A 71,458-nucleotide genomic window follows, 5' to 3' on the forward strand; every position below is an offset into this window, starting at 1 on the left:
TAGGCCACTCATAAGGAGGCAGCAGACGCTAGGAAGAAGAAGAAGGCCGAGGTGGCTCACCAGAAGTACAAGAAGGAGAAGGAGGTTGCTCGACGCGTGAAGGCCGTGGAGAGAAAGAGCGACATTGAGTCTAAGCTCGAGCCGGAGGATCCCACAGATGTGGATGGCATGGTTTTCTCTGAGGATGAGGAAAGTCAGGAGGTCGTTGTGACCTCGATGGAGCGTCATGACCCTGCGACGATGTCCGCTGGTGATGAGCAGGAGGCCACACGATTTGCGGTGGTTCCCGTGCCGAGGAAGCATGCGGCGAGCGCGGTCGCCGTTGGCGAACAAGAGGCAAAGCAGACGCGGTCACCACGCCCTTTGGCGGCGGCATCGGTCTCGTCGCCACCTATGGCGGACATGGCCGAGCAAGCTGGGCGGTCCGAGGAGCGGACTAGCACTTGTGCGTCATGGGGACCGGTGCCAATGCATGACTCTCAGCCGAGGGAGGCCTCGCCTGCCACGAACATGGTCAAGCAAGTCGGGCGGTCCAAGGAGCAGACTGGCACCTACGCGTCATGCGACTCATAGCCAAAGGATGCCCTCCCCCTACTACTCCGGTTAGGGAGTCCCAAGCTGAGGGTCACGGCGACCCGCAAGCCGGGTAGGAGCTGGTTGGGATGACTCCACCCCTGGCTGAAGTGAGGGGGTATGGGTTGTAGCCTGGGAGTGTTCCTTGCCCTGCAGGCCCATCGACGTCGGGTCTCACCTTCAGAGTCATGCCGCTCACCTTCCGGTACGTTTTTCTTTGTTTCATTTCGATCTTTCGCTATTGAGCCTTTTTTTAGAGTGTGACTTACCCGCACTTTTTGTCAGTGGTCGGGAGATGTCGGGGTTGAGTGCTGCCCCAACTATCATGTGGGAGACTTGGAGGCCCACCCTATAGCATGTCACGGCAAGCGACGGGGGGAACAAGGTGGTAGCGGCAAACCCTTCCCTTCCAGGGGTGGTGTCCCCTAGGTTGGCTGCTAGTACGGTGGCAGTAGTGGCGTCGGTGTTGGTGGTGATCCCGGTGCTGATGGTGGGGGTTGCATTGGAAGTAACCCTCACAGCCCCTCCTCCACTAGCTGCGGTAGAAGAGGAGAGGCAGACCGAGCTCCCTGCCTCACCAGGTGGAGGGCTGCACGGCCCACCCTTGTGCTCAGAGCCAAAGGCACCCAGGGAAAACACGGCTGGGATGGAGTCAGAATGTCTGGTGGTGGTCCACGCAACTGAGGTGGTGGACATCCTTTCTGATGATGAGGCGGATGATATGGTGGAGCCGCCGGTGTCGTTGCGGGAGCTGGCGGTGGTCCAGTTGGAGGCTGGGCCCTCTAGCGGGCTGTCAAAGGGTGACCTAGAGTGGCCCTGCCCTGAGGACCCAGCAAAGGTGCGGTTTGTCCTCTAGGATTCCTAGGAGTGTCAGCTCTGGGACATCCTTGGGGAGCAAGGGCACGCCGTGGTGTCTGAGCTCGCCAACCTGTCCATGAAGCTCGGAGACGCCCAGGAGCAGGTTATGTCTGCTCAGCAGTTAGTCGAGGTCGACCTACAGCTTGCCATGGAGGTGAGTTTAGCGTACTTGTGCTTGACCTCTAAATCTTTTGTTGGTTGCCTTAGCATGCTTGTTTTCATAGAGTCTGAAGGGGATGTCGTCCCGCAAGTCCCGCTTTCTCCGAATGGAGCACTCCCGGATGGCTGAGCTTGAGCATTAGCTAGAGTTTGCTCGCCGTGAGTCCTAGGACTGAGCCGCCGAGGTGACCATGGTGCGGGAGGAGGGGTAGCGTATAGCAGAGCGGGCGACTACCACTGAGCAAGGGCTCGAGGCGGCGAAGGCCCGTCAGGTAGAGACTGAGGTGGGGTTGCGGACATCCTGGCGGGCACCAACGCGATGCTCCAAGAATCCTTGGTGGCCCTTGAATCAGAGCGGAGCACCCGGGCATCAGAGCAGAATGCCCTAGAGTTAGCGCGGAAGGCCCTGGGGTCAGAGCGGAAGGCCCGGTCAGAAGCAGACTAGGAAGTGCTCGCGCTTCGGGGCTAGGTGATGGGGATGGAGGACGCTAGCGCTCGGCTGCGCAAGTAGGTGGCCCGGTAGGTAGAGGATCTCTCCACCCTTGAGGACTTCCACGTTGGTATGTACCTTTTCTATTTTTTGTTGTGTTGGTTTCTTCCTTCAGCCTGTTTTTGAGCTTGTTGCCCTTCTTTCAGAGTTGGGTGGAAAGGTGAGGTTGCTAGAGCAGAACTTGGAGACGGTCATGGTGACTTTCAGCCAAAATGCAGAGGAGCTAGCCAAGTCCCATGAAGAGCGACATGCGCTTGAGGGGGAGGTTGACCAGATCCGCAATGTTGCCCAGCTAGTCATCTTGGAGATCTTCAGGTCGGTGCCGAGCACTAGCGCGCCCGCTGTTCAGCTCGTGGAGGTTTTGGATGTAGTCTGGGACCTTATCACAAGCAGCCTGTTCTACAGAGCATCAGGGGTGTTGATATTGGTGGCAATGCACCACCCAAACTTGGACTTCATCACCATCTGCAGTGGGTATGCTGAAGGCTTGAGCATGGAGGACATCCAATCGATCGGGGAGGGCTTGCTGCCGCACGCGAGGTCGGTGGCAGAGCAAGTCTCTGCCCAGTGGGTGATGGACGTCCGCCATGAAGACATGGTCAGAAGCATGCGTGGGGAGGATGTCGCCCAGCCTGCGGATGGCACAGAGCCTGGGTTGGAGGTGGACGTCGCCCTAGCTTCGATCGAGCCGAATGTCATGCCGCCGGGAAGTGAGCAGCCCGCGCCTTCATCGGTCGCACCGACAACAGATGCCACCAAGCCGGTCCAATAGCTTGTAAAATATAAGTAGTTTAGTGAATGTAAAAAGTTTACGTTCATGGGGGAGCCCCTGTGTAAACGTTCCTGTATGCTCAATGACTACGGTTGGTTTCGTTTTCTATGATGGAGTTACTCCGTTCGGGGAAGCTTGTTCCCCTTTTGTTTCTTAGTTTTTCATTAGCATAATTTTGTTTTTTATTCTTTCCCTCTCGTACCTGCCCATTTGTCTCGTAGGCTGTAAGCTTGGGAGCCTGAGGCATGGCCCGTGAGGCTCGGCTGCTCGTAACCATAGGGAAAGGCGGGGTGTGATCGACCAGAATGTTTTAAAGCAAAGCTACATAAGGCAAATTAAAGGAACAAACTACCCTTTTGGTTGGGTCGGAGGGAATTTCACCATATGATAGTAAACAAAATAGAGAGGTAGTAGTGTACCCTAGTGGAGCTCCTGAGCACCCTAGGCCAAAAAGTGTTCGGATCAGGATGCTTTTATAGGAGCATACGCTAAGTAAATGATGGTAAGACTGAAACTTAGGGGAAGAAAAATGACATAGTTGTTCCAAGCATTCAGAGATAATGTCGTCGTTGTTATCCTTTAGTCGGTTGGCGTCCAGTCAGATCACTTCAACCTTCAGTCGTCTGGATCCTTGCCCGCTATGCCCCCTTTCTCGGTTGCTGCTTCTTTGCCTTTTTCTTCCTTTGGCCTGCCAGCCTGCCGCAGAAGGCGCTTGAGGAGCTGGCAGTCCTTGTAGAGGTGTTTGACAGGGTAGTCGTGGTTGGTGTAGGGGCTCTCCATGAGCTCGTGGAAATGGCTCGGAGGGTCCTGCTAGGGCTGCGTGCCCACGTGATCAGCCGTGGCGTCCAACGTGGAGTTGTCCAGTCGGCGACAATCCTTTATGTTCTTTTCCCCCCTATGTGGAGGGGCCCTTGTCCTGATCCTAGCGCTTGGCCTTACCTTTGCCCCGGCCTCCGTTGGAGCGTGGCGGGAGCAGCGCTCGCTGGAGGTTTTGGACAAAGGTCTATGGTCCTAGGCCATCAGGGCTGGGACTCCAATCGCTGCTGCGTGTGTCTCGGTTCGGCCCGAGCCATGTGTAGATAGGCGGTTGGTATGGAGCAGTCGTCAAGTCAAGGCGAGGTGCCAATGTGGCCTCCTATGCCGCGCTCGGTGGTTGTTGTGGTGATCTAGTGGAGTGACCCATCTACTGTGTCCCTATTCCCCTGGTGGGGAGTGAGGTTGCGAGTTGGCATCGTGATATGGAGCTCTTTGCTTGTTGCATGGAGGCAGTGTCCACTAGTGTCGAGAGGTTTCGATGGATCGCCTGTTCATGAGGGTCTGACTAGCCCGAGCATTGCTGTGGTGGCAATGTTCTGACTAGCCTGAGTGAACTGTCAGGGATCGGTCCCCCTATCCATGGTGTTGCACTAGACCTGATGGGCGTGATCCCAGGTGCCACTCGCCGGTCTATGCATACGGGGCGTAGTGTGGTGCGCCGAGCACGCTGGCGCAGTCGGTGGCTGATGCAGCCACTATTGTCGTAGTGCCTCGCCGTGCTCCCGTGTGAGCTTAGGGGTCTCCGCATGAGAGTCTGGTGAGGTGTGAGTTTGTGAGGACTCTGCTTCCACCGATGGGTGTCCCAGAGCGTCCGCCATGGCACACTCTCGGGACGGACGGTGGCTAGGCACCATGTCACCGATGCTGGAGCCATCACTCTTGCCATCGTCATCCACGAGGTCGAGGAAATAGGTGGGAGCATAGCTCGCCATTCCCACAAATTTGGATGCGAGAAGGGGCAGCGCTGGCATCCTATGGAGCCCCTGGGTGTACACGTCCGCGGAAGACATGAGGCCATAAGGGAACCGGTCGTATGGCTGTCGCGTCGGAGACAACGGGGTTCCTCTGGGTAATCGGTGGAAGATAGAGAATAGTAAGTAAATAACAGTATGTACATTACTCACAGCGGGGTTTGAGCAGAGAGTTTGCTCGGAAAGAAGCACAGATGCTGCGTCGTTGAAGTCATGCATCCCAGAGTCGATGGAGGGTGCCCCTTCGATGGGTGCCAGGACATGATCCTCCTCGCGAAGGTGTAGTACGCCGAGCCAGTCGATGATGAAGTCCAGGCTTTTGAAGAGGAAGGCCTGGTATGGCTCAAAGACTAGTGGAGCCCGTATCCCAATAGGTGAGAGTGTAGGAAACTCTAGCGAGCCAAAGCGGATCATATCTCCCGAGCCTGCCACGGCGAGGGTGGCAGAAAAGTAGGCCATCCGATGACCAAAAAGTGTTGAATGTACAACGTCCTCGCCATGGACGGCGCCAACTGTTGGTGCAGAAAGTGACCAACATGTAAATATTTGTAGTTTTGCCGTATGTTGTGATCGGAGGTGGCCTACACTCAATGACACATGGTTTATACTAGTTCAGCCAACATGCCCTAGGTCCAGTTTGAGTCAGTTGGCGACTTTATTCCTGAGCCCAGGTGCTCGAAGTCTGCAGTGGGGTTACAAATGAGAAGAAGAAAGATCAGGTGTACAAGAGGTCCAGTCGGCTTCAGTCAAAAGGGCCAAGAGCGATAGGAACTTCGCTATGAGCTAAGTGTTCAAGCGTGCGCTTGAGGTTCAAACCTGGTGGTTCTATGGGTGTAAACTAGTGAACTTGGTCGATCTAATGAATCTAAAGGGACTGAGCTTGAATCAACCTGGGTTAACTGGGTCTATATGGAGAGAGTGCATCCCCTTTTATAGATGAAGGGGATGGACTTACAAGTGAGATGGAGAGAGTATGAATGCTTCTAGGCTTGTTGCCCATGCCGATGGGTACAGGATGATGGTAGGCGCCCACAACACTATTGGATGTCAGATGCACATGAAAGGTCCATCGTCTTGTTTGCGTATGGAAGATGTCGGTACCTGCATATACTATTGATGCTCAGAGGCATGTGAGGAGTTTCACCATGTGCACTTGGTATGGTAAATCCTAGCGCCCACAATACTGTTGATGCCTAGAGGCACGTGGGGGGAGCCTTACCGTATGGGAGTCAATGGCGCCCACAATACTGTAGGGAAAATGTTGGCGCCTACAACACTGTGTGTGTTAGGGAGGTTGTAGAGTATTGTTCCTATAGGCGTATAGGGTATGGTCCCTAGTATCATGGTTTGATTGGTGCGCCCTGCCTGGCTTTCTCTATTTATTCCCTAGTCCTTTCCGAGCAGGCGTCCCCGGTCGGTTGGTCCCAGTCTGCTCTGGTTGCGCCAGTCGAAGAAGAGCGGTGAGCAGGGCTTCTGTGAACACCAGTCGGAGACGCGGGTCAGAGTCGGAAGTAGTCCTTAGGCCTGGCCTTCCAATCGGAGAGGCTATCGGAGGCGACTGGAGTCCGAAGTGAGCATTCTGGTCAGAGAGGTGGGCCGAAGTTAGCGCTCTGATCGGAGAGGTGGGCTGAAAAAGTCGACAAGTGAGCGTTGTTCCTCCTCGGCTAGACCTTCTAGTCAGTGACTGGACTGCCCTTCTGGCCTGTTGTTTTAGACTCTTTGGCCGGCCCATGAGTTGCGTGCTGTCTGCTTGGGCCGAGCCTTGGCGTGGAAGCCAGTCTCCGAGGGACCCAGGTTTATGAACCCGACACTACTGCTCATGCATACTTGGGGATATAGGCATCACCAAGGAGCCACTACCGATCGCCCATGGAGCAGAGTGCTACTACTCATGCATACTTGGGTGCTAGGTCGAGGACAGGGCTGCTTCTGGGTAACACAAATGAGAACATGACTGGTCGTCGAATCGAATGACGATTGAATGCATTGTCTCAAAGATATTTTGCATGGAGAAATAAGTATTTCCAAAAAAATTACGAAAAGCAAATGGAGAAAACATCATGGATAGAATCATTATTGAAGTGCATATATGCATAAAAAGGTACATATCTTTTGTAGGACGTCTCAAGGATATAAACGCCTAAGGTGTTCAATGTGCCAGGAATTAGGGATGTTAGCGCTGTCTTGATCTCAGAGGCTATATGACCCTGGTCGGGTCATAGCCTTGACGATATATGGACCCTCCCAAGGTGAAGATAGCTTGTGTATCATGTCAGTCTTTTGTCTCCGGTGGAGTACCATATCGCCGACCATGAAGGATAGCTCCTGGAAATTGCGGTTATAGTACTTACGTAGACTGTCCAGGTACTTGGCTGTCTGAACACATGTGACCAAGCATTCTTCCTCAAGTCGGTTGACATCGTCTTGTCGTGCCTGATCGTTGTTCTCTTCATCATAATTCTCTATCCTTGGTCTCGAAAAGCAACATCGGTGGGTAGCACGACCTCTGATCCAAACACCAAGAAATAGGGGGAGACTCTCGTATTGCGACTGGGCTAGGTCCTAAGTCCCCAGACCACAGCTGGTAGTTCTTTGACCAATTTGCTCAGATGTTTCTAATCCTTCTCATATAACCTCTTCTTCAGGGCGTCTAAAATCATGCCGTTCGCTCGCTCAACCTGGCCATTGGCCCTGGGGTGTGCGACCAATACATACTTAACAGATATGCATCGATCCTCGTAGAAATCCCAGAAGTCGTTGCTGGTAAATGTAGAACCAAGGTCGGTGATGATACTGTTCGGCAGCCCAAACCTATGGCTGATGTCATTAAAAAGTTATGCTGCTTTCTTTGCTGTAGACTGGACGAGCGACTTGTACTCGATCCACTTGGAGAATTTGTCAATAGCGACATAAACCCATCAGAATCCACTGGGGGCTTTCTTGAATGGCCCAATCATGTCCAGTCCCCAGCATGCGAAAGGCCAAGAGGCAGGAATTGTCCGCAGATCCTGAGCTAGAACGTGGATCTGTTTGGCGAAAAATTGGCAACCCTCACACCATCAGATGAGTGTTTTGTTGTCTACTACTACCAAAGGCTAGTAGAAACCTACTCAGAAGGCTTTGCCGACTAGACTTCTAGAGGCTGCGTGGTTGCCGCAGGATCCAGCGTGGATTTCTTAAAGTAATGCCACACCTTCTTCCTGAGATATGCACTTCTAAAGCAATTCCTCCTTTGCATTCTTCCACATTAGCTTGCCATCGACAAGCACGTAATGCTTGCTGCGGTGAATTAGGCATTCCATTTCGGTCTTGTTAGCCAGTATGTCTGTAGTGGTCAAGTACTTGATAAAAGGCTCTCACCAATCACTGCTCGACGCGGGAATTACCAGGACCAATTGCTCGGTAGGGGAAGATTCGTGAACTGCTTGCTCCTGCTTAATGGATGGATTTTGAAGATCATGGACAAAGACACCAGCTAGGACCTCAGCTCTGGTCGACCCTAGCTTAGATAACTGGTTGGTTGTTTGGTTTTGATCTTGAACGGAGTGGTGGTATTCAATACCATAGAACTTGCCCTCCAACTTTCTGATTTCTGAGCAGTAAGCATCCATCTTGTCACTGGTACAAGACCAATCTTTGTTGACCTAATTAATGACAAGCGCAGAGTTGTTGTATACCAAGAGGCATTTAACACCAAGTTCGATAGCAATGCGGAGACCATGGAGACAAGCTTCGTACTCGGTGGCATTATTGGAGGCTGGAAAATGAATTCGAAGGACATATCGGAGGTGATCCCTGAATGGAGAAATAAAAAAGATACTTGTAACACCCTCGGTGTTAAGCATGCACTTAACCTTGACATTGCATGATCATAATCATCATTGAGCATTCATGATCATAAGCATATCATGTATTCCATCTTTGTTGGCTTATATTGCATATGATATTACTTAATTGCCTTACTTAGATTAGGGTTTACATGTAACCAATGTATGAAATGTGTGTGGAACCTTGTGAATGCTTTAAACATGTTTAGAATAGCATAAGGAACAACTTTGGTATTCATGACTAAGTCTAGTTTAGTCTCTAAGTCATTGATATGGTGTATGACATCATTTTAAGTTGTATGTTTGACTTAGTTTGAACTTTGTCATAGAGACTTTGCATGGCAGTGAACCTTTAAGCAAAGTTGTAGTATTTGAGTAGAGCAACAACTTTTATGTTTGGGCCATGAGCTAATTCAGTGCATAGTTTAGTCTTTTTGAGCTTACAAAAATCAATAATTCACTGATTTCCAACACTTAGATTTTTTCTAAGTCAAAACTGGTTTCCAGTGTTATTTGCTCAACTTTGGCATGATATTACTCCGTATTGGTTGATATTTAGAACTTGATCGTTTAATAAAAGTTGAAGATGGTATATAGGACTTTAACTCTGGTTCAGATTGTATACGCTTAGGAGCTACGGATTAAGAGTTTTATCGCCATCAAATTGCGTCGCCAGGCTCGGTCTCAGGGCTCTGATGGCCAACTCACTCGGCTTTTAGTGGCCGACCGACGCCAGTGCTTGGATGCCGTGTGGAAGCCACCCATCGCTGACATCTAGACCGGCCAGGCCACATTGGGCCACAGCATGCCTTCACCCACCCACGCTCGCTCGTGACCTCTCTGCAGTTTCATTTCATTGCCTAGCTTTCTCCTTCGCCTCAGTGCTCACCCGCCACGCTCCGCAGCAGCTCCGCACCGCTCCACCGATGCCATTGCCAGCCCAGCTCGCACCACGTCCCTCCTCCGCCACCATAGTAGCTCCTCTGTGACCCTACCGTATCACTGCGCCTCCATTGCTCACTAGTCGTGCTTGGTAAGGCCCCAACGTCGCGCATGGACTCACCAGAGTTCAGCCGCTGAGCTCCGTCACCGTGGCCACATCGTTTTCGACTGCCTCTAGCCGTGGTAGTGGGTGTGTTAGCTTCGTAGTCGTGTGTAGATGCTCGGTGTAGCCCTAGTTTATGCTTTTGTGGCCAGCTCCGGTGTATCACCGTCGAGCCGCTCCGCTGCCCCGCCATGAACGCCGCCATCGTTGTTAACTCCGACGATAGGTCTTGATAGGTAGCTCTATAGGTGCATGATGTCGTGTGGAAGCTTGTAGTACCGATGCCGTCGCCGGTGAGGCTCGCCGTCGGCGAGCTCCACCGATTCCGCGCCGTCCCACGCTGCTCCCCTGTTTTGGTGCGGATGACATGTGGGCCCGACTGTTTGGAGGGTCCCGGCTGTTAGTTGGTTAAGGATTGAAAGATAGTTCATTTATTTCAGTTTTTGCATGCAACTTTGGAAAATCATAGGTGGAGTTCTAGAGGTCTAATTTTTGTGAACCAAATGTTGAAGTGTTCATCATGAAGTGTAGTTTTTTTATAAAAATATGAAATGTACAATTTCTTGTATTTTTCATGGTGATTAAAATGTATTTAAATAAGTGCTTTTTGTATGTTAGTAAACTTGTAAAATAGATATCTTGAGCTAGAAATGTGATAAAATTGTGATTCTAATTTTGTGGGTTTTGTGTTGACATTATCTAGCTAGGAAAAATATTAAACTTGCTGTAAACTTGTTTGGAATAGGGTCTTTCTATTTATCTAGTGACAAATGGTATTTTTTAAGGAAAATTGTAGGGATAAAAATGTGCAACATATTGACATGCAAATTTTTGTGCAGTATTATGGCACTAATATGATGCTAAGAAAAATATATAATATGTTGTTTGATACTTTTCTATAGGGTTTACTATTTTTGCTAAAATAGACCTTGTTAGCTTGTCATTTTTGTAAAGAATGTTATACTTGGTAAAATGGCATAAAACTTTTACAGTAGTCTATTAGTAGCACTTGTAAGCCACTGTAATTTTCTGAGAATTTATTATGCACATTTGATATATGTTTATTATTTAACCTGTGTATCTTAGTAAATTGATAAAGGCATTTAAATAAATAGTGTGGGATTGGACATTATGTTTTCTTGAGTGTAGTTGATGTCCTTAAACTATTGGTATGCTTGGTGAGGTCAAATTTGGAATGTTTGTATGCAGTAAAAATATCGTTGCTTTATAATTCAGGTGAGAAGGGTTTTCTGACAGATTCTGTGGTTTGGTATGTTGCGTAGTCAAAAGGATGTTTGCTGTAAAAATGGTTAATAACAAAGTTGTAGGTAACTTCTTCATCTATCTTATGTTAAAATTTCAGGGCAATAGGCTAAAGGGTTAGGAGTTATAGCTATTTAAAGTTAGTATTCCGAAATGCTTGCTCTCTGGAATTTCTGGACAGCACTGTATTGATTGCCTGTTTTGGTTAGGATAGAGTATGAATTAGCTTTTGGTGATTAAATAAGAGTTGTAGGAAATTTTATAAGCTTTCCAGAAAGTCTAAGATCACAACATTTGGATAAATAAAACTTCAGTTATGATATATACTTGTAACTGTCATGTGTAGCTTAGACATTGCCTTGTGTGAAATTTTATAACTAGAGAAGAGATATGCACCTACTAGGTAAATGAGGAGTTAGCATTGTTATCATTTTACTACTTAACATCACTATTGCAGCATGTACATTCCTTTATCACATCCTCCATGATCCATCTTATGCATTCATGGTACTTACTTATGCATATGCATGCAATAGGTGCAACCGAGGGGATCACACTAGTGGAGCTCGACGCCGAGCAGCAAGAGGAGCATCAGGAAGTTCAGCACCTAGAGGTTTCCAGAGAAGGAGAGCCTGAAGCCGATCACCTTCCCGAGTGCCCCGATCACCAGCCTTCGACGTTTGTGAAAGGCAAGCCCCGGAGCATTATAAGCCTCCCTATTTTATTAATGTCACTTAAAGTTATTCATATTACTGCATTACGTGATAGGAGTTGTTTGGAACCACTTGCTGCATATTACCTTCCTTGACCAGAAATATCTACCATGAATCCTATTTAAGTCCAGGAACGTTTATCATGATTAGCTCTGCTTAGACCAGTAGAAGTCGGGTGATTTCCTGTCACCTGCGAGCTATAGGTGATAACTTGATCACGGTTGGCTATATGGTGCTACCGTGGAACCTAACCTGGTATTGTTGAATAAATGGAGACCGGGCGGAGTCTTATATATGGTATGGTAGTGATTCTGTCTGTGTCGTTTAAGGACCGGCCGTTGGAGGTTTATCTTGTCATGTTGAACGCAACCTCTCACATAGTTGGCCGGATAAGTCGTTCCGACTGCGAAGCCGAGTAGCTCAATTCAGGCCAGGGCCATGAGCGGTAAAAGTGCGCACTTTGGATGGTAGTAAGGATGTGCGGAGAGCCATTGACGTAAGCCCAAGGGCGGGTTAGAGTCCCAATCACCCTTGGTAGAGTGGTTCTCTGATTGTGCGGCACTAGTCGTACCCGCGAATTTGGTTCCTGAGTTATACCAAAGGTGATCTAAGGCGACTAATGATCTGATCTGCTTGGGTGTGTGTTAGGAATAATTCCCCAACTAGGTAGGAATCGATTCGAATCGCCGTCTCTCATGGATAGTAAGAACTTGACATGAGTACACTTCATCGTAGTAAATGATGGAAATGATGGTTATGAGATTATACAAGAACTCAACTGGATATGGTTATTATTGTGATGACTTAATGGACCAACATGTTTGGCATAGGATAGTTGCTAATCTAGTATGAGCTAGGATTAATAACTGGTGATTCATATTTAATGAGATGTTGGATAACTATGCTTTTTTCTGCAAATAATGTCTACCAGCTCTACTTATAAAGCCTTGCATACTCCTTGGTATCTTAGTATGTTCATTCGACGGGTAAGTCTAGCTGAGTACCTTCTCGTACTTAGGGTTTTATTCCCATTGTTGCAAATAACGTTATGTATCATGGCTACTACAAGAACTGTCTTGCTCCTGCTGTGGATGAGGACTAGGACCATGGGCAATGGTCATTCTGTAGTTCATCTCACCTTTGTGCTTTTGGTTGGAGATGACTATGACACTGGCTTTGTATTAAACTACATGTGATGTTGATGTTAAACTACTTTGCTTCCGCTACTTTCAAACTTGGTTTGTAATAATTATTCGAACTCTGATGTATGAGACATTTGTGAACTTGTGATGTAACATGTAATGGGTTGTGTTGAATCTCTACGATCTTGGTTTGTATGTTGGTTGTTTGAGATCCTTTGCGATTTTGTTGGACTACCAGGTTTATATGGGCTCAAGTATGACGGTTTGATCACTTCGGTGATTGCTATTGTACTTATGCTCTTATAAATTGGACGGTTCTGTGACAATACCTGCCCTAGCACCATCAAGGTTGAGGGAGTCATCAAAGTACATGACCCAATGCTTGGGTCGATCAACTAAGGCAGGGGCTTGCATGTCGGTCCATTCAGCGATGAAGTCGGCGATCACTTGAGAATTTATCGTTTGGCGGCCCCTAAAATCAATGGAGTACGTGCTGAGCTCTATCGCCCATTTAATGATGTGGCCATTGGCTTCCTTATTGTGTAGAATGTTGCCTAGCGGATACTCAGTAACCACTGCTACTTGATACGTCTCAAAGTAATGTCGGAGCTTCCCGGACGTAATAAGGATAGCATACAACAGTTTCTGGACCTGAGGATATCGAGCCTTAGACTCATTTAGGACTTCGCTGATGAAGTATATAGGGTGCTAAACCTTATAGGCGTGCCCAGCTTCTTCTCATTCGATGACAATGGCTGTACTGACGACACGGTTGGTTGCGGCGATGTAGACCAATAAGGTTTCCCCAGGCTGTGGTGCTGCCATAACTAGAGGCGTCGTGAGGAATTGTTTGAGCTCGTCAAAGGCCTTGTCTACTTCAGGTATCCAGGTGAACTCCCCTAAAGCTTTGAGCAGCTTGAAGAAAGGTAAACCCTTTTCCCCCAATCAGGATATGAAACGGCTTAAAGCCACCATGCATCCCGTTAGCTTCTAGACATCCTTTACGTAGGTTGGTGGTTTCATCTTAGTGACCGCTTCTATCTTTTCTGGGTTTGCATCGATGCCATGGTGGCTGACGATGTTGCCTAGGAGTATACTAGATGGAACACCGAATATGCACTTAGTGGGATTCAGCTTCCATTGGAATTTCTTTAGGTTCTGGAAGGTTTCTTCGAGGTCGACGATGAGGTTATTGATAGTCTTAGACTTAACTACCACATCGTCAATGTAGGCCTCGATGTTCTTCCTAATTTGCTCTTGGAGGCATAGTTGGATAGCCCTCTGGTAGGTGGCGCCGGCATTCTTGAGCCCAAAGGATATGGTGGTGTAGCAATAGGCACCAAAGGGTGTGATGAACGAAGTCTTGATCTGGTCTTCCTCCTTTAAGGAGATCTAGTGATAACCAGAATAGCAATCGAGAAAGCACAAGAGCTCACAACCGGATGTTGAATCTATGACCTCGCCAATGCGAGGTAAGCCAAAGGGGTCTTTAGGACAGTGCTTGTTGAGATCGGTGTAATCAATGCACACTCTCCATTCATTATTCTTTTTTTGTACAAGGATCGGATTGGTGAACCACTCCGGGTGATACACCTCTTTAATAAAACCGGCTACTAAGAGCCGTCTTATTTCTGCCCTAATGGCCTCCTTTTTGTCTTGCACGAATCATCATAGCTTTTGCTTGATTGGTTTGGCGGTCGATGAGACGTTTAAGGAGTGCTCGATTAGCTCCTGAGGAATATGCGATGAATTCGAGGGGGGTCCCTACCCGCCTTATATAGTCTGGGGGTAGGGTTACAAGTCGGTTTAAGCCTAGATCTATTCGGTTATATGGTAAGTATTTACGAGGAATACGATATCTATCATATCCGAAAAGATCTCCCTTCATCGCCAAGATGTCTTCTGATTACCTTGCGGTGCACGCCGACCAGAACTGGGCACCGTAGGCCTTGATCTTATGGGCTGAACCTCCCCTGGCGGTGCGGCCCGTGTTCATTGTCGTGGGTACCTGGGGTTATACCCCCCATAATTATGAAAATATATTTCGTAGGTAATCTAATGATACTTATTTGATATCATAAAAAATTATACTTTTTATCTATAATTGATCGAATTTAAAATACTAAACCATGGTACTGTGCTAGAATTGCATTTTTTCTGGACGGGGGGAGTAATTTACTTCAAATAAATAAAAAGATAAAATTATTTTTTTTTACTATAGTTCTGAAAACGTCATAGCCAGAATCGACCGGAGCACCACCAGAACCTAACAAGCTTTGAAGGGTTGTTTGGATGGGACTTTAATAAGCTTATACTCCCTCGGTTCTAAGTTATAAGTCACTTTGACTTTTTTTACATTAAATTTGCTATGTATCAAATTTATGTAAAAAAGTCAAAGCGACTCATGTATCAAATTCAACGTAAAAAAGTCAAAGCGACTTATAATTTAGAATGGAGGGAGTATTAAAAATAAGTCCGATGAAGAGAAAACCGTATAGCTTGAGGCTTTCATATGGTAACTTCTGCTGGTAGAATATTTGCCAAGGTGACGTTGTGGCCCTCATAGTTTCAAGTTGTTCGCTAATTTGCACGTATAATAATAAACATCAATTAAATTTACTGAACAAACATGCAAGATCGTGTCGACAACATTCAGGCGAACCTATGTCCCCAAGACATATACACACTCCTTCCGAGTACCGCAACAGAGGCCACTTTATGGTTGTGGCAATAAGCCACCTCCCTCCCGCAACTCTTGTCGCCATGTCGTAATACTCGTAACAACGGTCCTCCTCTCATATTTATAAGAAGATCAAGTTATAAGAGTCCGACTACAACTCTACCCAATATTGATATAACCAGACTCATATATAATATTCAATACAAATCTAACAAAAGGGTCCGTTTGTTTAAACTGAGTTTAAGAAGAAAAAAAAAACTAGCTTTTATGGATGCTAGGAAATGCAATTTTTTCTTAAAAGAGTAAATGCATATTTTGAAAAGGTGGAGAAGTTGCCTTTGTGGATAATATTTTGGACACAAATGTTGATACAAATGCTATAATATTTTTCACAATCAACATATTATGAGTACAAATGTTGATAATATTTTCTATAAATCTAATAAAATTTATTTGACTCCTCGAAAAGTGAGATGTGAAGTTATTTTGGGACAGAGAGAGTAAAGTACTAATAGATTTGTCCTAAAATACTTAATGGATTAGTTTTATCCAAAATCAAATTATATATCTAAAGTTTGACCAAATATATACATAAAAATACTAATATATTCATATATTGAAATAATTGTCATTGGACTCATCATGGAATATATTTTCAAAGTACATTTTGTTAGTGTCATAAATGTTAAAAAAATATATATTTAATTAAACTTAAGATATTTTGACTTAGAACAAAATGAAAACATTAAATTCGTGGTACGGATCGGATGGAGTATATGCTTTGGAGATGCTGTTGGTTGAGGCCGGCACCGTTCCTTGCCCCTCCGCTAAACATGTTTGGTTTGCATCTACAATGAAATCCAAATATATATAGTTGCATGTATAATATATCTATACCTAATAATAAAAAGACAAAATTTTCGCCATAACTTTTTCTATCTCTTTTTCCACTCTGGTATGCTGGTATATATTTTTTCCTATTCCAATCCTGGTTATATTCCCGTCCGAGTTCTATTCATATTATTCTTTTCCTAGATTCTTTTTTCGTCCTCCGGTCTGCCCTTCTCAGAGTCTGTATCAAATTAGGATAGGACAAACTAATCAATAAATTATTTATCTATACCTAATAATAAAGAGACAAAATTTATCTCTACCTATTTTTTAGTCCGGCCTGTTGACATAGAAATTTGGTTCGAGACAAGAAGTCCCTGAAGACAAGAAATTATCAAAGAAAACCGAGTCCTGCAATCAAATCGGCTAAATAGATTGCCAGATCAGCTAGCGAAATGATGACATCAAGGGAATGGGCCCTATCGACAGGATCAGCAAGGCACGGAGCGAGAAGACACGTTGGACTCCATAGAAGGAAAAGATTGGAGTCCAAGTTATCTTAAATTAGGGAGTTTTTCTTTTTCAAGTTTGTAACCGGTCTTATTCGATCAGGACTTGTAGTTAGGGCTTGGGTATAAATATTGAACCCGGCTATTGTAATTAACATCTCCAACGATTAACACAAATCAGTATCTTTACTTTTCGGCTCACACCACCCCTTAGGAGTACGAGGAGAGTAGATTTCGACAAGTTCTTCGGCAAGCAGGGCTGCCCTCGGTTAGTTTCGATCTCCGGTTTATCTGTGAGTATCCGTCACGACTTATATTGTGTTTGTAAGGCTGTCCTCAGTTCAGTCTAATCTCTTGCAAGTTTGGTGTAAATTAGTTATCATCGGTTAATTGTAAGGCTGCCCTCGGTTAAGTCTAATCTCTTGCAATTGCTGATAGTTATTCTCAATTCTTATCAAAATCCGCATCACTGCCCTCGGTTAAGTCTGGTCTCGTACGAATTTTGATACGAATCGTTAAGATTGAGGCAGATCGGCTTTGTATCTTTTTTAATCGTCATCTTATCGTATTGCATTGTTTACATCTTGCTTTGATGATGGTTCTTGCTAGTCTAGCTGTTCTATCCCGATCTTGATCGAAGATAGCGTGTGGTCAAATGCATGTTTAGCCCTAGGTCAGCCTTGCTAGTTGATGAAATCTGGTCTAAAAGTGTTTTTATGGCTGCATCGATTAGGTCTGACCCCACTGTTAGCATCATAGATCGAAAATTGTCAACTAGTAAGTCTCGCTTATGGCCAAGCATAGTCTTCGACTACATGCTATGTCTGCATCGGCTATTTAGCCAATCGCCTGAGCTTTTCACGATCATGGCGTGTTCCCGCGATCTCGTTAGGCATTTATAGATCTATATGCTTTGAAGGTTTAATTTGTACGCGTCTAACGGTTGAGTGGTTGCACGCTATGACCCTCCTTTCGCTGGAATCGGCTATTTAGCCGATAGCCTGTCTTTTTAAGAGTATGTATTGGCTATTTACATGCTTTTTAGTTGTTTTATGCTCGTTAAAAGCCAGTATGTTTCTCAATCAAATTATATGCTTTCACGCCTATCTTTTTATATCTTTTTCATGCTTTCATGATGATCGGCAGGTTAGATCTATATAATTGAGTAACTGATGATTGATGATATGCTTGTTTTACTTATCATACATCATGAATATGCTGGATATCGACTCTCTAGTCGATAGCCTTATCTTTCTGGCCACTTGGCCGCACATTTGGAACTGTCTGGACAAACAACCGGCATGTTCCACTTTAAATTACTGATCAATCTTGCTCCCTTTTCAATTGCAGGTCAAATTGATTGGCACACCCTCAAGGCCACGACCATCAGGTCTGGTGGTGCCCTCCTAAGCCCGGAGAGAAAGCTCGGGATCTGCTCCGCGTGGGCCTCTCCCCGGCGTTGATCACTGTGTTCCCTGCGTCGAATTTTTGACGTCAACACGGCTATCCCTTAACCAACTTTGTGAATGTGAAAAACCGCCTATAGACCTTCTCTATATATAATTAGGAATCCTAATCCAATTAGATCTCTCTCATTTCGGGTCAATAGGAATCTTAATCCAAATAGGAAAATATAATAGTATGGACAACTAGGAATCTTATATTAATCCAATTAGATCTCTCCAACTCTAAATAACCGGAATAGGAATCTTAATCCAAATACAAAAATATAAGAATAGAAATCTAATAAAAAAGAAAGAAGGGTAGAATTTCTTTGTTTAGTTTCTTTTCTGTTCAGCGAGGAAACCGCCAACACCTTTCAAAAGAAAACAGAAAAAATACAAGCCTACTCATACACCTGTGGGAAAAAAGCAAAAAATACAAACCTAGCCAGGGATCGTACCCAGATCCCATATATATAAATTATATATATATATATAACAGAAAATCATATAAATTATAATAAATAGATAAAAATAGAAAAGTAGCTGCAGCTCACCACATGTTTTATATGATCTATAATAAAAAATTCTATTCAACGAGTAGTTAACACCTTAGAGTTTATGGGACAAAAGAAGTGTAAAACCATGGCATTGCATATATTAGATTAATCTGCATATTATATATAATATATAAAATATCTAATGTCCATGTTAGAGAAATCCGCATCCATGCATGGTAGAGAGTTTGATTCAAAACGAAATGAAATTGATGATGCAAACACTGTCTAGAGTCTGTTACTAAGACAAAACACATCTATACAAGTTTGTAGGCCTGAACATAATTAACCAAAACCGAACGAACCAGAAACAAAAAATTTGGTTTCTGATATTGAGGAACCGCAATAACCGAAGAAAATTTGGTTTGACAAATTTTTATGAGTCCTTCAAAAGAGTCACCAAACTCGATATCTACCAACACATGGATACTATAAAGTTAAAGCTATGATATCATTATGGGTACACCTTTGTGCCTTATGATTAAAGAAAAAAATTCTAGCAAGACTTGTTTTTACCTTAATATTAGATAGTTTTTCCCATTGCAACGCACGGGCATATTTGCTAGTAATTATCGAAAAAGCCCATGGGTGGGAAATATGTGCTTAGGAGCACTTTCTTTTTGTTTGTATCGACACAGAATTTCGTCCTGTGCCGAGGACATACGCAGCAAGGCGGAAGGGTCCGCTCGATGGAGCAGATCCGCCTAGCTTCAGCGCAGGGGTGGTCGATCCTACGCAATCCTCCCGAGGCGTGCTAGTCAATTTGACCCTACAATTGACAAGAAGAGAAAGTTCATCAGTAATTAAGGGCGGAATTTGCCGGTGTTGCCAAACAGTCCCGAATGTACGACTGTGAGAGCCGATATGAAAGGAAATCAGCTAAATAGCCGATTCTAGTATATTCATGAGAATAAGTCAGTTAGAGCTCATGGGGTCGTGTAAAGAGAATCGGTTATCATTCAGGATAAACATCATTTAAACGAATATTAATCAATGACAATAAGATATCAATGATGATCGGTCCATGCTAAGCCAATGATTACAAGTAACCGAACTCATTTTTATATAAAGAAACAATTCAACATCGCTTAATCATTTAATAAAGATAAATCTAATGAACATGTTAGATCTCATATATCGCCATGACCAGTGGGGCATGAGGCAGAATCATGCAGGCCGTAGAAACAACAATAGACTCGACGACCCTAACTCATTACTAATATCAGTGGGACATGAGGCAGAATCATGCATGCCGTAATATAATAACAAGATCATGGGGCTAACATATCTTTCAACTTATCTCTACTTCAACGATCTCGTGATGTGAATTGTTCGTGAAAGCATTCGATATCGGCTAAACAGCCGATTTAGACATAGCGCACAGTTAAGGTTATGTCTTCTCAGGAACGGGTCTATCGACCAACGATCCCCACTCCACGGTGCCAACAGTGGGGTGAGAGGCAGAATCCCACAGGCCGTGATGACGGGCCATGAAACGGTTCTCGCTAACCGATAGATCTACTCAAGATCGAACATGCCTTAACCGCACGCTATGCACGATTAAGATTGACGCAAAACAGCTGATAAAAACATAACTCATCGCTTAAGATGTAGATTAGATCAGTTCTAGATTAGCAAACAATGAGTTAAACAAGATATAAGACCGATCCAGATCAATCTCAATCGGGTAGAGTGATATTGTTGTAATTAGATAAATAATGAAAGCAATAAGCAATATCGGTAACTTAATGAATCTACCAAAGACTGCCACTCTAAGATAGAGTCGATAACTTAACCTTGATCCAATTCAAGCAGTGGGGTGTGAGGCAGAATCACACATGTCATACTTGAATTAGGCAAGAGTCGATAAATAACTTATACTAGAGCCGCAGTGGGGGTCGACCGGATCGATGCAGCCATACGAACAGAGGTATAAACCATTATGGTACTTACAACAAGCAGTGGAGGTCGACCGGATCGATGCAGCCGTACTTGCCGAAGAACTCGCCGAGATCTACTCTACTCCTACTCCTAAGGGGTGGCCGGAGCAAAAAAAAAGTAATTGACTTGTATTTGATTGATTGATTGATTCTTACAATAGCCGAGGTTTGGTATTTATACCCGGAGCCTAAACATGAATCCTACTCGAGCACGATTTGTTACAAACTTTGGCATAAAATGAAAGCATTCTTAATTTAAGATAACTTAGACTATAATCTTTTCCTTTTTTTAGAGTCCGACACGTTTTCTTCCTGACGTCGAGCGTAGCCTCTGTCGTTATCTGCTGGCGCTGTCGAAGAAAGTCGATTCCTAGATTTTGCATCTGAATCAACTGTTTCTGATCCGCCCGCAACTGATCCCTCGATGATACGATCCTGGGAGCTTCTGTGTTCCTGTGACTCTCCTTCTAAATTTTGGTGTAAACAGTTTGCATACGGATTACTTTACTGAGAATATATCAACTGTTTCAAACAGGGCCAAAATAGAAGATGCCTGTAAAACCTTTGTGTCTTTCAGTCTTCAGATATTATAACGTGAGGCTGGGAGGTGTTTGATAGAGATGCGATGCACGGGAGGGAGGGAAGGCTGGGGAAAGTCAACACATTTCACGGAATCCTACAGGGCTCATTGTGCATACATGTGACAGGCCGAGGAGACCTTTCACTCAACTGATGAACCTCCTAGTAGGAAGTACGAGTACGACGCGACACAGTTGACCATAAAAAAACAGTTGACCATCACTGTTCACTGCTAAATAAAGCACTCAACTCGTTTTGCTTGGTGGCAAGATAAACAATAATCTAATTAATATATTTCTATATGAATCTAATTAAAATACTCCCTCCGTTTTGACTTTCACAGGTAAAACCTGCATTATCTAACTTTGATCAAGTTAGAGACAATATATTAACATCTATAATCATTAATCAGAGGAATGGAATATAAACTATACTATAGTTGGTAATTTATTATCTCGTGAATCTTGTCTGGCGTTATAGATATTTTTGTTATTTGTGTATTTTCATAAAACTGATCAAAACTAGAATTTTACTGTACTATTTCAAATTTGTATATGATAATTTAACGACAACAGCGGCATATAGTAGTTTACAGAAACCACTATATGGAAACAACTGTTTTTTTTAATCCACGCCGTAATATGCACTTGTTACTTAGGGCTCGTTCGGTTTAGCTTAAACCAGGCTAGAAATAATTCTGGTTGACAAAACTTATTCAAATTAGACAATGAATCTGAGCTGGAATATTTTCAGGGAGTCGTTCCCTTCAACCGAACGTGGCCTTAGGAAGAATTGAACAAATGCAAGGGTATGCACAGGAGCTTTGGTACGAACTAGTACTAAACAGGTGATGTACTTTGAGGAAAACAGCAGACGCACACGTGCTGACGTGCATATGGAGGCAGTCCAAACTCCAAAGGGAGGAGAAGCCGTGACATTTGTAGGGCACGTGAACCTGGCCCTTGTTTAGTTCCCTCATTTTCCAGAATTTGACACTATGCAAAAAGAAGATTCCCCGTCACATCAAACTTGCGGTACATGTATGGAGTATTAAATGTTGATGAAATCAAAAACTAATTGCACAGTTTGGTTGTACTTTGCGAGACGAACGTTTTAAGCCTAATTAGTCAACGATTGGACAACTATTACCAAATACAAACAAAACGCTACAGTGTTCAACAGTAGCGCTACAGTGCCCCAGATTCGGGCGGCGCCGAATCCGGGCACGAACTAAACGCGCCCCTGATAGCGGCAAGCTTAAGGCAAAGGCTAGCCGCTGGCCGTTGACCAACTACTACTCTTCCCCAATTATTGTCACTTACTTAAGTCCTGCTATTTCTATCAGTCGATAGAAAACGAATTGGGGAAGGGGGAACTAATTAATAAAAGTCTCCAAAAAAGTTATTGGATTAGGATCGGTATCATCCTTTTTTTGTGTGTGTAGCGTTGTTGGTCCTATTCGCTCGGAAGAATAGCGTAAACAGTGAATTTCAGCCGGCTACGTGAATTCCGGCTGGTTTTTCAACCAACTAAACGACGCCGTTATACTAGCAAATTCTAATTAGTAATTATCATGGCATGATTAGTACCATAAGTGTTGGTGCATATTGATTTGAGTGATGTGACCGTAGCTTTGCATTGTAAATTTGCAATATTTTTTATTTGATCGATACATACTACATGAATACATCCACCTCCACCCTTACCGTCAGTGCCAACGTATAACATACATACACTGTTGTTCGATAACTGATACAGTTGACTCGACCATGGCAGCTTCTTGCTAATTACAGTACTATTTGAATTTTTGCCAAACATGTCCCATACGGGGAAGATTTTGCTTCTATTGACGCAGTGGACGGTCACTGCTGCCAGTGCCACGTGTCCAGGTGCTTCACCACCGCTTGCCCATTTCGTCCTCTTCATGGAACGGCTTGGCTGAGAAATTCATCTACAGGCATCCACACTGCAAAAGAAAAACCCAAAAGTGTTCGTTTCATCTAACAGTGAAAAACCATCTTTTTCAATCTGAAAAGCATCTGGATCTTGACGAGTACCATTGTAGCCTCAATATCAGATTCATCAATTGTGATGTGAAACGACAGTGCCTTGAGTGTGCAAAGAAACAGTATATCTGAATTCTAAAAAGTGACTTGAGTGTCTGCCCCACTGTGGGTGAAGATGATTGGATCCTTATCAACAAAACCAGTAGGAATCTTCCAAATGCCTGAACAGTGTGATGGGATTTCCTTTCCTTAACGACAAGCACCTAAATCAGAAAAAGCATTTAATACAACCACAAAGCGCATAAAGAGTTATAATCTTATTCAGAAAGTAATATTACTAAGGAAACAAGTGCAACCTAGAAATTGTTATAACCTCTCTTTTGTCATTCATGATAAATCCTCAAACGCCAATTTGATGCAATGCTTGTAAGGCAAAGCAGTAGGGCGTTTTTGAAGCAAGAAAGTTAGCCTCACATAGCCTTGTTCTGCATGTTGATAAATGACCCCGCCTGAAGAAAATTAATCTCAGGTTAGTTGCACCCTAACATCAGTTACAAAATCAAGAGATTTTAAAATGCTGAATCAACAATGAACATATAACCATCCAGGGAAAGAAATGAGATTGAAGGTAGCATTTTCAAACAAAAATAACTGGAACAATAATCAAAGAAGTATTAACATTACAACTTGCCTTTATTGGTATAGGAACTAGATCAGCTTGATCTTCCAATATCTTCAACTAGACCCCACTTTTTCGCTGAAGTATGAAACCCATCAATATCTTTATATATCCATTTATTTAATTGATGTTTGCACACATTACCTGTTGACTCCAGTAAAACAGTGAGGACTGGAGTGATAACTACAAGCAAGTGTCATGGGAACAGCCACATGAACACCCTTCGGCAATAAATTTCCAAAGAAATATGGAGCTGTTCCAAATATTGAAGATTTCAAACAGGGCCGTCTAACTGCTGAAGTTGTCAAAAGTACAATATTGTAAGGGAAAAGTATGGGATCCAGATAGAAATTAGTTTGTAAACTGTGGCAATATATTGCATGAGAAAGGGTCATTGTATACAATAATGAACCAGTTGTTTGCAATGACGAAAAAGTAAGAAAACAAAGAGGTTATGTGCGTGAAAGCCATCATAGACTGTTGTTGCTTCTACTTTCTCCTATATAGCACAAGGTTCCCCTCCTCCCCCAACACACCCCCAACAGAAGATTTAGCATAGAATTGGTGCATTGCCACATGCTACAGGCCTGCAAAAATCAAATTGTTTTGCATCTGAAGTCTTTGGCAAACCAAAGAAAGATAACACCTTAAATATGCTAAGGGGTGCACACAGAAAATGCTATTTTTTATCCCTCAGTAAACTTGAAGTCCAAAAGAATTGGCAACACAAAGAGGCCTATCAGCCTATGTCTCTTAAATAGAGCAGGGAAGATCGAATTAGTCACAGAATATTTGATAAGGCATCTACATTTTTTAAGTGGGCTTTGCACTATTTTATATGAAAAAAAGAAGAAAAATGCACCTATGGTTATGAATCCCATTGGAACCAGCACATAGCCTTGTCAAGAGAGAGTCCCTGAAAAGATGCCATATTGGCCTCCTAAATGGAATTATCTCCAACTTTCTATACTAAAGCTCCTATTGGATTGCAAACAATCAAAATACAATTCTAGAGTAACACACAACTATAAATGCATAAGTTCCAAAAATAATTCAAATACGAGTATAATTTCTTAGGGTAAAAATTAAGATTTTTTTACTTCCAAGTATCTGTAAAAGTAAACATCATAGGCAAGTTCTACAAATAAAAAAAGCTGCAAAATGGATCAATCTAAACATTCTTGAATGACAGACTCCAATTTTCAAACTAGAATAGTTCAGTTATGATTATCATAGAATATGTAATGTATGTAAAATTTTAATCGATTTGACACTGAAAACAATCTTGTAACTATAAAATTTAAATTTTAGCTTAAGTGTTAAACATCAATCTGAATTCAGAACAATACATTCAACTTAATATTTTTGAAATAAAATTTATATCTATAAATTCACATTCAACCTTTCGTATCAAAGCTCAATATAAATCTGTAATCAATTTTTAACATATGGCTCAAAATTCAAAACTTAATACATTTAAATTCTGCAAAACCAGGATACAAATCTATACCCAGAATGTCGTTCAATGTCTTGGATTGAGAGAAGACAAATGTGTACCAAGAGTAGGTCGGTATGAGTATGTCTGGCAGCTTAGGTCCATAAAGGACAGCCACTTGGTAACTTCTAATGGCTCGGACTCTTACAACCACACCCTGGCTAGACACAAATTAGAGGATTTATGACCATAAATGGCAGTTAATCAACTTGGAACCAGTCGATGCAGAAGCTATCAAAGTTCCATAAGCATGTGGATAACACAGAAGTTTGGAGCTTCAGCAAGTCAGGCTGTTCCTCAACTAGTGCTTCTATACTCTTCTGGAAAGTGAGAAGTGCAAAATTGAAGCAATTTGAGGGCATGGTTTGGGACCATACGCTGTTCAACTAGTGCCCTCAAATGTTCTTGTGTTGCTCCTAAACATTGACAGCAACAGCTCATAACCACAGAAAATTCATCCATATCTTATCCTAATGGACTAGAAAATTCTTCTCACAACTTGTGATAATACAAGGATACAATGAATTAGGAGGTTCATAAATTGTTTTTACAAACTAATATTTCTTTCAAAGGAATATGATTTGATTACTCCGGATCGCCACCTCATTGGTGACATAGACGGCAGCACCTCATAAAATTGATGGATACTGCCATGCTAGGTAGTTGAACAAGTAGTGCACTGAGGATAAAGTCATTTCTCATAACACCTGACTTTACATCAAATCATATGAAAGCAAATGGAACAGTGTTACGAAAATGCTTGCTGATGACACAGCTCCTTTCCACTATTCAAGGAGAAATTTTTCCTAGGCTAATGTATAATTGTATACATCAAAAGATGTAAGAAAAAAAATACTGAGCTATGCTAAAGCTTGTTGTTGGCAGATTCAAGGAGAAAGTTATGTTTCATCTGAACAGGAACAGTTCAGGCATTCTCTCCTACATACATTCACAGAAGAAAAGGAACTGCCAAGGCTACAGAGATGTTGTACAAAAGAGAGAAAAAAATGGCACGTGTCTTCTTCATAATTCCCTTCCACAGTGCACACAAGTACACAACCTTCCATCTTCCCTTCTGCAGTGCACACAAGTACACAACCTTCCATCTATGACCCACCAGACTTAGTTTTTTAGATGCATATAAAAATGATCCAAAGACCAAACTGAGGCCAGAATGAACTGGATCTCTGGTTCCATCTTTTCCCCCAGCTAAACTGCTGGCCCGATCTGGTTTTAATAACTATGAATCTAGGTACTAACTCTGAGCTTTACAAGATAGATCCTCACATCTTGAAAACAGTCTTCTAATAAGATGACGAAGTAGAGATGTTTTTACCTCTTCTCAAGATGTCCATCGTCCACGAATTGTTCAGAACCGAGATATTGGCAGCCATGCAATACTATTTATACTTATCATTCTGATGAGTCAGGACTACTAGATTGTTTTCACGGTAATTCAGCAATCATTTGTTGACATTATTGACCTGAAATACATTTGCAAGTTTGCATACAGACTATTTGTCCTCAGCTCCACTACACTGGAGGTATGCAACCGAAAGAACCAGGGTACGTTATCATACTGGACTTATAACCCAACCTGTATTCCGACTTGGTTTACATATTCTTACTGTTCGTTGAGATCTACTTTCCAATCTCTCAAGTATTGAGTAAGTTATCAAGTCTGGAGTCAATCCCTGTAGCTTCAGAGTTTCATAAAATTTATGAGCTTCTGTTGTCTTCCCACGTCTCTCCAAACAGTCTAGTAAAATGTTATAGGTTACAATATTAGGAACGCATCCCTGTGCAATCATCTCATCAAATAAGCTGCATGCCATATCAACCTTATTGGATTTCCCAAAGCACTCAATTAATATGCTGTAAGTGAAGACATCAGGATCATATCCTTTCTCTTGCATATCTTTGAAAAGCATGTGGGCTTCATCGAGATCTCCATTTTTTCCAAGGCAATTTATCATAGAATTGTAGGTGATGACATCAGGCTTGCAACTGCCATCCTCCATTTCCTCAAAAAGTTCAGATGCCTTATCAACTAAGCCAACCCTACCAAAACTTGAAATCATAATATTGTACGTGAAAACATCAGGAACAACCCCATTGGCTTTCATCTTATCATAGAGACTGCTCATGAAAGACACCTGCTTCAGCTTCCCAAGAGCAGAAAAGATCATATTATACATTCCAACATCTGTAGTAATCCCCTTTTCAGGCATCATATGCAGTAGATCAATAGCCTCTGCTGTCTTTTCTGCATTGCATAGTGCCTCAAGCATTGATACAAAAGCATCCCGGTCTCCTTTTTCATGGGAACTCCACATACGACAGAATACACTATGAGCCTCACTTGCATGCCCAGATTTGCACAGTGCCTTGACCAAATAAGAATAAACTGACCTATTCAGATGTCCACTACAGATATCTAGAATCTCATTCAGCCTGTGGAGTTGTCCCCCTGTTGATAAAACATCCAGCATAATGCTATATGTGAATTGATTGGGTTGGCAGTCACTCTCAATCATTTTAGAAAGCATAAAAATCGCCTTGTCAACCATCTTGTTCTTACCAAGAGCCTCAATAACAGTATTATAAGCAATCAGATTAAGAACACATCCTTTGGACACCATTTCCTCCAAAAATGAGACAAATTTAGTGGTCTTCCCAGCCTTTCCAGACATTCTAATTAGTATAGTGTATGTGTATGCATCTGGATCACAGTTGTTTTGTTTCATATCTTCAAAGACTTGGTAAGCTTGGTCAACCTGCTTGAGACAAATTTCTACTTGTCAATGGATTATATGCAGTTAGGTCGAAACTTTTCTTGGGAAGGAACAAAAATTCAGGGTTTCTAGAAACAAATTTTTACTGCTGCAAAAGCACTAAAATGATGACTCATGGTACACCATGCCCTCCACCTCCCTTACTATTAGACTCTGTCAAAGCAAGTTAGCCCATGGCCCACCTGTAAGCATAGTATTAAACAGCATTGGTAGCACCGCAATAGTGTCCACTATAGCCGTAGAAGCCCTCTACCAGACTACCACTACCGTTACAAGGAAGTGGACCAAAGATAGTGTGTTGGAAATTAGTGGCCGCTATTGCAAGCCGCTATTACTGTTGTTAGGCTGCTATTCGCTATGTGGATGGTTCAAGTGACATTGTGGATGATTCCAATGGTAATCAAAATATTAAGATAGTGATTTGGACCATGATAAAGAATGATGGGATGATTGATGATATCCTTTTCAATTGATATAAAAACTTAATGAAATTTGTCTCCATGTGTCGTCTTTATATCTTCATCATTTATATGCTTCTTTGTGATTTTATGTTATTAAATGTAATAATTAACTAAAAACTTCTATTTATTTTAAGAAAACATGATATTAGTATTGGCATATGCTGTAAATTTTGACTATTTTTAATATTCCGCTATTGGGACTTAGGGGACATTCAGTTCCGTTTCTCATCAGAATCGGAAGAAACGGCTCCAAACAGGAATACTGCCGCTGGAATCGGAGCAGAAATGTTCTGCATTTCCTTCAGTGGTGGCCAAAACGCTGATCAGGTGGTTTCGCACCGATTCAGGGAGCCAACACCTTCAGCTGTGCTTTGTTCTGCTGAAAAAATTACAGAAGTGCCACCATCTCCTTATCCATTCGGCTGCACTAGGCTGGGGTGGACGGACGGGATTCAGTAGTGCCACCGCGCCGCCTGCGCCATACCAGGAGCGCCCACCTCTCCCCACGCTCCTTACCCGGATGGCAGCCTTCCCACACATCCCGACCTCGCCAAGCACCGTCTGACCCATCCGCATCGGCCTCGCAACGCCCCTCTACCTTGCCACTGCCGGCTGCGCCCGACGACCTCACTACCGCCGCCACAGTACTAGTTGATGTTGTTATATGAATGAATTAACTTTACGTACAGCCGGCAGTGGCAAGGTACCAACCACCTACAGACCACAGAGAGTAGAAGCTCATCTTTACGTACTGTGCAAGTACCATCTAAGTTGCACAAATTTTGTCCCCAGGAAATATTTGAGTAAGGTATCTCTCATACTCGTGATTCCTAATATGCTCTGGTCATGTGATCAAAATTAAACATACCAACAACATTTTTAACACAACCATTCCTACTTCTTAAAGTTAGCACAGCATGACATAAAACATCGCTAAATATATGCGATTCGTGATCATTATCATACCATTCCAGCCTTGGCAAGCGCATCAAGCAGCATGTTATACGCAAATATGTCCAGCTTGTAGCCCTTCCTCCGCATCTTCTCATACATCTCGAACCCCTTCCACACCTCCCGACTTCTCAGATAGGCCTGCACAAGGCACTTGTAGGTGTACCCGTTCAGCCTCAGCCCCCACTTCTTCGCCAGCTCCAGGCACCTCCCCACCTCCACGCCCATCCCGACCAGCAAATTCACGGTGGAGATGTTGACAGGCACGCCGTCGCGCTCCATCTCCGCGACGAGCCGCATGGCCTCGGCGGGATCGGCGCGGTTGCGGAAGAGGAGGACCAGGATGCGGTTGTAGGAGAAGGCATCGTGCCGGAAGCCGGGGAGGGAGGTGGCGGCGAAGCGGAAGAAGCCGAGCGCGAGGGAAGTGTCGGGGGCGAGCGCCTTCATGACCTCGGAAGCCTCGGCGGAGGTGAGAGTGAGGCGGTGGGAGCGGAGGTAGTCATCGAGGTCGAGCAGCGGGGTGGGGGACGCCGGGGAGCGGAGGATTCGGGCGACGGCGCAGATGAGGTGGCGGCGCGGTAGGGAGTAGCCGCGCGTGTCAAGCGGGGTGGGGGGCGGCGTCGGCGAGACGGTGACGGTGAGGGAGGGGCCCGAGGGGGACGGCGTCGCCGCCGCGATGCGGCCGGCGTAGGTCGTAGCCAGGCGGCGGGGCATTTTGGCCGGCGTGGATTGGCGTTTGGGGGCCGCCTGAACTGAACCCTCTCACACAGCTTCTACAGGTTCACTGACATGTGGGGCACCAATGTCTGGGACAGCATGTCAGTGAGTCTTCTCAAGGGGGTATTTAGTTCCCCCAATTTCTAGAATTTGGCACTATGCAAAAAGAAGATTCCCTGTCATATCAAACTTGCGATACATGCATGGAGTACTAAATATTGACGAAATAAAAAACTAATTGCACAGTTTGGTTGTACTTTACGAGACGAACGTTTTGAGCCTAATTAGTCAACGTTTGGACAATTATTACAAAATACAAACGAAATGCTACAGTAGTTAATGTGGCTACTGTACCTCTGCCGGCCCCGATTCCGCGCCGAACTAAACGAGGGCCAAGTTTGCCCTTCTCTAGTGGAGCTGGAGTTCAACGGTTAAACCCTATCTTCCGTTTTTGGGATAACTAAGGCCCCGTTTGGCAGCGCTTCTCCACCGGTTTCAGGAGTCGTTTAGAGCTGTTTTCTGCCAAACGGGGTAAAATGAAACGGCTCCATCGATGAAGCCCCTAAAAACGTGCTCTCACAGAGCTTTGAAGTGGGAAGGAGCCAAAAATAGTGGCTTCTTCCGGCTTCACCTCATCCTATATGGCGTTCTGTGAGAGCATATTTTAAGGAACTCTATATGTAGAGCTGTTTTGCCAAACAATTTATCAAAACGGCTCTATCTCCACTGATAGAGCTGTTCATGGAGCTGAAGCCCCCAAAAACAGCTTCCTTGGTGAAGTGGAGCCGTGCCTAACGGGGCCTAACTTTTTACCGTCTTAACGTATGGCAACTTCTCAAATAGCAGCTTTAGGTTTAGCACTACGTTAGCAGAGAGAGAAAACGATACACATTTATCACTTTTGCTCGCATGGCACGCCAGCTCTGCTGTCCAGCTCGGATCCGAGTCAGCAGCTCCATACGAAAAGTCAGTCATGCCCCTCCTTTCATTGCCATAGATTAAAGGATGGACGGCTCAGGATAGCTGCAGACAGATATGCGTATACTTGTATTTTTAAGATATTTATTTTTTATCTTGTAAAGGAAAAAAGAATGTATACGACATCATCATGATGTCCACGGCTGTACAAACATATAAGCAAGCATGCAGTGCTACTCGCACCACACGCACGCATCCAACGTCGTCACTCCTTGTAGAAAACTCTGCCGCCGTCGCCTGTACCACATGCGCAGGTGCCGATCTCCTCTGTCCCAGCTTAGATTTGGCGCTAGGGAATGCAGATCCGGTGGTCCGCCACCCTGGTCACCATGGAGGAAGTCGCTGTAGTCGCTGATTCGCGTCGTTTCCAACGGAGTCAGGGGCTCGTGCGAGGCCCCTTCCCCATGGCGCGCTCAAGCCGACGAGGGGGCGCGAGCCCCACCCTCGTCTGAGGAGGAGGATCCCGCGCGCGCCGCGCTCGTGGCTGGGCCCGGCGTGGCCGTTCAGGAGGGATCGGGCGGAGGCCCCGTGCAGAACTCGGAGCCAAGTCGGACAGAGGCCGAGACTACGGTTGGCGGCGTCACCAGCGTGCACTTGACGTCGGAGCACTGCAGCCGGCTGAGGCGGAGGAGGCAGGACGGCAAGCTCCGGGACGTCGACAGCGCGGCTGCTCGAGGCTTCGCCACGCGCGTGCGGGGTAGGCACGTCGGGGCGGAGCGGCGTGCCGCTATCGTCGGTGGAGAGCGGCTCCGTCTCCTATGGCAAACGCCGGCGTCGGCGCGCGGCCGTGGACTTGCAGGCTGTGGTCCCGGCTGCCTCGCCCCCAACTTCCCCTATGTCCTGTCAGCCGCCACCATGGACCCCATCATCGGCCATGGCCGGAGCTTGAGCGAGGAAGGGATAGAGATAGAAGAAATAGATGAGGGTCAAAATTATCATTTTTCATGGCCGGTCTATGCTGTCAGGTCGAGTTGCCGTGCTACGTCAGCAAAAATAGCAAGAATATATCAAATGCTCTCTCTCGATGGTAAATACGTAGGAGCAATTTTAAGAGTGTTATCTGAAGAGATGATATTATAATGGTAAAAAGTTAACACCATGTTCACTTGACTTATAAGCCATACTTTTTTCGGCTAACCAATAATATTTTTGTCTGACGATAAATCAGTTAACAATGTAAGCTTCAGCCTATTCGTTTAGCTATAACTTATCGTAAACGATCGTAAATTTATTTTTCTCGAACACAACCCATCCAGGCAGCCAGCCGTAATTGTCCCCGAACCAACGACCATACTGACCAGCCACGGAACAGGCTCCACATCAGCGAACCGAACTGGGCATAAATATCCCTCCGTTTTTCCTCGCTGCTTCTCCCAGGCGGCCAGGCCTCGTGGAGCTCCTCCCTCACCCAGCCAACCTCGGCCAAATTTCGAGAACCTTCTAGACGCCTCGCGCGCACCACGCCAATCTGCTGCTGCTCACGATGGTGCGCCTCCATCAGCTCCTCTCTCGCGCGCTCGCATCTCACCAAATCCTCCCTTCTACCACCTCCAGCGTTCGCTCCACCCCGCGGCTGCTCCTCCCTCTCCGGTCGCCGCCGCCTGCTCCTGCTCCCCACGGTCGCACCCTGCTTCCCATCATCGTATCCGCGTCGCGGCAATACGCCTCGTCGACCTTCGGGAGGCGAAAGCGCTCGTCGCGGCCGCCGATGTTGCTGGGGCGGAAGAGGGCGAGGAGGCCGACGCGGAAGGGCCCTGGCGAGCTCAGCGTGCAAATTGGCATAGAGGAGGCCCTCCCCGACGATCCTGAAATCCTGGTAATAGCTTTGGGGCCCTAGTTTCGCAGTTTTGAACTGACGAGGCAGGTTTTTTCTCAAAATAAATTGAGTATGCATCTGAAGCCACTTTGTGGTATTTCCCTTTGCACATTTATACGTAATGTTAAATTGGCATTACAAATGTGCCCATCTCACTGCAAATTGCTGTGCAGAGCATTGCAGAAACTCTTCGGACAGATGTTGAGAAGGCAGCGAAGCTGGCCCTCAACGACCTTGAAGGCTCAAATTACATGACCAGAGATCCTTCTGTTTGCAATGTGAACAAGTATGCTAGCATTGAGGTCTCTCTGCTGCTTTGCGATGGTGATTTCATCAGGAAGCTCAACAAGGAATGGAGGGATGAGGATCATGCTACTGATGTTCTGTCAATGTCTCAGCATATCCCAGAGCTTGATATTCCCATTGTATGGCATCCTACCAAATAAGTCTATTTATTTTGGATGCTTCTTTTGACCCATTTCGTTATTTGTTTTGTTTTGCTTCGACAGCTGCAGTTGGGTGATATAGTAATTTCTGTTGAAACAGCTCGACGGCAAGCAGAAGAAAGGGGCCACACACTTCTTGATGAGATAAGAATTCTCATGGTTGGTTTGTTTTCCTCTCTTTATTTCCTAATAATGTTTAACTCCAACTTCTCCAATTGCATCAATGGATCAATAGTTGTGTCGTTGTTGTCAGATTTATCAATATAGTCATGTTCAGCTTTGCTTCAATTTGTACCTCCAAAGGCAAATGTGATGTTCAGTTCACACCGCACTTTTGAACCTTCACAATAGGAAAACACAACATTAAGAAAATTTGTATCAAAGGCATAAAAAGCTTATGGCACTATTTTAGTGGAGCAGTATCTGAAATTTAAAAGCTGCCTGCAAAAATAGAGACTACAGGTCATGGCAAGTTGCACGATGCACTAGTGCTCAACTGCTTATTTCCATCAGCCATTGTGTATCAACAGCTGAATGCCTCTATGCATACTTCTTTGCCATTACTGCTGTATTTTGTGAAGCATCCTGCATATGCCAGCCAAAGAGCTTGCACACTTTTTTGGCTAACTGACTTAAACTTCAATAGGTGCATGGGCTATTGCATTTATTGGGCTTTGATCATGAACTCAGCAAAGTGGCTGAAGAAGAGATGGAGAAGGAAGAAGAACATATGTTAAATACTCTTGAATGGAGAGGAAAAGGATTAATTAAGAGTGCCTATGATATTGCTACTGGTATGGAACATTTACAAAATTCTGTTGGTAAGTTTCTTCTGCATGTTTTAACCATTACAGAAAAGAAAATGAATGCCAATCTACGTCACTTACCTATGGATTCACTCACTGTATACAGAGGCTGATAGCAACATAGAGAAAGTGATAATACAAAAGAAACATCAACCCAAACTAAGCCATATCGTTTGTGATATAGATGGTGAGTTGATTGAGCACCTAGAAATATATTGGCTTCTAATTGAATCTTGCCAAGTTCTAGTGTATAATTTCTTCCGAATAAATTGGTAAGGTACTATTGTGGATTGTGAAGGAGGCCTGCATGAAGAATCAATAGGATCTTTGAGAGAGGCAATTGCATCAGGAGTAAATATTATCATGGTTACTGAAAAGGTGGGTACTAGGTATTTGTTCACACAATACTAATGGCACTGATCTGAAGTGGAGGCTAATCTTAGAATGATTTTAAAATTACCATTTACCAATCACATATTCACATGCCAGCTTTCCCAAGACAGACAGTATGTGGAACATTTGGGAACATTCTCATGAAAGCTGATAAGAGGATGTTTAGATCTTTATTAAGTGAATTTAATTATGTCAATTGTTCCTAATTCTCTTTGAATGTATGTGTTAGTCGCTGAAATCTTACTCTTGGTAGTAGCAGAATTCTTACTCTCATCGAGAGAGGATGACACTAGAAGTTTGGGCAATTTTCTGATTTATTTTTCAATGCCATACCAACCTGAGGGGTTGGGGATACATATTTATAGGCTGCTAGTCAGCCAAGCATATGCCAAGATGCTAAAACAGATGTTATCCTAGATGCTAAGATGCTGTCCTAGATGCTAAGGTGCTGTCCTAGATGCTAAGATGCTGTCCTAGCCAGTTAAGGATGTTGTCCTTGATGCTGTCCTTGAGCAGCAAGACCACCATGCAGCCACAGGGATGATGCAGCCCACAAAGACCAGCCAACACAGAGACTTATCCCATCATTCTCTCCCTAAGTCTTGTGCGTCGTCTTGTGGGAAAGTTGAACCATCCCGGTCCTGGAGCAGAGCTCAAGGAACTTGATCCTTCCAAGGGGCTTGGTAAGCAGGTCCGCAAGCTGGTCCTTGGTGTTGATGTAGCTTGCCTTGATGCTTCCTTCCTCCAAACAGCCTCGGATGAAGTGGTACCTCACCCGGATGTGCTTACTCCGTTCATGGAAAACGGAGTTCTTTGCCATGGCCAGAGCGGACTTGCTGTCCATCCTGAGCTACACCGCTCTAGTGTCTCCGCCGAGGAGATCATCAAGCAGTCGAGCGAGCCAGAGCGTCTGAGTCGAAGCGGTGGAGGCCGCTATGTACTCGGCCTCGCAGCTGGACAGGGCCACCACCTGCTGCTTGACCGACTGCCAGCTAACGAGGCACTTGCCAAGGAGGAAGAGGATCCCGCTCGTGCTCTTGCTGGTGTCGATGACGCCGACGTGGTCGCTGTCGCTGTACCCGACGAAGTGTGCCGCCCCAGGGCACCTAGGGTAGTAGAGGCCGTGGTCGAGAGTCCTCGCAACGTAGCGGATGATCCTCTTCACAGCCTGCTGGTGCTCCGTCGTCGGTCGCTGCATGAACCAACTAACGTAGCCGACGGAGAATGCCAAGTCCGGCCGTATGTGGGCGAGGTAGCGAAGGCTCCCCACAAGACGCCGGTACTACGTAGCGTCCACCTCCTCCGTCGTGCTGTCGCGGCTCAGCTTCAGCCTCTCCATCGGAGTGAGAGCTGGGTTGCAGTCGGTGAACCCAGCTAGCTCAACAACGCGCTTGGCGTAGGCGGTCTGTCGAAGCGTGATCCCGGAGTCATCCTGGTGCACCTCGATTCCCAGGTAGAAGGAGAGAGGCCCCAGGTCACTCATCTGGAAGGTGGTCTTCATCTCTTCCTTGAATGCCGCCACCTCCGCATCCTTGGTGCCGGTGATCACCAAGTCGTCAACGTAGACACCCACCAGCAGAGCATTTCCTCCACTGCCCCGTCGGTAGATGGCCGCCTCGTGCGGGCTTTGCTCGAAGCCCATGCCCTTTAGCGTGGAATCCAACTTGGCATTCCACGCCCTCGGTGTCTGCCGCAAGCCATAGAGGGCCTTATGCAGGCGGAGCACCTTGCCCTCCTTGCCGGGGATCGCAAATCCTGGCGGCTGGTGCACGTAGACCTCCTCCTTCAAGTCGCCGTTAAGGAACGCCGACTTGACGTCCATGTGATGAATACACCAGCCCTCCTGGGCAGCTAGCGCAAGGAGGAGTCGCACGAACTCCATCCGTGCCACGGGAGCAAAGGTGTCGTCGAAGTCGACCCCCTCCTGCTGCACGAAATCTCGTGCCACCAAGCGAGCCTTGTGCTTGACGATGGCGCCGACTTCATCCCTCTTCAGCTTGTACACCCACTTAAGGGTGATCGTGCGGTGACCACGAGGAAGGTCAGCAAGCTCCCAGGTGCGGTTTTTCTCAACCTCATCCATCTCCAATTGCATCGCGGCGCACCATGCCGCCTGTTTCTCGGCCTCTGCAAACGACCGAGGCTCGCCGTTGTCACACGCAAGGTGCAACTGCGCCTCCAGGTCGCGAGGCACCAGTACCGACACCGGCTGGTCACCGAGAAGGTTCTCCATCGTACGGTACCGCAATGGCTCGCCGTCGTGGTACGCGTCGATGCGCTCCTCGTCGTGAGAGAGCGGAGTAGCGAGCTCAACCGGGCTGTGCTCGACACGAGCTGGTGTTGGAGTAGATGTGCCCGGAGAGGTGCCTGTCGGTGCTGGAGAGCGTGGTGCTGTCGGAGTAGCAGGCGCCGGGGGCGGTGGAGGCTCGGGGACTGGGGTAGACACGCTCGTCGAAGAAGAGCTGCCTACTCCCCTAGCTCCCTCGAAGTGGACGTACTCGACAGTGAAGTCGTCGTACGTCGGAGCCGAGACGTCGTCCACTGCCTTGTCCCACGCCCATCCTCGCCCTTCGTCGAACACAATGTCGCGCGCCGTGCGCACATGCTGTGTCTTCAGGTCGAGGACGCGGTAGGCCTTCGAGCCCTCCGCGTAGCCGATGAACATTCCCGGAGTGCTCCTGTCGTCGAGCTTGCTGATGTGGCCAAGCTCCTTGGCGAACGTGAGGCAGCCGAAGACCCGTAAGTGGGAGACCGCCGCTTGCGCCCATGCCAAGCCTCATACGGCGTCCTGCCGTCGAGCGCCTTGGTAGGCGAGCGGTTGAGGATGTAGACGGCCGACATCGCCTCTCCCCAGAAGACAGCCGGCATCCCCCTCTGCTTGAGAAGGGCCCGAGCCATCCCCACAACTATCTGGTTGCGCCGCTCGACGACGCCGTTCTGCTGCGGGCTGTACGGCGCGGAGTAGTGGCGCTGAATGCCCTCATCAGCGCAGTACGACACGAATTCAGCCGCCGTGAATTCGCCGCCGTTGTCGGTGCGCAGCACGCGCAGCTTGCGGCCGCACTCCGCCTCCGCAACAGCCTGCGAGTGCCTGATGGCGTCCGCAGTCTCTCCCTTGCTGCGGAGGACCATCACCCACATATAGCGGGAGAGGTCGTCGACAAGCAGCAGGAAGTAGCGTCGTCCTCCCGGTGTGGCCGGTGTCACCGGGCCACACAAGTCCCCGTGCACAAGCTCGAGCCTCTCCTTGGCTCGAAAGCTCGCCCGCTGGGGAAAGGGGAGTCGCCTCTGCTTCGTCAACACGCAGACGTCGCAGAGCTGCTCCACATGGTCGAGGCATGGCAGGCCTCGCACCATCTCCGTGGCACTGAGCCGCTTCAGGGCCTCGAAGTGAAGGTGCCCGAAGTGCTCGTGCCACTGCCACGCCTCGTCATCCCGACGAGCAGCGAGACAGAGGGGTTGTGCCACCTGCGCGTTAAGGATGTAGAGTCGATTTGCGCTTCTGGATACCTTGGCAAGAAGGCGACGACGGCGATCCCAAATCCTCATGACTCCATCCTCAACCACCACGCGCGAACCGTTCTCATCCAGCTGTCCCAAGCTGATGATGGAGTTCCTCGACGAGGGGATGTAGTAAACTCCGGTGAGCAGCATGTGCTCACCAGACACGGCGGTGAAGATGATGGAGCCGACGCCCTTGATCTCCACGCCGGAGGCATCCCCAAACTTGACGGAGCCTCGGACGCTAGAGTCAAGTTCGGTGAAGAACTCCCGTCGACCGGTCATGTGATGGGTGGCGCCGGTGTCGAGGCACCACCCATCAGTCTTGTCGTTGCCGGAGCCGTCGCCGAGGAGGGCGTGTGCTTTTGGCTCGTCAAGGTGGAGGAGAGCCGCTGCGGCCGGTGCTGCTAGAGGTAGCTCGATGCTTGCATGTGCCATGAACAGAGCCGGCTCCTCCTCCGCCTGTGCGACGTGGGCCTGGCCGCGTCGTGGCTGTCGAAAGTCCTTGGCCCAATGGCCAAGCTGGCCGCATCTCGTGCCGGCTTGTGCTTGCCGGCGGCGCCGCCCTGGGCGTCTCCGCGGGCATCACCCTCGGCACGTCCTCGCACCCCGGCCTAGGCGTCTCTGTGCGCCTTGCGCGGCTTGCCACGCTTGCGGCTGCCTGTCGCGGAAGAAGGCTCCCCCTTCTTCCGGTCACCTTGGCAGGCAGCCCACTGCTCCCGAGTGAGAAGGAGCTTCCAGCCAGTGGTGATGGGCCCCGAGAGAGACTGTGGCTCATCGCTGTCGACGACCTTGAGGCGACGTATCGCCTCCTCGATCGACATCGTGGAGAGATCCAGCAGGGACTCGAGCGAGCGAGCCATCTGCTTGTACTTCTCGGGAACGCAGCGGAAGAGCTTTTCGACAGCTCTCTCCACGCCGTAGGTGTCATCGCCGAACTGTACCATCTTCTGCAACAGAGTGTTGAGATGGAGAGCAAAGTCATCAATGTCCTCATCTGGCTTGAAGGCCAGGTTCTCCCACTCCTTGCGAAGTGCCTGCAGTGTGGACTTACGGGCGCGGACGCTGCCGAAGCGTGCCGCAGCGATGGCGTCCCAAAGCTCCTTGGCAGTCCGCTTGTTGGTAAGCGAGAACTGCATCTCGGACGGGACTGCAACGATGAGGGCATCCAGTGCCCGTCGATCCTGGTCGTAGTCGACGTCACCGTACCGGACTGTCTCCCACATGTGCCGCACCTGGAGCTTTACCCTCATCACCGCAGCCCACTCGAAATAGTTGGTCTTAGTGAGGGTAGGCCACCCACCGCCGGGGCCGACGTCCCTGACAACAGCCTGGAGCCCGTGATAACCACGGTACCGATCCGGGGAGAGAGAGCCACGATGCCTGTGAAGGCCGCGCTCTCCATCGACCCGTCCGCCACCGTTGCCGTGCGCGCCTCCTCCAGGGGCGCCACCGCCGTGCGCACCTCCTCCAGGAGCGTGTCCGCGCCTGTCTGGGCTGCCGCCGCGCTCGTGGGCGTGCGCGGTTGCCCACTACGTCGCCCGCGCTCGCGCTGCCTCCCTCCCCAGCAGCTCGAGGTCCACGTCGGCGCTGTCGTCAGCAGAAACGGAGCTGCTGATGCTGCCGCGCAGAGCCTCGACCTCTGCTGCCGCCGAACGCGCTGCATCCGCCGCCGTCGTTGCTTCCGTCTCCGCTCTGGCTGCTGCCAGCTCCGCCGCTGCCAGCCTCGACGCCCTTGCCGCCGCCGCAGCGGTCTCTGCCGCCGCAAGATCGCGTTCCTCTGCTGCGGCAAGTTCGGCCTCCTGCCGACGCCGCGTGCTCGAGGCGACCGAGCGCTGAGACTGCCCTGCGGACATGACGCGCTACCGGGGGACTACTGCGTGGGGAGAAGGCTGCTTCAGACAAGCTGCGCAGAGGGAGAGGAGTGAGCAGGAGCGGCCGGAGCTGCTGCTGCTCCCAGCTGGAGCTGTTGCGCGGCTGGGAAAGGAGATGAGCAGGAGATGCTCAGGCTACAGGATAATACGGCTCTGATACCACTTGTTAGTCGCTGAATTCTTACTCTTGGTAGTAGCAGAATTCTTACTCTCATCGAGAGAGGATGACACTAGGAGTTGGGGCAATTTTCTGGTTTATTTCTCAATGCCATACCAACCTGAGGGGTTGGGGATACATATTTATAGGCTGTTAACCAGCCAAGCATATGCCAAGATGCTAAAACAGATGCTATCCTAGATGCTAAGATGCTGTCCTAGATGCTAAGGTGCTGTCCTAGATGCTAAGGTGCTGTCCTAGATGCTAAGATGCTGTCCTAGCCAGTCAAGGATGTTGCCCTTGATGCTGTCCTTGAGTAGCAAGACCATCATGCAGCCACAGGGATGCTGCAGCCCCACAAAGACCAGTCAACACAAAGACTTATCCCATTAGTATGTAGGCTAGTTACATATCTTTTATTGATTGAGAGAATCTATGAAACAAATACTTTTAGAACTTATACTTTATGTTAAGTAACTCTGCAAGCCTGCCAAAGAAAAATTCTATTATACAATAATTACTTTTTTTTACTGAACTCCAATAATAAGTAATACAATATCATGTGATCAACGAACAATTAAAGCATGTCAACAACCTCTAAGAATCTTATCACTTCATATTACTTTTTTTATTATGTGTTGTTGATATTTTGTTCTTTATCTAGAGTCGGGCTTCCACCATTAGAACCTTCAAGCTTCTTGATTTCCATGAAAAAGGTGATTTTATTTCAGAGACTTCACCTGGTGTATTTTTGCAGGTACATTATATCCAATTTATTTGAATAAGAATTCAAGCTTTGTAGAGATTATTTATCAAAACTGTGTACTTGTGTGCCATCCAATATTATGCATTTGCCCAAAGCACATTTTATATATTTTTATTTCACATAATTTCAGAAGTCCTTTATATATGTATGTGTGGTTCACTAGTTTAGCATAACCAAATTGAGTTCCTTGTCATTAACTTTGACCAAACACTCTTTGCTTGATATTCATTTTTCTCCTAGGAAATAAATGGCTTGTCAAAAAACATGTAAAGTTACATGGGTTGGAATGAAATGTTGCCTTGTTGCGCGAATATGACATGGTTAAATACTTAAATTTTGAACTATTCAGGGCAAGGTTAAGCTTCTTTAATTGCTGCCCTGTCCATGTAAGTTGTTTCTGCAATTATGTAATATATATTCCATCAGCCGCATACAAATGAAAATATGTTAAATTAAGATGTTTTCTCATGCCATCATGCAAGGATTATGTCGAAGGAAGTGGTACTGACTTTTGAGCTCTCCCATCATTTTTTTCCTTTGTTTATCTGAACATACACTGGTGTCTTTGAATCTTCCCTTTTCTCAAATGATACTTGGTGCCCGAATAGTTATATTTCTGCTACATTTGGTTCAGGGTTCACTTGTCTATGGAAGGGATGGCGAAGAAGTTTATAGATCAGAACTGGATTTAGATATCTGCAAGGAGGTAATTACATAATGTCATTGAATTATTTCTATACTTATTATGTAATTTTATCATATATTCTTTTGTTAGATGTGTTTTTTTTTTCTGTTGAAGTTTTAATTCTGCACCCACTATTCCTTTATTTGGAGGTATTGGCCATTTTTTTATTAATTGGGTTGTTATTTGTTATTGGTTTTGGATGGTATAGGCATGTAATGCGCTCCCCTTGAGCATGAGCTCTTTTTTTCATACCAATGTTTCCTTCGCCTCTGTTAACAATTATGTATCTCTTTTATTCATTTTTGTTAAAAAAACTCTCTAGGCATGGAAAAATCATCATTTATGTTACTTGCAAGTTTTGCAGGCATTTCTGTACTCCTTCAAGCATAAAATTCCTCTTGTCGCGTACTGTGAGGAACAATGTCTAACCTTGTTTAGACACCCATTTGTTGACTTGTTGCACACTGTACATAATGAAAACAAGGTATGACCTGTAGATATTTGCTGTACAGACTTATGTTCTAACTATGATAGGCTTTATGCAGTTGATGCAAGTTTGAATTTCATATTATCAGGTAAAAGTGATGCATTCAATTGAGGACCTTTTGGAATGTTCGTCTATTCAGGTTTGTCTTGTACTCTTGCTTTAATGTTGGCAAGCATATAATGATGTATTGTATTTATAAGGCTGGTAGGCTTTTCTTTTTTGATTATTTTGGACAATATTGTTAGTATCTGGTGCATATCAGTTGAACTTTTTTTAAGTTGTCACAGAAGTATGATATTAAAAAGAAGAAGCTTTGAAGTAGTAAATCTATAGCCTTTGATGAGATAATAAGCTCATAGCATCCTCACTCTTAATGTTCCAAACTGTAGGTCTATTTATATAGATCATCCAATGCACTAGCAGGTAGCAGGAACAGGAAGATCGCCCTGCTTACCAACACAAATCTTGAAGCGGCACTATTAGTAGTTTAGTAGGATAGGCTTGTCAACCTGTTCTTAGGTTGTCAGTTCAAATTATCATCCTGAGTATCAGCTTGTAAGGATCCTTATTATTTCTGTACATAAAAAAACATTGAGCAACCTAGGAGGAACTTGGTGACTTATATTAGTCTTGGGTGGTCTGGGCGAGCAACTGAGCTAGGTTCTGTTCCTATATTATCTTTTTAGATGATAAGGTAAGATTGTTGAGGTTCTGTAGGTAAACAGAGATGAAAGAAGAAATGTAGTATGATTAATAAAATGTCAAGGTAGCTCATAAAATGTCTTTAACAAATCTCTTTAACAAAAAATTGTAGGAATAACAAATACTGTGGAGCAGCACTCCGTACATCTTCAACCAATCAGATAAATAGATTTAGATCAGTTTGATTTCAATTGGATTTACACTATTTACTTGTACATGCAGAAATTGCTTCTTTTTGACAGTGCCAAAGAGGATTCATCTGTCCTATGGCAGCATTGTTCAGAACTGACCAAAGGGAAAGCACATGTTATCAAAATGCATCCAAATACAATTGATATTGTTCCCCTCAATGCTTCAAAGGGTGGTGGTATAAGAATTCTACTTGATCATCTTGGAATAACAAAAGATGTAAGAATTCATTCCCATTAAAGAACTGTATTTAGTGTTCATTTTTGTGCCTTGTCTCAATCTGTGGATTGCTCTGTTAAAAACTGGAAGTGCTGATATTAGAGTTTTCTTATGAATGTCGTTTACCCCCCTGCAGTGTGATCTTGATGCTGTTGGAGACTATACCAGATGGCTGAGCAATAAATGATTCAAATCATTACTGGATCGTTCTTAAGAAGAAAAAAAGTGGAATGGTAGACGTAATGCATGCGCCAAAGGAACAAAATTATCACTTTGGACATGTTTGCTCTGAAGGGCTTACCCAGTGCAGAGAGCTCCCGCTCGGTGCAGGGTCTGGGGAAGGGTGTCAGTGGCAAGCCTTACCCTCGCCTTTGCAATGCGAGGAGACCGCGACTCGAACCCGGGACCTTCCGGTCACAGGCGGTAAGACTCTACCGCTTGCACTAGGCCCGCCCTTCACATGTTTGCTCTGAAGGTTGAAAAAAATTGTATGTTCATAGCACCATCCTTTTTAGTTGGCAATTCTTGCATTTTTATATTTTGGAAAAGGAAGGGGTGGTGAATGAAAATTTAGAGATTTCCTCCAGGTCATGCTTAAAATTCGAAGTATGTAATGTCAGTGGAAACTTGCCTTATAATAAAGTTTAGATAACATAAATTTCTTGCTTGTCTTCTGAACAGATCATTTTGTTTGAGATACATGGAAAGAGAATTGAATGGGCCACAGCCTTGGGCAACTGGAGCTTATCTTGTGGCCTTTGCTTCTGTCCAAAGTCATCTGCAACACCATTTTAACTCTACGTAAAAATTTTTATAGTTTGTTTTGTGTAGCGTTGATAAACGCTGCTAAGCAAATGTGTTAATGGTTCATCCACTTTGCTGATATTTGTTTATATGGAAAGAATGCTGAGTATAATTGATGAGTAGGAATTCGATGGAGGCATAGATAACTGTATTTTCTGCCATGTTGAGCTTTGTTATGACTCACCCTTTCTCATTACATCCATTTGATTGATCAACCTTCATATGGATCGTGAAATAAAGCACAAAAGAAATCAGGTTGATCGCAGAAGGAAACATAGTTCAGATTTTTCATGTATAAAGCACACACGAAGCACAGCTGGTCAATGGGAAGTGGAGACTTGTCACCCTAGTTTTCCCTTCGTTGCAGATCAATATGCATGAGTGCATCTCTCTTGCTCTGGTGTGCATATGATTTAGTGCTGATGTTCAAATGGCTGGTGTCGCTAGTTCTTGGCACTATAGCAAATGAACCATTTGAGGTCTTCTTTGCCATCACCTTGTTGCCTGGCCTTGGTATGATGATTGACCGTTGGTTCATGTCTAATCGTACTGAATAGCTTTTACATGCTCTCATCCTCTTACTGTATGAAATTTTCTTCGCAAGGTCTTGAACACTTGTAGCATCAGATACAGATGTGAATGATTGGGCCTTCCCTTGGTAGTAATTGGACAGCCCTTTCCTGTGGAAATTGTATTACTTTAAAATGAATTTGAATGCTTTGCATATGCAGTAAATTTTATGAAAGTAATGTTGACTATTTGTGTTTTTATAATCATGGTATTGTGTTTATATCCACTCATTTTTTTTTCCTTTCAGCAAATATACATGGTGAAGTTGAACTCTGTTGCATACTTATCATAGGTCTTGTGCAAAGGGGAACCTCTACTAGTTAGCACAGAGCAGTATCAACTTTCGTTAAACTGAAAGTGAATTTGCAAGCTTTTTATAACAAGTAACAGAAGATTTGCCAGTATAACACAAGATAATAGTGCAAAGAAATCGCAAATTTATTTGAGCATTTGTAATTTTGAGGCTATATCTATCTCGACCGTTATCAGGAATGTAAAAGTTACAAAACTATTTTGTGAAGCATGGTGACACATTGTGATTTATTTGTAGAAATTGGACAAACTTCCATTATGTTTTTTTTAAGGAAACTGGACTATAAACAAGCATGGTGTTGTTTTCTCTAGATTAGTTACAGTTGTGTAGTGGAAGACAATATATGCACCTGATTGGAAGCTCATCTAGCAGCGAGGATAACTCATACAGGGGACCCTCGGCATTCAGATGCAACGTGCTCGAAGATGCTGAGGATGGCTGAGAGGGATGACCGAGTGGGGAAGAAGTTGCATCATCAGACACATTTGAAGCTGATGAGCACAAGGACCCACTGGACGCGCCTGAGAAGGAAGCCGACTCGGAGTGATCATCACCTGGTTTATTGCAAATCTCCTTGTGACACAAGGGTACTGCATGAGATGCTAAGTTGTAAGGCTCTGCCATTTCATATGAAGCTCTGTTCAAAGTTTGGAAGGCAAAGGGACGCAGCTTATGTGGATATATATAGGAGAAAAAGGAAGAGCTATTCAAATGGTTAGATAAGCGTCTTGTTTAGTCAGATAAATTTTATCAACTCGGGGCCACGGAGCGAGTGATAGTTACCCTTACTCCATGTGATCTTTCTTGATAGATTACCATATCGATATTTCTTTTGCTATCTAATTAGTTATAAATTCTCTCTCTTCGTTGTTGACAGGAAGGAAGGAATGGACATCAGTCAGTTATTTGGATAAATCCATGATATCCTGATGGGGAGCATGTGGAAACAACGCCTTCTAAGCTGAGACAGACAAGCATCTTATCTCAAGCCAAGAAAAAGAGTTAACCCCAGCGGATTAGGAAGGATAAGGTAGATTATGGCTTCAAGGAGGTGCTTTCTGTTAGCTTGGGGATCATGCCTAGGGTGTTAATAATGATAAATAAGAATGAGATTAGTTTGTTTATTGTGGTCTGGTAGACTTTTACTGCCAGTCGGCTGGATCTCAGTCAGGTCGTCGTCAACAATGGATATGCTCCCTTATCATGCACACACGTCTCTTCTCAGGAATAATGATGGTTAGTTGGTGCTGTTTTCTCCAAGATATTTACAAGAGAAAAAAAAAATCTTTGCTTCTCGTAAAGCTTTTATGAATCACTCCTATTTTATTAATCTACTGGCTTAGTTACTTAGGGCATTTTTGGAACTCATTGATTTATATAAAAAATATTACAGTTCCACACAAATATTGCTTAAGGGTGTTGCGGCCGCTGGTTCCTACAGAAACAATTGTCAGTTACGTGCATTACGCGTAAAGGGTTATGCATCTGAATTCTGATGCATCTGTATTCATATTGCTTTAGGACTTTAGGAGCCTAGGAGTGAACGCTTACGTGCAAAGGGTGATTCTCACGTTACGGTTAAGCCACGTAGAATTTCTAAATTTATAATTGCATATGATTTGTCAAGCATAAAGCAATAAAAAAGGGAAAACAAACTCTGCATTTGTCCTTGGGAGACTACTAGTAACTGAAGACTTCTCTGCAGAAACACTAAACGCCAGAAATGCATCCAAGGAGGAGATACCCTTACTGCACTTGCAACGTTACGTGCAAGCTTGCAACGACGGTGCCGGACGGACTTGGATAACTCAGTGACCCACACCAGGTAGCGAGAGAATGCTTGGTCGCCTTGTTCCACTGCATGTCTAAGGACCTGTTTCGAACGCAGGAATTTCACAGGAATCACACAGAAATTTCACATAAATCAGTTCGATTTCACAGGGAAAACGCAGGAATGGGGAAAAAAATCCCGCATTCCAAACATGCCCTAAGCATTTTTTAATGGTTTTCAGTTGTGCTCAATGGACCTGTAAAATCTACATTGGCTGCTCGACCATTCCTCTCACGTTTTTTTTTCAGAGAAATTCCCCTCAACAAAAAGAAAATTGAGTAATGCGTTCGCTACAGTAATGTGAGGGTTACTGTCTCCGGGGAAAAATTGATGGAGTTTTTTATTTTTGTTTTCCATGTGTAACTTTACCGTTATTTTTTACTACCACAATACATATACTTATAGTGCCATGTATATAAGATTATGAAGGTAACCTTGAAGACAAGCCTACACATATGATTCCTTTTTCAAACCCGACGTTATAAATACCTGGTAGTTAAACTCGCTGCTGCACTAAATTTTTTAAGGCCAGTCTTTATCACAGATAAGCATGTTCGCTTGTTGGTTTCAGCCAGTCCAAACCAGCCAGCCAATAGTGTTTTTCTCTCACAGCAAACCAGCATCAGCCAGCCCAAACCAGCCCAAAAACCATCCAGCGAACAGGCCTAGTGTTGAGAGAAAGGGCATGCTTTATAATCCGGGTCATTGGTCTTTGTGGCCACTTTTCAGTTCCCACGGCGAACATACTGCATTCTATAGTACAGTGGCTGATAATCTCGCAGCAGGTTTTCGTTCCTAGCTCTTGCTTGTTCTTTAGTCAATCTTGGACCCATTCTAGAAACTGTGCTATCTAGAGGGATAATTTTTTTATCTATGTACTCTGTATTTAAGCTTTGAATGGAATTTACCTTTTCCCCAAAAAAATACCATTGTTGATGGTCAAATATCAACGTTTGACCATATTTGGTCATATCGTCAAGTATTCAAGCTGGCGTGACAGATTAATTTGCCTTTTTCAGTTCGATAATGATACGATAAGGATGTTCGCCCGTGACTCCCGTCCGGACGTGCTCCCAAAAAATCCCCTCCGCTCGTTGAACTCCTCGTGACGCCTCCATCCCCATCCCTGCCTGGACGCCACGCCCAACTCCGCGCTAGCTGCTCGTTCGCTCAAGCCACATCCCGCTCACGATGCTTAGTTCCCCATCCTGCGCCGCGCTCCATCTTGCACTGCGCGACGTGCCCCATCTCCTCCCTCACCCCCACCCCACCCACACAGGCACGACTGCGTCCGTCCTCATGCCGTCGCTCCCCGACCAGTTGGCTCCGATGGTTTTCGTGCTGTCGGTGGTGGCGAGGGTGCTGCAGCAACGCACGTCGTGGGGCCCCAATAGGCGGCGGCCCTCCTCGTCCTCCTGCTCGGCTGGGCCTCCTCAGCCTCCTCCTTCTCCGCCGTTGCCACTCCAGTCCCCACCAGGTAGGCCGTGGCCGCGCGGCGGACGCTGTCTTTCAAAACTATGTTTCAAGTGTTTCAGACGTTTTCAAAGTTATGTTTCAAGTGTTTCATCTTTACGTTGCAAAAGTAGATTTGGAATGTTGCATATGTTGCAATGACAATATACGCATATTGTAAGCCTATGTTTCAAGTGTTTCAGACGTATGTTGCAAATGTTTCATCTATATGTTTCAAAAGTAGATCTTTGTGTTGCACATGTTACAATGGCTATACATGCGTGTTTCAAGTGTTTCATCTACTTTCAAACGTATGTTGCAAATGTTTTATCTAAATATTTCAAAAGTAGATTTGGTGTTGCACGTGTTTTTTTACTCTTGCACATATCGCAATGGCACCGATGGCTGGTGTTACAACGACCTTTCTCGCACTACGCGCCTCACCCTCCTCTTCCTCACCTCCCTTCCCTTACCTTCCCTCTGTCTCCTTGCCGTGGCAGTTCGAGCTCGGGGGGAAACCATACACGACTAGCGCGTAGTCGACCGCGGAGGTGGTGGCCTTAGGTGGGCCCGACGGCGGCACGATGCTTGCGTGGTGGCTCCGTAGCAAGCTAAGGTCGGCGCCATCCGCTCACTATGGGCGTGATTGGTTCAGGTACATGGGCCGTCCAGACTGGGCGCCAGAGCCAGGCCAAGGGCGGCCAGGCTGCGCGCGTGCTACCATCATTGTTTGGTTCAAATGCTTCCGGCGGCCCAGGCTTCATTGAGCTTCTGTTTGGTTGCTTGTGTTTCGGCCGGATGGGAGCATTCGCAAGACTGGAGAAGACCTCGCGCATGCACCAGCTGCAGCGACGGAGCCAGGCTCGCCAGCAACGAAGTTGGGGCCAGTTTGGATGCCAAAATTTTTGGCAAAACGTTATTGTAGCATTTTCGTTGTTATTTAGCAATTAGTGTCCAATCATAGTCTAATTAGGCTTAAAAGATTCGTCTCGTAGATTTCGTCTAAACTGTGTAATTAGTTTTATTTTTTATTTATATTTAATGCTTCATACATGCGTCCAAATATTCTACGTGACGAGAAATCTTGAAAAATTTGACGTTTTGAGGTTGAACTAAACAGGGCCTTGTTTTCGTTTCCTGGCAGCCAGGCTGAGCGGCTGCCTTTGCATCCGTTGGGCCAGGCTGAAGGCCTCGTGCAGCCAACCAAACGGTGCACACGTGCATCCGACGGGCCAGGTTGGAGCTGCTTTCCCCAACCAATCACGCCCTATTCGCAGGAACAGAGCAGTGCGTACGTCCGAACGTCTGGGTGCTAGTCTTGCCGTTTTCAGTTCGGTTGGCCGAGTAGAGTTCTTTTAAGGCGGTATATAGTAATTAGAGTGAAACTCTACCAGCGTTCTTAAACAGATCAGTACTTATGATTTGCATTTTCGGCATCATAAACTCGGTTTATTGTACCAATCTGATTCAGCCCGGCTCTCCGCACACTACTTAACTGCTAATGTGGCATGCCACCATATAGTTGGGCAAGAGTTTTGGTTCCATGTCCCTCATTTGAGCTCATTTGCCCCTTCTCTCTCTCCCTCTCTCATTTCTCTACCCGTGCGGCCGCATCCCTGACCTACCGTTGATCCTGTTCCCAAACTACAGATGGAGGAAGGTGATGGAGCTGAAAGCTGATCTAAATGGGCAAGTGAAGAACACCAGCTTGTTCGGGTTGTCAGACTCAGATGTCTACGAGATCATTAGGGGATGGGATGCTAATATCATTATCAGGTATATCATTAGAGCTGGTAGAGGATGATCCAATATCCCTATCGACATTGGCCCGTCATTAGGGGTCGGTAAGGAGAGAGCCAATATCCAACACAATGCTATATATGCTAATATCCCTATTGACATGTAGCAAAGGCATGCACGGATAGTAATTAAGGGTGCGTTTGGTACTGATGCTCGAACAGCACCTGAAGCTCTTTCTATGTCAGGTCTGCCAAATGGGTCTCCGAGATACAGCTTCGCCTGTGAAGCTTCGTGCTTCCCGTTGTCTGGAGCGCCAGGTAGGAGGAGCAGAAAAAACCAGCTTCCTTTGTGCTTACTGGCCCGGACGAAAATACCCCTCCGTGAGCGTTAGCCCTGATAGCGGGTCAGAGCATTGCTGTCAGGGTGGGTCAACGCTGGAGCGGAGTGTCGCTGCCGGTGCTCCATTGGGGCAGATCTGGTGGAGTCAAGGCGTAGGTGCGGCGCCGTCGACGCGCGCCACCGTCGAGTCGCGCCGCCGCCGTGGCGGCTTTAACTCTACCAACTATTTGTGGAGCCGAAGAAAGAAACTACTTGAACGTTCAGATGAAATTGAAACATAGCCACGACGACGTCGACGAGAAAAGTGAGGCCCTAGTTTTCATAAGTAAGGTGACTTATTAAGTCATATGATTGAAAATCAGTGACTTATATATAAGTCATGCATGTTTGGTTGTAGTTGACTTATAAGCTCATGCCTCTTAAGTGAAAGGTGTGGATCCCACGCGAAAAAGGGTGGCTTATAAGTTTTAAGCAGGGGTGAACCAGCTTATTTCTTATAAGCAGGGATGACTTATAAGTTGATGGTGTTTGGCAAAATCAGTCACTTATTTCACTTTTTAACTTACAAGTAGATGACTTATTTGGAACCAAACTGACCCTTAATGTATTCCCATCGATCTCATGTAGCACTTATTAAGGGCTAGTTTGGATGGAACCCTGGTGTTGTTGCCTAGGAAAAATGACTGTCTGGATGTTGCCTGTTAAATCATCGTGTTTTGCCTGCTCAGGCTATATCACAGATATGTTGTTTGGTTTGAAATATCTGCCAGGCAATTTGATCTTCATTAACTGTGAAGGAATCTAAGCAGGCAATGTCGCCTGTGGCCAGGCAATCGTTTTTGTGTACCTGGGATGCCTGGACCAGACAAGGATACAGGGCTGCAAGCAAACGTCGTACAGGCAGCATCCAGGAAGCATCCAGGAAGCATCCAGGCCAGGCAGTCTGTGTCCAGGGTAGTATCCAAACAACCCCTAAGTTACTTAGACTAGAGAAATGTGTAGCCCCAAATATAGTTTTTTTTTTCAGGTACCGCCCAGACGTCCGAACGCCTACGGGTGCTGCAATCCATTTCCCTTCGTCCACGCTTGGCCCGCGCCGGCCGGACGTCGCGTCTCGTATGGGTCCCGTGTCCCTTCCAGTTTTCCACGCGTATCTCACGTGCAACACCCGATCTACTTTTAAAATATTTCGGATGCAACACTTGTAACATATAAAAAAGGCAGATGAAACATACGTCTAAAACACTTGCAAAAATAGTTGAAAACTATTGCGAAACATACACAACATACAGATAAAACACTTGCAACATATGTGTGAAAACATATGCAACATCCAAATAAACACGCTTGCAACATACGTCTGAAAAACAGATGAAACATTGAAGATAGACTTTTGCAACATACGTGTACAACCATTGCAACATATGCAACATCTCGATCTACTTTTGCAACATTCGTATAAAACGCTTGCAATATACCTCTAAAACATCTGAAACATTTGAAATGCGAGCTTGCAAAACGCATCCTAGTGCAGCCTCCTCCGTCATTTGCATCGGGACGCCGCAGCCGTAGCAGCAGGCGAGGCTGGAGGGCTTCAGCATCAGGGCCTGACGCTTCTCCTTGCGCGGTCGGTGTCATCAGGCCAGGCGAGTGGCGGAGTAGGTGCAGCGAGCAGGGTGGCGGAGCAGCAGGGGCGGGCGGCGGAGGAGCAAGAGTAGCGCGGGGTGAGCGGCAGGAGCAACGGAAGAGGGCACGGGTGACGGAGGATCGAGAAGCAGGAGCTACACGAGGCGGGCAGCAGGACCAACTGAAGGGGATAGACGCGAGGTTAATTGGACCAGCTGGTCCGTAGGCTTAGGCGTGCAGCTTCCGGACGGGATGGACGCCCGCATTCTATCATTTCGGCAAATATGGTGGAAGAATAGAGACAAGTTATAGCTAATTAAGGGCCACTGGGCCCGTGTGTTTGAACTCAAACGCCTCATTGCCTTATTGGCCCGCTACAGTAGTTTTGTTGCTGTTGGAGCTCAAAGTACCGAGAATAATTAGCATGTTCGTTTCGTCGTAAATGATCCTAGATTATTTACTGCTGACTGGTTTGATGTGAGAGAAAAGTACTGTTCCAGTTTATAATCCACGATCGTATACGAGCAAGCGAACAGGCTAAATATACTTTAGAGCGGTCTATGCTCTATCAGCCTATGTGTGGGTAATTAATTTGGCTTCTTGGTACGGTGTTGCGTGCGTAAGCATCTTTTTCAAAGGTTTTTAGTGTGCTCAATGGACCTTTGTCCTCTATAATTCGGGCTGCTAAATCGTCCCTCTAATATTTTCTGTTCGGAGAAATTTGGAACATTGGGTGTGTTACGTATCCATATGTACATGCGCATGCGTTACAGAGGGTCAGGTAACCTGGCCTGTGACCTCCAACTCTACCACTGCAAGGAGGTGAGATGGGTACTGCACGAGTTGACAACGACTGTTAGAATTTATATATGGGCTACGGTCTATACGGATATTCTAATAAATCTTAAAAGCCTATCGCTTAGTGTTCTTTAGTGGAGAAATTTTGATATTTAACTTCGAATTCGCACGTCCCTCAACATTTAATCCTCAATTCGTAGTTGAGTTCTTTTGATATTTAGGATTTCGGAGGATTTCTCTCATTTCTTAATTCTACCTGACTTTTTTCACTGTTTGGGCTACCGGAAAAGACCACAATACCCCTCTATCTCTCTCTCTAATCAAGTGGCTGGCATCGTTTCCTCCCCTCCGTACAACAACACTTGGTTCCACACTGGCAATCTCAGCTCCATAGCTTTTTCATTGACGCCTTATTTAGTTCTACCTCAAATTTTTAAAAAGTGCTACAGTATCTATCACATCGAATATTTGCGGCTCGTGCATGGAGCATTCAATGTAGACGGAAAAAAAACTAATTACACAGTTTGGTGGAAAATTGCGAGACGAACGTTTTGAGTCTAATTAATCCATGATTGAACACTAATTGCCAAATAAAAACGAAAGTGCTACAGTAACTCTAAATTCCAACTTCCTGAAACTAAACCAGCGCTGATCTTCTGCTTGCATTGAGGCCATAGCAGCAGCTCTCGTCGAAACCGCGTGATCAGGAAGGGTCAGGCCAGGCCAGGGCTGCATGTGCCATGACCAGATGGATTTGCCATTTTTGTTTCATTTCACTGTGGGCGCGGGTGGTCGAGGGTTTAAAGTACTGGAGTCCCTGGCTGGCGCTGTACCAACGCAGCGTCCCTCCTCTTTTGAGAAACCGAGCAGGGTAAACGGGGCAAGATTTAGGAGCTCCTAGCCGAACTAAACATCCGTTTCTCCTCTGGTTCAATCCAGTGGTCGTGTTCTCTCAAAAAAACAAAAAACAAAAAAAACACGCCCGCCAGCCGCGTGCAAGCGCGGTGACCTGCCCTGTCCCTTGCTAAAACTCCATTGGGAGCCGGCTGCCGAGCTCGGCTGCTCCTTAATTACAGGCTTTAATTACACTACACTACCATTTCTTAGCCTAGCTGCCTAGGCGTAGCTAGTTCGTGCGAGGAAGAAGGCAATGCTGTGATTGGTTTAGAGATTAGAGGTGCGCGACAGTAGTGTCTGAATGGGAAGGGAGGTAGCTTAGGTGTCACCTTGTCAATCTCCAATGTACGTACGTACCTAGTGCTTCGGCTAAAGCTAAACCCAACCTTTTGCACAAACAAAGGGGAAACAAAATGCTCACCAGCACAGGGGGGCTGTCGTCAGCCCATTGCTCGTCGTTTTCGAGAGAGAGATAAGATGCTCCACTGATGAACCCAGAGTTGGGGTTGGAAAATAAAAAGAATGCAACGCACACGCTCGCTGACAGGGAAAGCCAAACGGTGAACGGAGGCATGGCATGGCGTGTCTGCCGTGGGCCCCACACGCAAACTGGGGTGGGGTTCCACTGTGCTGTGTCACTCCCACTCAGCTCGCTCTCGATCTCCTTGGCGGCGGCAGCTTCGCCATCACCACCCACCGGACCCCAACTCCAAGAGCAGAGGAGACGGACTCTGCCTGGCGTTCGTCCCACCCGGGAACAATCCATCCATCCATCCATCCATGGCGGCGGACTGCGTGACCCGCGTGTGGGCGCTGGCGATCGCCACCGCGGCCTGCATCGGCCTGCCCAGCGCGCTCGTCTACGCCATCGTCCGGATCGCCGCGGCGCGGCGGTACGGCGCCGTCTTCGCGCTGGGCCTCGTCCTCGTCTTCTGGGTCACCATCAGCGCCGCCTACTACCCGCGCGTCTGCGCCGACCTCGTCCCCTGGCTCCGCGGCCGGGGCCGCGGCGAGCCCTCGCTGCTGGTGCCGCGGCGGTCGTCGTTTGTGACCGTCGACGTGTTTCCCCTCCCCCGGCCGGCACCGGCACCGGCCGCGGCCGCGCGCGGCGGAGGAGCACGTGTCCGCGCCGCCGATGACGTCCTGCCGCCGTCGCCGTACCCGTACGAGCACCAGCGCGTGCCGTTGGCGCAGAGGTACGGAGATCGTGGTGGTGGTCGCATGATGGGCGCGTTTCCCTGGGAGGCACCGCCCGCGCGCGGCGTAGCGCGTGCCGGTGGCGCCGATCCCGACGCCCCGCCGCCGCCGCCGCCTCTGTACCCGTCGTACCCGTGCGAGCAGCGACGCGTACCTTTGGCGCAAGCTAGTACTAGTCTCATGATGATGGCCACGCTTCCCCGGGAGCCACCGGCCGCGCGCGGCAAAGCGCGTGCCGGCGCCGATGACGACGACGCCATCCAGCGGCCGCCATGCGAGGAGGAGATTGACGGCGGGCCGTCCAAGTACTGCGCGATCTGCTTGGCCGACGTGGACGAGGAGGAGACGGCGAAGCGGCTGCCGCTGTGCCTGCACGTGTTCCACCGCCATTGCATCGACCAGTGGCTGCAGGGCCACTCGACGTGCCCCATCTGCAGGTGCAACGCCTTCCTGACTGACTCGATCTTGAGTCTGGACTGGCGGTGAAGGACGAGTCTTCTCAGACGGATACGGCGGCGAGTTGACGAGTCATCATGTGTGATGCAAGTATGCAACTTACAAGGGGATAAAAATTGCTGTTACTAGTTTCGGCTTAATTATGGACAGTATATATATAGCCATTAGCCAACTCTGGTACCTAACACTACGAGAAAATTACTTCAATAGCATGGTGATGACCTACAACCATCGTCCTTTCTATAAGCACCTCTTATATGTGCCACTAAATTATGAGTAGTTACCACCGTCCTTCAGTAGTTTTTTTTAAAATGAATCATGTAGGAGAGCTACCGATTATATTACAGGAATGCTAAATGACACACGTGTGTTTTAGCTTGTCTTGACACATGAATTTTCTGTGCGTTGGATTGGCATCCGTGTGTGTCTCCTTGCCACCGCCGCTTCTGTCTTTCATTAGGAGGGTCCACTTTTTCGGTACTGTTGAAAAATCGGGAATCGCGCCTCTTCCTTTCTGAGCGTTTCATTTCCCCTTCGTCTTCCTTCCCCCGACCCCGACGCTCTGTCGAGCGACTCGCCTGGTGCTGCAGCGATTTGCTCCGGTGAACTCGTGCTCCCCCGGCGATTTGCTCCCGTCGGCGTCGCGGCAATTCGAGAGGCGACCTCACCGCTCCACCCTACCCCGTCTCTGTTCATGGCCTCCCCCTCACCAAATCGGTTGCTCGCTCCTCATCTGCCATTCCTAGAGCTCTGGAGGTACCTGCGTTCGTCACTTTTCTCCCTTGATATGAACTTTGCCTCATCTGTTGCCTGATGGATGGAGATTTGGGTGGGGGATTTTTGAATGTAGACGGGGGATTTGCATTGGATTTGGGGGATTTTGGTTTGTGGCTGTGGATTTCGTTGTAGCAGGGACGGTTGTTGGGGTGCGTGGTGCATTGGCTTTGTTTGCAGGCAGGCAGATGTTCGTCTGCGACCGTGGTTCCTTGCTCGGACGGCAGGCACGGCGAGTGCGTGGGCCAAGTGGGGCTTGCCGGTGGGGCACGCGTTTGGCAAGCAGTGGCATGAAGGCGCTAGGTTAATCCTTGTTCAATGTCTACATCGGGTGCATCAGGCATGGTGCTTGCCTGATTTGAATGCTTGTGCCGTGTCCACCATCTGCATTGCCGCTGCTTGGTTTGGGGTTATGTGGAGACTCGATCTGTTTTGCAGGTTCCATTCCATCATCTGAATCTCATGTTGTTGGGTGGGGTGGTCCTTCGGCAGATTTGGGACCTAGGAGGCATGGGGAAACGCCGAGCTATTTCCCCAACTCTTCAGCTGATGACTACCAACTCCAGTCACTTCTGTTGATCTATTTCAGTTTTTGGCTGCTAATTTTCGAGGAGCAAGGACCTACATGCTCTGTGGTTAATATTGCATCTCTAACCTGCTCTATAGTCGCTGAGCCAAATCTTGGTGTAGTTTGTTTGTTTCTTACTTATGCTGTTCTAAATACAGATTAGTTGAAGAAATGAAGATTATGGCATACAAACATGTGTTCTCGATTACTGACTGGATTGGAATTTGTAGTTTAGAGAATGAAATGCTAGCTCTACTAGCATGGACCCCTCACCAAGCTTCTGAGATTATTTCTGGCTTCAAAGTATTTATCCAAAATTCTCAATGTCACCAACCATTATTTCGATCTCTGTTCATGCTTTGTTTTTTTTCTTCTCATTTCGTCGGATCTTGTTTTCTTAACTGAATGCAGAGCAAATAATGGTTGGTGTTTATGGCACCTTAGTATGAATGGTGTGATAAACAGACTAGCATGGATTAGTTTTGCTTGTTTGCTAAACCGAGTTTGAACACGTGTCTTGTAGTGCTCTGGTTTTTTCTTATCTGATAATGACACACACTTTATTCTAAATAATGGTTGCACTGTTGTGCTCCTTTCCAGCATAGGATCTCTTACTCGGAGAATTGTCTGATGTCCTATTAAATTGTGTTCCACCTGTGCTAGCTGTGCAGTCTTGACATTACAGTGTTCATTGTCCCATTGGCTTACTTGTGATGACTATCCTGAAGTAGTGGGCGTGTTTATTTCTGTAGCCTACTTTATATATGGTATATTTCAGACTCTTGCCTTGCTGCTGAGGTCAGTGATGTTCTAATGGCATGAACTAGCAGTAGCAGGCCTGTTTTGCCAACCTCAATATCTGATTAACTATCTTTAGTTTATATCTGTCAGTGGGCTGCTCTTTTTATAAAGAGCTTTATCAGCCTAGTGTGAGATGTCTAAATGTTTGTTGGTTTCATCACTCTGGGCCTCATCAGTTCACCATTACGCTTATCCCAATCAACTTGGCAAGTGGAACCCTTGTAGTTTATAGGTTCATCCTGAGCCTACACTATCAGTACACATATGCTAGTGTGATTGTGGGAGTTGACGAAGATACTTTTATGTTTTGGCTAGACAAATTGGCAAGGAGAATATACAAGCCCTCTTCCTATGAACCTGCATGACTATGTCTGTCTTATTTTGGGAATATCATGAAACAATGTTCCTAATCCTCTGAAAGGAAATAAATCCTAGGCTTTGAGCTTTATTGGGTTGGATCGATTGACACTCTGTAAGTAGGTTGTCAATAGGTATCTTTGAGCAAGGCTATAGCAGTAGAAAAATTGGGGGCCAAGGTCATGCTCTTATCCTCATGATCTTCATGCTTACCGGATCAGACATTTTTTAAATGAATTCTGCAGAGCAGGTTATATCTGATTGGCCTATACACTAGTTTATTGTTTGAGTTGGTATTTTAGGGTATACTATCGTGTATGTTAGCCAAGTAACTGAGTTGCAATACAGACTAAACTAAAAGTGAACATGAAATAAAAGAAAGCTAAAAGTGTCTATTTCCTAGAAACTGACTGAGGTTCTCAAAAATAAGAATGCAACGCAGATCAGCATAAAGCAGAATCTAGAAATTTTCAGCCCTACCAGAACAGACCAAAACATCAAAAAATTGTTTTCTTTGATTTGTGCCGATACATTTTAGATATTTTCACATTTGCTTTTTCAGAAGTGTAGGAACTTGGCTGTTAATTAATCTGTATTTGGTTCTTTATGTGATACAATTTGGGCACAACTCGTGAAGTGTCTTCTGTGACGCAGTGTCTGGCTACATTAGTTAATAAGCTCAGCCCCAGACCTCTTCAATCTGTCAGAATTAGCATGGTTTTTCTGAGACAACAGGAACTTTGTTCCCTATATTTTTACTTGTTTGGACAACTAGAGATATTTCAGTTTGGCTGGTCGATGCTAGGAGTATAGTTGTGGCCGTTGGATCTAGGACAGAAGGAGAAATCTTATGGTCGCCAAATTTGAAGGCATTCTCATTTGGTGACAAAGCCTGAGTCACCACATGCGGTTTTTGCCTCTCAATAGGTCATGTTTTTATAACCTCATCATTCATCAATTCTTACATTTGATTTTGTTTAGAATTGTATTATTGTGACATCATACTGTCTAGTGGTTAATGATTGTGTTCTTCCTGATATCTTGCAGATAAATTCAATAGAATTTCCTCCCAAACTGTTTAAGGACAACTATGGCTACTATTCAAGATATAGGACTCTCTGCGGCTATCAACATACTAGGTGTTGTAGTGTTCCTACTTGCATTTGCTTTCCTTCGGCTGCAGCCAATCAATGATAGGGTTTACTTCCCAAAATGGTACCTAAAAGGCTCAAGAGAGAGTTCAAGTCATGGGGGTACATTTGTCCGAAAATTTGTCAATTTGGACATGCGTTCATACTTGAAATTCTTAAGTTGAATGCCTGCTGCTCTCAAAATGCCTGAAGATGAGTTGATTAGCCATGCAGGTCTGGATTCAGCTGTGTATCTGAGGATTTACTTGGTCGGGTATGTGACTTGTATACCATGTACAAGCAGTCCGGCATAAGTTTTTTGAGCAAAATAATTGTTTAACCTTCATGTAAATATTGCAGTCAAGTTGCAATGAATTTTTTTGTTATGTAGCCATGGAGGATGATGAATTTATACTGCAAACTGCATTAGAATTCTACTGAATTGTGATTTCATTCTATTCTTTTATGTACAAGCACCATTTTCTTGATTGCACATTTATTAGTAGTAAATTACACAGTTCAAATACTGCAATTACTGTGTGTAACATGTGCAATATCTAGTCTTTATAAATAACTTTATCACTATTTTGCTTTCCTTTTTACATTTGATTAAGCAGGAAAAACATATGTTCAGGAAGCTTGCCTCTGTGGTTGAATCTATTATATGCCTCCACATTTTGCGTTCAATATCCCTTTCAGTGGGGTGCTCCAACTTTTGATGCGGGTGAAGCTTTTGCAATGATGGCAACATCATTTGTTGCTCTCGTGGAGGTTTAGCTCGCTGCGCTTAGAAAAAAACAAATATTCTAGCCCATTATTGCTATATGTGGGTTTGTATGGTGATATAATAATGATCCCACTAACTGGCTATTCCTTGTGTCTGTAGTGCACTAGGGTCTTCATTGTTGTCTCTAGGTATGCTAGTGCTACACCAATCCCATCCTCTGTTCTTAGCTATGGTATTGGCTGGTAGGTACATGTTATTGTTTCATCTACCATATGTTCAGGCTCAAGCACCATTTTACTGGAAGCACAGTGACATCACCCTCAAAGGACTCCAAGACCCTTCTCTTTGGTGACAAGCCGGTTACCATTTTTTGCATTAGGTACTCTCTTGTCCCCTCTCCTGCTTATTTCGTACATAGATTGAGTTTATTTGTTTAGGCTTTAGCTTTGAGCTTGTGAGTTGATGCTTGAATTGCTTCAATTCTACAAGACCCCTGATTAGATCCTGTGGGGTGAGGCTGGTGCCAACTATGTCATGGAGTCCACTTGTGTCTTCACTGACAAGGACAAGGCTGCTGCGCATCCGAAGGTATAATTTTTCTTCATGGTCCTTTATTTGTTTTAAAATGTGTATCATGTTTCACTTGTTTGGGTATCTTATTCTCCTAGATCCTAAATATATTCATTTGGTTGTAAAATGACAGCATGATGCTTGTCTTTACACCACCGAGAAGACTGTTGATGGACCCTCAACTAAGGACTGGAGGGTGGTAGGGCTGCCAGCTTTAACATCATTCCCAGCAGCACTGGTGCCGCTAAGGTATATGATAAAACTCATGATGTCTCTTGTGATTTGTGTTAGCACACCTTTTCTTCTATTAATTGTGATTTGTGTCTGCCCACACCAAGTTTTTGTTCTTGTCCTTTCATAGAAAAAATTATCCTTTGTGATTTGTGCTAACACACCTTGTCCTTTGTTTCTTGTGATTTGTGTCAGCCCACACCAAAATTTTGTCCTTGTCCTTCCATAGAAAAAAAATTGTCTCTTTTAATTTTTTATGGTAACACATCTTTCAAGTTTGTTAATTGTGATTTGTGTCAACACACCTCATTTTTGTTTGTCATTTCATAAAAAAATTTGTCTCTTGTGATTTGTGCTAACACTTCATGAACTTTGTTAATTCTGATCTGTGTCAACACACATCTCACTTTTCCTCTATTCAGTGCGTGGTTGTCTCTGAATGTCAGTGCTAGTGATGTGTTGATTTACCCATTTGTGTTTGACAGATTAAGTTTCAGTATATATGCTTATGCGGGACATTGCTACATTGCTTAATAGTAGTCCTATCTTTATGAACTTGGAGCTTGCCATTTTTCAGGATATATGCTTAGTGATGTTGTACATTTTTAGTATATTATCACCACTGTACATTTTCAGTGTTGCATTTTTAGTATATATCTTTTCTTAAGGACCGAAACCCCCAACTTAACTTATGTCTACCATTTGTATTGTCCACTTGAAGGGCTGACATCAGATCCAGTAAGTATTTCTGCAACATAATTGTGTTCCTACTGTGCTCATCTTTGTCATTGTAACTGATGTTTGATAGATTTGTTAACATAGGATTTGTAAATGCATTCTATTCAACCTGCATTTATTTGAACATATATACTTATTGACATATGTCTAGTTGCCCTGAGTAAATGATTATTTGAAGCAATACTTTAATCTAGTACCTGGTTAGTCTTGTACATCAATTATAGTGTTTCTTGCCACTTCTTGATCCCATGTGCTGTTGTGAGATTAAAGTTTGGTTCTGAGTTTCCACTTGCATGTGTATATGGTACCTGCAGTAGATGATGTACATCATTTAGAAATGTGAAATTTAGAAGGATTCACCTGTATTTGTAGTAAGTCCATGGAAAATAGATTTTTCCTAAACAAAAACTTAATTATTGACATTTATATTACCTAAAAGTTATGCCCATCCATAGTTTCAGTGATCTGTAATACTTTCTACTCTAGTCTCAATTTTGCCCTATGCTTTACCTGCATTTAGTAATAAATGATGATATGTCATTAGGATAAAGTAGAAGCATTATAAAGAATCAGTATTTCAGATTATAGCCACTTGTAGGTACAAGTAGCAATACTTGCATGAGCCGGATCTTTAAATTCTATACATGTGCAGTATAATTGCATTAGTAGCAAGTACAAGTTGCACTATGTGAAATGTGCAATTTCCATATTTGTGTTTTGTAATTTATTTACAATAGGAATATAGCAAATGCATATCAGATATATTTATAATTTTAGTTGAGGATTGGTGAGTGGTGTTGCTGCAGAATTACTTTTAGAAATTGGCCTAAAAATTCGATGTGTGTATGTGTGATTTCTGCTAGCTACATGTGTATATGATCTCATGCTCTCTGTTTTGCACTATGCTCTCTATGTTTCTAGCCTTTTAGACCACATCACAACCCCCCAAGTGCTGGATCTGCTCCTTGTGCATAGTGAGCAACCAGGGCCACGCCCTGCTGTTGGAGCAATCACAAGCAGCAGTCCATCTTTGCCATCCTGACTGTGTTTATAGCTCCCATGATTACAAATTCCATGGATCTAGGTTCTCCTAGTCTTTCATCTCAGCTGCTAATTTGTTCATTGTTGCTTCATCAGATAAATTGGTTTACTAGAGAAATTGATTGAAAAGTTTGGTGTACTAACCTTGGCTAATGAGTTATAAATCAGACTTGTAGTGCTTGACATATGTCTGATAGATTTGTCAACATAGAATTTGCAAATGCATTCTTTCTGCCCTGCATTTATTTGAACATATATACTTCTTGACATATGTCTAGTTGCACCGATTAAATGATTATTTGAAGCAATATTTAATCTAGTACCTGGCTTTCCTGGGAGTAAGCAATGATTTTGCTCACCTTTTTGTATCTGTAGAAATGGTTAGTGGAACAATTTGTGCCTCCAAATACTTGATATGGAGTTGACTGCACTACCTTCATTGCTTCTGTACCATGTGAGTTTATTGATGTTGGATAATCATCAACTCTGCTTGTTGTCATATACATACTATTCTACTTCATAAAAAAAAGAGAGCACCTGAGTACTTATTTTGCTTTTTATCAGATCTTCTTATTTTTTCATTGCATCTATGAAATGTGTTTTTTACCTCAAGTAATTGATCAAACTGGACTGGTGCTTGTATCAAATGCATTAGGGAACCAAATGAATGCTGCAACAAAATATAGAATTCAGTAGTTGACATATTTTTATTGTTTATGACTGCATTTTAAATTAGGAGTTATTTTACCTCATACATGTCCTTGGTTTTGACATCATTGTTGTTGTATCCTTGCACTTTCTCAGAATTCTGAATCTGATATTGTGGCTCTGACATTTGCTCCTGTCTTGTACCTCTTCCTTTGTTCTTATTCTGTTAAAACATCTAAAATTGTGTAAGATGTAATCTGCTGCTCATACAATCACCTATAAATAGTTAGAATCAGGGCTATTGTAATCAGGGCTGTTAAAACATCGACTAGGGCTGTTGTAAGTAGTTAGAATCAGCTATAAATAGAAAGCTTAGTTTGCCACATTCAGAGTTCACAGCGGCTTCTTGTAGCTCATTGTAGTGTGTTTGGGCTATTCTCACCCCCCTTTGTTGCAACATCCAAAAATGCTTGTTTAATCAGTATAATTGCATTAGCAGCAAATACCAATTGTACTATTTGAAATGCGCAATTCGTTTTTTGGTATTTTGTATTTTTATTTCTTGAGTTCCTTTATTTGTGAATCTGTAATTCTGATTCCTGAATTTGGTTGCAGCAAATACTAGCAGTCTTGGATTACATCTTCACGAGGAAGTCGGTGTGCTTACCTTGGTTGTTGAGGTTAGTGGTTCCTCTTTCAATCTGTTGGTTGCTTGCCCCTTTCCTCTGCTCCGCTTGCCCCCACGCAGAGATCTTTATCTTTGATCTGCTGGTTGTTTTCTCCTTTCCCCTGCTCTACATGGGGATCTGATCTGATCTGCATGTAGAGCAGTGCTCTGCTTACCCCTACATAGATATCTGATCTCCACGTAGGGCAGAGGCTTCCCCCTGTTTGCTCTGCTTGTTTCCCAAGTATATCGATTGATGTTTTTGGGCTTATATGCTGGCACATCTTTAGTGGGCCTCTCTGTCATCTTAGTTATTGGGCTCTGGGTTGACTTACTCTTTACTTGGACATAAGACAACCACAAAAAACTTGGACAAAAGGCAACAACAAAAGACAAAAATAACAGAGTTGTGGATCTTGTTTGCCTGATGGAATTTGTGTGTTACATTCTCCTAAAACACACATTTTTCCCATGTTTCAATTCATGTGTTTCTTAGGCATCCAACAACCATGTGCTAGCTAGTCCAAAAACACATGGTTTTTCCTATGTTGGAATCTATGTGTTTTACATGCAGCCAACAACCATGTGTTGGCTTGTGCTAAAACACACGTTTGTAGAGTAGACAGACTCAATAACTAATACTTCATCGGACAGTCCTTACATCATTTTCTAGCCATCTAACTTTAAACATATTCTGACTTATATATACTTCCTACTAATGAAGGTTGACCTAATGTTTCCTCCACTCTAACACCAGCCACATGCAAATTCATGAAACATATCATCTACAAAATACACTATTAAAGTGACCATAAAAACAATACAGATAGAATGTAATGTTGCAAACTAGCTGCACTGCAGAGGTGAGCAGCACCACAATTCAAGCACACACACTGATTTGGCCTAGAGGTAGAAGACAAAGGATGAGAACAGACCACACATGAGAACAAGTGCAAATGTTGAACTAAACTGCTTCTCCAATTCTATTGCATAGTATATATGCAACTCTACTAACAGATTGACCAATCTACAGGTACTGTTGCTCAGTGGCGGAACCAGCAACTTTGATTAAGGGGGCCGGGCAAACATGATGACACCTCGTATGTGTGAAAAATATATACATGAGTGTAGATCTCAACAAATTTTTCTATGCTTCTACATATGTACTTAGTGTTCATAACAAAAAATCACAATTTTTTTGATAAAATATGTGTTAAAATAGACAAAATGTGCTTTGCATTGTAATATTTATAAGAGAATTAACAAAACTTTCACTGTTTTTTGGGGGGGGGGGCACGGCCCCTGGTTCCGCCACTGCTGCTGCTAGTACACCTACTTCTACTATAGCTACTACTTGCTACAGCTAGCCATACATCAGCCATTTTCATTGGTACCTTGGGTTGAGATCAGCAACTACTCGACACTATTGCCATATTGCTATAGTAGAAAGAATAGACAACAGAGTTGACTTATTGCCTAAACTCTATTGCAACAAAGCAACATGAGCAATCAACATATCATCTTACATGCATGTAAAGGAAGTGTTGAATAACAAACAAAAACCATAATTACCTTCAATAGTATCTCAGTGATATGGAAACTTGAATCTAATGATTAAATACTACATAAAAAATAAAAGGCAATTAGAAAATAAAAAAATGTTGGATTCACATGAAACAGAAACAAAAATTCATCAGTCATAGAGAAGTGTTTTGGGATGTTTCTCACCTGCTTACCACAGTCGCTTGGTGAGGCAAGATAGTCAGCAATGGAGAGATAGATGATGGCGAACTGCAGGTAGAATCAACAACTCAATGACGACGAGGGCCACGTGTGCCTTACGGCGCTTGTGAGTCTACAATGTACAATGTTGCAACTTGCAAAGAAGGTTGTGGCCCATTCTTATATATGGAGATGCGTGTGACACAACCAAGCATCTAACGAAGATGGTTTCTTCAAATCTTGTCTTTCTTTTAACCACATATTTAGGAACAATAGTGGTGCAATGCAAAATCAAGCGATGAAACCCATTGTCGTCGTAGCCTCGAAACATGCACATCTGAACTTGTCGCATGCCTTCAGATCGTGATCCATCAGGACCGTGACCCCTGCCGATGTGGATGCAGCGTCGAAGGTTATCAGCACACTAGAGAGCTAAAATTCAATAAGGGTATTGTTGTCAATACACTAGTAGAACGAATAGAATGCAAGAACGTACTAGGAGGTTACCATGTCAGTGAAGACAAACAAATATAGAGCTTTGCGGCTCTATAAACCCTGCTTCACAAGTGAAGCATATACATTGACAATGGCTAGAGCCACGCTACATAGGCACTGTGCAGCGACAGCTCCCGTGAGGAAGATTGAATACACATGATGATGAAGATGATGATGATAAAGATTCAAGTGGGAAGATTGATCATCATCACTTGAATCATCATCATCCTCATCTTCTTCTTCATCTTCACTTGAGGAGCTTGAGCTTGAGCTTGTCTCAACTTGCTTGCCCTTCATCTTCTTTTTCTTACTACATATGAGAGTTTTGCCTTTGCTTGATGACGAGGCTTCTTCTTGACCCATCTTCCATGACATTTCAAATGCCACTATCTTGCCAATGACTATGGCCGGGGTCATGGTACTCAAGTCCTCCATGTTGTGAAGGATGGTGATGATGCTTGCATATTTCTTTTATGGTAGCACAGAGATGATCTTCCTCATGATGTCCGTATCATCTAGCTTCGTTAATCCTATTAAATGGAGCTCATTGATAATTAGATTCAAACAAGAATACATATCACGAACAAGCTCATCACCATTCATTTTAAAGGAATCATAATCTTGTTTAGCTAGACAATACTTTTGCTCATGGACATTAGTTGTGCCATCATGGAGCTCTTGGAGTTTAACCAAATTTCATATGCCATATTTAAAGTGAACACCTAGTTAAACACAGCCATGCTAAAAGATTCAAACAAGCAATTTTTAGCTCTAGTATTGAAATGAATTTCTTTTTCTTCACTCTTTGTGGATTTATTGGGATTTTTAATGGGTTTCATCCTGTCACGAGCGACTCTCCAAATACTCAAATCTACCGCCTGAAGGTGACAAGCCATTCTAGCTTTATAGTAGAGGAAGTTAGTGCCGTTAAAGTGCGGAGGCCTAGAGGTATCCATTCCAACCACTCTAAGTAGCGTCGGCTCAAGGGCGGTGAAGCCAAAGGTCCAAATTAAGCTAACCTTGCTCTGATACCACTTGTAAATTATTATGATCAAGCTTATTTTTGGTCCTACAAATTCTCCTCCTTTGGAATCAAACACCAAAAAGAAAGACATTAGTAGCACAAGGAAGGGTCAAACTTTATGATCCTTTGTATGTGGAGTGGAATATGTCATAAAATTTAACTCTCACATTACATAGACTAAGCTCTCCCTAAATATATGCATACATATGATGAAGAATATAGTTTATGCATAATTGGCAAATTAATGCACAAGGGAGTTTAATCTATATAATGCATGGAGAAAGCATATAAATACCAAAGTGAAATCAACATGATGATATCAGTTTAGAAATATCACATGTGGAAACCAATTTTATTTATATGCTTTCTCCATGCATTATATAGATTAAACTCCCTTGTGTATTAATTTACCAATTATGCATAAACTACATTCTTCATCATATGTATGCATATATTTAGGGGGATCTTAGTCTATGTAATGTGAGAGTCAAATTTTGTGACCTATTCCACTCCACATACAAATGATCACAAAGTTTGACCCTCCCTTGTGCTACTAATGTCTTCCTTTTCGGTGTTTGATTCCAAAGGGCGAGAATTTGTAGGACCAAAAGCAAGCCCAATCAAAATAATTTATAAGTGGTAATGGTCCGAGAGAGGGAGGATAGTGGACTATGGAGTTAGGGGGAGGCTTAAATCCATAATGCCACATGGAGACATTTGTAAGGGTAAGATAAGTTTCCAAAGATGTTTATATGTGGTATCTTTTAGCATCATATAACCTTGCCCTTTGCATTGCATCCTAGCAAGTAAATAGTTTTTAAATTTCAAAAATTTTATTATTTGCTTGTTTTGGTCATGTTGTCATCAATCACCAAAAATGGAGAGATTGTAAGGAAAATATACCCTAGGCTCATTTACTTTAGATTTTGGTGTTTGATGACCAACACAACCAAATTGAACTAATGAATTTATAAGTAATTATTTTGTAGTTCAATAGGGTGCAAGACATGACTTGGACGAAGGCGACATGATGATCCCACGATCAACACCATAAACAAGACCCTAGAAGTACAAGAGAAGACCTAAGATATCAAACAAAGTCCAAGCACGAAGATGAGAACCAAGCCGGACGTAAGATCACGAAGAAACGAGCTCAACAGAGGTGACCGAACATGGTCCTATGAGGACCGGACGCGTCCGATTAGTTGCTCAGCAACAACAGACGTCAGCAGCAGCGATCGGATGCTAAGCGAGGCAGTGACCGGACGCATGAACTTCACTATTCATCATCACGGCAACAACTCAATGAGGGCCGGACGCAACGGCACTGGATGACCAGATGCACAAAGTGCAGCATCCGATCATGTCCAAAGAGGTTCTAGAGCGGAGCAAATGTGACCGGACGCGTCCGATCGGTGATGATTGAGCTCGGTAGTGCGTTCGATCACTACGCATGCGCTCAATGGTCGGGACGACCGGACACGTCCGGTCAGGACGACAGCAGCGTCCGGTTAGAAGCAGAAAGCTAGGTTTCATCCCCAACGGCTACTTTCTCCATGGGGCTTATAAGTAGACCCCCCAACCGGGCATTTGAGTTGTGGAGAGCTGAGGAAACATACCAAGGGTGTTGATACACCATTTTAGTGATCTCCACTTGCATAGTGCTTAGATATTTATTAGGTGATTAGCGTAGGTGCTTTGCGAAGTGCTTAGGTTGATTAGACCACCGCTTATGCGCTTGCTCTAGGTTTAGGCCAAGTGTTTAGTGAGGTTTGCACACCTCTTGTCACTCAGTGCTTGCGCGCACCATTTTTGTACATCGGAGGGGCTTGTCGTCTTACGAGATCACATCAACCACGTTTGTGGTGTGGCCGTCACCGTGTACCAAAGGGAACAAGGCCCACAGCGTTTCAGCCGGAAGCTTGATAGTGAAGACGGCAGGGAGCGGTCCGGGAGAGGCTTGCCGAAAGGCACACCGGAGACCCACTTACGCGTGGGGAAGGCCTAGGGCTATCCAAGGAGTTACCCAACTGGGAGCTTGGCCCTTGCAAGGAATTTCTTGCGAGGGGCTCCAACAAGGACTAGGAGAAAAGCTTGCACGCTTCTCTATACCTCGGTAAAAATACTAGAGTTATTGACGGGAGTTTGCATATCTCTACCTTACTCTTTAGCTTCCGCATTTACGTTGTTTGCATAACTTCTTTTACGGTAGAGATAGCAACACACTAGCAAAACCATAGTTGCACATTTAGATAGTTTATCTTTTACATAGGTTTTGCTAAGAATAGAAAAAGAGGCCATAGTTTAGAAGTAGAATTTTAAGTTGCCTAATTCAACCCCCCCTCTTAAGCTCACAGTCCCTTACACATGGATAGCCACTTACAAGTGATATATCATATCCTTAGTGGTATGACATATCATACAAATTAGTATTGAAGGCCAATTGGATTTCTACATGTGGTATCCCTAAACATTGTCTTACAATTGGTATCTTTTATATGTTTTCTTTGTGCATTATATAGATTCAACTCCATTGTGCATTAATTCACCGGTTATGCCTATGCTTTGCCATCCACCATATGTATGCATACACTTAGGGGGGAGCTTAGTCTATGTAATGTGAGAGTCAAGTTTTGGGATCAATTCTTTCCACACATAAAGGATCATAAAATTTGACCCTGCCTTGTGCTACTAATGTCGTCCTTTTCGGTGTTTGATTCCAAAGCAGGAGAATTTGAAGGACCAAAAGCAAGTCCAACCCATAATAAATACCAAAATCATAAATTCAAAATTTTCAACCTTGCAAGTGGTACTGAATGGGGGAGAATTTTATCTTGGGAGATGGTTCGAGAAAGGGAGGAAAGTGGATTATGGAGTTAGGGGGAGGCATAAGTCCATAATGCCGCATAAGGGGACATATATACAATGGCAAGGGTAAGATAAGTATACAAAGAACTTTCCAAGTGGTATCTTTTAGCATCATATGATCTTGCTCTTGAATTGCATCCTAGCAAAGTAGTGTGCATTTCAAATTTTTGTATCTATTAATTATTTTCTTCCTTTGTTGTCATCAAGCACCAAAGGGGAAGGTTGTAAGTAAAATGGACCCCATGGGCCATTTTTTGGATTTTGGTGTTCCATGATTAACATGACCAATTGGACTACATATTGGTTGCTAGTATATTTGGTACAGTTCAACAGGAGGGAAAGTGAACTTGGACTTAGGCAAAGTGATGATATGGCTGATCAACACCTCAAGTAAGACTTTAGAAGCAGTGTTGAAGACCTACAAAACATGCAAAAGTCCAAGACACAAGGTGGAACACACGAAGACCACGGAGAAACAAGATGAAAAATGCTGCATAGGGGAAGAATGATGGCAGCAGGAGGCGAGCGTTGGCATGGATGTGGGCCATGGCGTGGAGGCGGGCGGTCGCCTAGAGACGGGCATGTGCCGGTATGGAGGTGGCCGGGCGGCGGCATGGAGCCGGGCCGAGCACCACTCGTGGAGAAGGTGGTAAGCTAGTAGCCATGCGCGGCCATAGGTGAGGGATCCACTCGCTCTCCCGTGCCCCAGAGGTAGTTCGGCTTCCCATGCTCAAGCAACGACGGCGCTCGTGACGGCATGGAGCCAGCACCGCCTCCTTCGCCGACCATGCCCACCATGGAGAGGTGGTGGCGGGGAGAGGAGACAAAAGAGAGATGGATCGAAAGGTCTAGCCAGGCTGCGGTGTGGGTGGGAGCGGGGTGGGGGGGGGTCCGAAAAGTTTACTTCAAGGGTCCATACGAAACATATTATGGATGGATGAGTTGGACCACGGGTTGATTTTATAAAATCTAAAGGACCTTTTTGTAAAACATGCAAAGACATGTGTCATCACATATGTGAGCCACCGATGCTCCGATTGCTCTCTTTCGAGCATACGGGAGAAGGTTTTAATAACCGTGATGACAAAGTAGACCATATATAATAAGAAAGAATAAGTAGACTGATCGATTCAGTATGAATATGTGTACAAACGAACTTGTCTCATGGATAACATCACAAGTACGTTAACTTTTTTACATTGAAATATATAATAAAATATTTTCACACATATTTCACTTACATTGCGCATGAATTGCAAAGCATCCAAGAAGCAGCAGGGATAATAGCATGATGGCAGCCATTTGCTTGGTGTGCTTCTCCATGTTTGAAGGCAGTGCAATGCTTCGTGCCCTTGGGAGAATGTTCAGCTCGTCACAATATATATAGGGAAAAAACTTTACAAACAATGTATATAGCTAGAAGGTATTGAATTCAACAGAAACTGCAACTATGTAAGTTAATTTCATGCTAATTAGGTTATGAATTTCCAAATGATTTCTTAGTAGTGGTTAATTCCCTTCTATTTTTTAGGCAACGCAATCTAGCTAGCAGCATTTTTTTTCTAGTCATCCTTCTTCTTTAAATTACTACCAAATATACTCGTACGTTACAATGGATATAGAGAAAAGCATTACAAACAATATATAATTAGAATGATGTAAGTTTCATTCTAATTAGGTTACGATTTTCCAAATGATCTCTTAGTAGTGGTTAATTTTATTCTATTTCCCAGCCAAGGTTGCCTAGCTAGCAACATTTGGGTCTGCTTGGTTCTTTTGCCAAG

At 44.8% G+C, this 71,458-nt stretch overlaps 3 protein-coding genes across 15 annotated transcripts; 1 reads left to right on the forward strand and 2 right to left on the reverse strand.

The window, feature by feature from the left end:
* Window positions 1-22,821: 22,821 nt before the first annotated feature.
* LOC136463108 (pentatricopeptide repeat-containing protein At1g51965, mitochondrial-like) lies at window positions 22,822-30,308 on the reverse strand. Of its 7 annotated transcripts, XR_010760914.1 has the most exons (8): window positions 29,570-30,308; window positions 27,929-28,124; window positions 26,684-27,817; window positions 23,997-24,147; window positions 23,865-23,930; window positions 23,547-23,682; window positions 23,225-23,436; window positions 22,822-23,133 (listed from the first exon to the last, which is right to left on the reverse strand). XR_010760914.1 is itself a non-coding variant. In XM_066462141.1 (2 exons), exons 1-2 carry the CDS (start codon window positions 30,266-30,268, stop codon window positions 26,922-26,924), a joined length of 1,902 nt encoding a protein of 633 aa, XP_066318238.1. In that variant the 5' UTR covers window positions 30,269-30,307; the 3' UTR covers window positions 25,514-26,921. The 7 variants fall into 7 exon arrangements, 1 of the variants encoding a protein (XP_066318238.1); XR_010760910.1 differs by having other exon boundaries at window positions 23,997-24,144; window positions 26,684-28,124; window positions 29,570-30,307; XR_010760909.1 differs by having other exon boundaries at window positions 26,684-28,124; window positions 29,570-30,307.
* A 2,296-nt stretch (window positions 30,309-32,604) lies between these two features.
* Window positions 32,605-46,292, forward strand: LOC136466926 (endoribonuclease YBEY, chloroplastic-like). 7 transcript variants are annotated; one of them, XM_066465450.1, is made up of 13 exons: window positions 32,605-33,065; window positions 33,239-33,490; window positions 33,575-33,670; window positions 34,158-34,332; window positions 34,424-34,504; window positions 34,595-34,695; window positions 40,907-40,999; window positions 41,643-41,714; window positions 42,058-42,177; window positions 42,269-42,319; window positions 43,105-43,290; window positions 43,427-43,713; window positions 45,855-46,292. In XM_066465450.1, the coding sequence occupies exons 1-12, from the start codon at window positions 32,733-32,735 to the stop codon at window positions 43,475-43,477; spliced, it is 1,611 nt and encodes a 536-aa protein (XP_066321547.1). In that variant the 5' UTR covers window positions 32,605-32,732; the 3' UTR covers window positions 43,478-43,713; window positions 45,855-46,292. The 7 variants fall into 7 exon arrangements, with proteins under 7 accessions (XP_066321547.1, XP_066321546.1, XP_066321545.1 ...); XM_066465449.1 differs by lacking the exon at window positions 45,855-46,292 and adding an exon at window positions 45,350-45,485; XM_066465448.1 differs by lacking the exon at window positions 45,855-46,292 and adding an exon at window positions 43,972-44,109.
* LOC136466927 (protein OXIDATIVE STRESS 3-like) lies at window positions 44,424-45,861 on the reverse strand. Its single transcript, XM_066465455.1, has 2 exons — window positions 45,327-45,861; window positions 44,424-44,774 (listed from the first exon to the last, which is right to left on the reverse strand). Exons 1-2 carry the CDS (start codon window positions 45,599-45,601, stop codon window positions 44,441-44,443), a joined length of 609 nt encoding a protein of 202 aa, XP_066321552.1. The 5' UTR covers window positions 45,602-45,861; the 3' UTR covers window positions 44,424-44,440.
* Window positions 46,293-71,458: the final 25,166 nt, after the last annotated feature.

This window comes from Miscanthus floridulus, chromosome 7 (genome assembly GCF_019320115.1).
Source record: "Miscanthus floridulus cultivar M001 chromosome 7, ASM1932011v1, whole genome shotgun sequence".
Classification (NCBI taxonomy): domain Eukaryota; kingdom Viridiplantae; phylum Streptophyta; class Magnoliopsida; order Poales; family Poaceae; genus Miscanthus; species Miscanthus floridulus.

Bases quoted from the DNA above. Each gene is read 5' to 3' on its own strand.
- LOC136463108 (XM_066462141.1), bottom strand. From the start codon at position 30,268: ATGCCCCGCCGCCTGGCTACGACCTACGCCGGCCGCATCGCGGCGGCG. The intron at 28,125-29,569 runs GTATGATAATGA...TGTCTCAAGCAG, and splicing joins CGCTTGCCAAGGCTGGAATG to GTTGACCAAGCTTACCAAGT.
- LOC136466926 (XM_066465450.1), top strand. From the start codon at position 32,733: ATGGTGCGCCTCCATCAGCTCCTCTCTCGCGCGCTCGCATCTCACCAA. The intron at 33,671-34,157 runs GTTGGTTTGTTT...AAACTTCAATAG, and splicing joins ATGAGATAAGAATTCTCATG to GTGCATGGGCTATTGCATTT. The intron at 42,178-42,268 runs GTATGACCTGTA...TCATATTATCAG, and splicing joins CTGTACATAATGAAAACAAG to GTAAAAGTGATGCATTCAAT.
- LOC136466927 (XM_066465455.1), bottom strand. From the start codon at position 45,601: ATGGCAGAGCCTTACAACTTAGCATCTCATGCAGTACCCTTGTGTCAC. The intron at 44,775-45,326 runs GTGCATATATTG...CAATTTCCACAG, and splicing joins CTAGATGAGCTTCCAATCAG to GAAAGGGCTGTCCAATTACT.